Consider the following 72,089-nt stretch of genomic DNA (forward strand, 5'->3'; position numbering starts at 1 on the left):
TTGATTCCTTGATAATAGAACCCTACCTTAGGGATGTCGTTGTTTTTTGAACTTCGGGTTCAAGCATGATTTAATTAGGCAGTCGGACTCATCGATAGGACTAACAATATTAATGCAGGAAAATATATACCAAAGCAGCTTTAGGCATTCGATGCAGCATTTAGCTAATACCTGAAATCCGTACTCAATTATGTACCACATAGTTTAATATACTACATTGTCAACAACCACGGAAGTCAAAAAAGTCAGAGTGGACCGTCTGAAAACCACATCCCTGTAAAGTAACCGCCTTCTTATCTTCTCAGTTTTAATAAACTCACATTTAATTGCGTAGAAACAACCGTTTTAGACTTAAATCCAAGTATTTTTTTTAATTGGACTTAAAAAATCGAAAACAACGAAGAAAATCGGATATGCGGCGTTTTATTTTCTGTGTTTATTATTTGTGCTTAAGCATCAGGGTTACGTTTTAATGTTTACTAAAATTCATCTCCAACTCCTGTTGATCATTTCGGGAGCAGTTAATGTAGAATTATTCGTCAAGGAGTCATTGGACACATTGTACAGATACCGCGACAATTAGAGAGTGCGTTACACAAGTGCAAAGTTGACAGGATATGTAAATATTTAGTCGTTAGTTAGCAGACTTATGCTTACTGATCATTTCTGTTTATTTCTGTAAATTGTGGCCTTACGTGTTTCAACTCATCCGATAACAGTTATTATATATAATAATCCCTTAGTAAGAAAAGTGGGATTTCTGTTCCTCATGCCCGTATGTTTTCCCATAAATGATCAATTCCTCTCCAAAAGTGTTCACCGATTGATCTGACGTTGCTTGCTAGAGTAGGATCCTATGGTTGTTAACTTTTTGACAGCTAAGAAATTCTTTGTTTACAGGCGAGACTATAATTTATTTGTCAAATGTTCGTTAATAATGTTTGTATTGAGTTCATTGCATCGTAATGAATCAGTCGAGCTATACTGACTGAAACAATCGTTTCTCAAGGTCCTATCATGCCAGACAGGTCGGTTGAAGGGCGGTAAGGCTAAAAGCAGCAAACCCGAGGTTTGAGGGCGATGTAGGAAGCAATTTCCTACAGGGGTAACTTTAAGCTATTCTCTTAACTGTCGAATACAGAGTCTTGGTTTCGTCAAAGTCAGAACAAGTAAGCTATTTGGCCTAATAAACTTTATCTATTTCTAAAACGTAAATTAACAACATTAGTATGCGAATAAACAGTAGTCTATTACATAGTGAAAGGGAGAAATATAAATGACATACCGAACAGTAACTGGAGAATAGGAAAAATGAGTCAACAAGCCAAATATTGTTTTTGAATGAACATAAATTGTGATTGGTGGATAAAACAAAGACATAGTAATACAAGGTCAAAGAAGTTAGTGTGGTGGTGCGCGTTTCACTCATCATTGGTGTGTTCGCTTATCTATCTCACTTTACAGGCGAAGTCGTACTGCTGGCTATACAGAGGTGTTACGGCGGTAAGGTATTTTCGGACAACCAGTATAACAGCGATGCTGCCTTTCTCCAAGAAAGGGTGGATTTAGAAGAGGTCGACCCTGAAAATGTACACCTCGCCTTATCCCACCGATGTCCTTCTCCGGCGGTAAGGTCTCATCAATACTCAGCTTATGCAAAAATTACCCACGAAAAGGTCGTGTGTGATCTACCTCAAGCAGTTGTCCCTTGGGTACTGCAGTCACTCTCTCAGGTCACTAAGACCAACTCTTACTCAATTTCCTTTACAGGTGCCTCTAGAAGAACCCTTTCACGATGTGGGCAACCGGAAGTGATAACTGCCCTGATACCTCTAACAGCACTCAAGAGCACTGTATTCATAATTAATCTCGTTCAATTCCTATTTTTCCTCCCACCTCGACTTTCAACACTAAACTTCCTCTTTCGGCTCTCACCTCAAGTGTCACCATAGCCAACAATTCTAGTGCGCAACACTCCCAGGTCTACTGAAATCTCGTTCCAAACTACACATTGGAGAGCCTTCAATGTACGTACCCTATGTCAAATCGACCACTAAGAACACCCATTATAATTAAAATTAGGGATGAGAAAGCCAAAAGTAAGTTCCAGGAACAACTGAGTTCACATTTAGGCTGATCTAGATGTTGCTTTGAAAGATATACAAACAGCTGTGGAAACAGCAGTAACATCTATTAGTAATTTAAACCAAAGGGTTACAAAACTTCAATGAATTTCTCCTAAGTCTATTGCACTGATAGGTTCTCGTAAACTCATCCCATCAGGTTCTGATTACAATGAAGAGCGTAAACACATCAGATATAGGTTAACCAGAAGTCTGAGGGACGACTGTGAGCAGAGGTAGGCAACTAAAGCAAACGAAATGGAAAAGGCAGAGGCTGTGGGCAACACCAGACAGCTTTCCAGATTAATAAAAGGAACTGAAGTTAAGAAGTCAAGTGTATGTGAGACGATCTCGGAAAAAGACACTTCTATCTGCTCTCAGCCCAGACGTTTAGGACGATGAGCAGAACACTTGAGGAAGCTGTTCAGCTGGTCTTCAGCTACTCTACAACTACCCACCATTCCCAAACAGCCTGAATGGAACATTGAAGTAGGTCCCCCGACTCTAGCTGAAGTTCAAAAGGCTATAGCTTATCTGAAATGAGGAAGAGCATCTGGTCCAGATGGATTAACTCCAGAGGTCTTTAAATATGGTGGTCCAATTTTAGCGGTTTGATTGACTGATATTTTAGCTAAAATGTGGGAGTTGGACGTAATCCCATCTGACTGGTTGCAATCACTGGTCGTCCCAATATATAAGAAGGGGTCAAAGTCATCCTGTGATAATCATAGAGGGATTAGTTTGAGTAATATAGCATCTAAAATACTAGCCTCAATAATTGTGGGGCGTCTAACTAAGACTCGTGAACTGCAAACACGAGAAAATTAGGCTGGCTTCAGACCTGGTCGTGGCTGTATCGACCATATATTCACTATTCGTCAGGTTTTGAAACACGGGCATGCTTATCGGCGTCCAACAATGATAGTTTTTCTTGACATAAAAGTAGCATTCGGACATGTAGATCGAGAGATTCTGTGGCAGTGTCTGTTATTGAAAGGTGTGCTTCAGAAGTACACAAACCTTGTAAGGGCTCTTTACTCGAACACCACCAGTCGAGTCAGAGCTTATGATGAACTGTCATGTGATTTTTCAACATCACGTGGTGTCCGATAAGTCTGTCCACTATCCCCATTTTTGTTTAACTTCATTATAGATCTATTACTAGAAATAGCACTCTCGTCGACTGAATTTTCAGGAATTGATCTCCAGCCAGGAGGTCCACTTATCGACTTAGAATACGCATATGACATAGTCCTATTATCTTCATTTTTGTTGAATTTCATCACATACCTACCGCTGGAAATAACCTTCTCGTCGTCTGATTTTTCGGGAGTCTTCCTCCTTCCATTAAGTGTAGAAGATATTCGTAGTCTACTAGTATTTAATCACATATCTTAGACATATTGTTCTCATCTTCTAGGATCACCGGGTAAGTAATAGTGAGGTTAGACGCAGGGCATAAGGGAATGATGGTAAATCAGTTGATGAGGTCATGAATCTTCATCGACTGAAATGGTTTGGCCACGTGTTACGTATGCCTGAACACCGATTACCACGAAGCGCTATGCTGACTAGTATTGGTGATGGTTGGAAGAGAGTTAGGGGCGGCCAAACCAAAACGTGGCATCAGTGCTTGAAGTCACTAACTTCTAGTCTGAGCCATGTTGGTAGATGCATACTACTTGGTTGGGGTCCGCACGACTATCGTAACCAATGGTTGGAGACTCTAGGTGACATGGCTCAGGATCGATCACAATGGCGTAGGTGTATACACTCTTTGTCTGCCCTTAAACGGTGAGATTAAATTTGCTTTATATCTTTCTTATTGTATTATATCCCTATAGATAATCTTTCTTTTACATATTACTACCATTGCAGTAACTACTTCTATGAATTTGGTGTTCATCTTGTTGTGCTAATGAGGTGTGGTAACTTTGACCGATGCATATACATGCCTGGTCCTACGTTGTAGCTGACCGACTGTCAGTCAGTCACAGCGTAGAACTTCTTACGTTACTACATCAGTTCGAGTTGCCATACCACATTACCACAGAGATACAGTTGTCGATTAAAATCCCATTGTGGTAGAAGTAGTAAGAGTATAAACAGTAATCCGAAAGATTAGGGTTTGAAGATGTTATTCAAGGAGTATAATCCAGTGAAATAAATTTGGAAAGAGAAAAAAGATAGGGGCATGAAGAATTCAGAAGATTAGAATTTGAGAGAACACAAGGAGTGGATGCACCTTCGCCATTGCAAACGATTTTGAGCCATGTCATTCAAGATCTCTAACCATCGGTTGTTATCATCTCGCGGATCCCAACCAGGTAGTTTACACCTACCAACATGGTTTAGTCCACTTGTCAGTGACCTCAAGGATTTGTGCCACGTTTTAGTCTGGCCCCCTATTTCCACTTAAAAGTGAGTAAGCAATTACCCCAAACTAGCTAGACTAAAAATTACAAAAAATCTACTAAGGGGAAAATCATAGAAAAACATCTAAAAACTTAAGACGATACATCTTAACTTGATAATCTAGCAAGTTTCTGGGAAAACTAATGTTCTGAAATGCAATTTTTACTCGTAATAATTTCAGTTCACAGGTGATCGACATGAAGCTAAATTGTTTCTCAAAAGTCAGAAGCCGAGGAGAAATGTGAAACGGTAAATACATTAGTTTCGCTGTATTTCCTATCCTTATATTTCCGAATTACAACGTTGTTTATGAAAAGGATAAAACTCCTAGCCGATATCTCCCTCGTTCCAAAACATCTGATGAATACCTGTAGAAAATATTACTTTTTTTATCAACATATTGGTGAGTGGTTCTGATACTCAGCTGCTGATCGCCTTTGCAGTTAATTAGACACTATCCGATCTATCTACCTTTGACTGGCCAACGGTTGTTGACCCAGTTTATATGTATTTCACTTTATAAAGAAATATAACTTTCTGTTGTCCAAGATGCTTTGATCTAACTTTTAACCTTTTCGTCTTTTCTTAGATCATCCTAGGTTTCTTTATTCACTACATCTCTATAGTCTCTGGACTACAATATATTGAAGATACAGTCTTCAATAGAAAAAAACCGAGGTCAGTCTATAATGACTTGGGTTCTCCTGTGGTTCTTATACTCATTTGTTCAATGCGATGACGAAAAATTAAATACCCATTTCATTGGAGGTAAGTTTTTGAAAAGTTGTAAAGAATAAGGATAACTCTGACTCAGCAAACTTGCTTGGTTCGATTGTCTATAATGTGCTGTTTCGTAAATTATGGTGACCATGCTATTCCGAAAGAAGGTATTTTCTCTCAGTGTACCTTATTTTATGGCTTATCACAACCCGAATTGTTACTATCCTGATTTTAGTGTATTGAAATAAGACTGATTCGTCAAGGTTGTAGCTTCAGCTAAGTAGTGACATCTGCCATTGATCGTCTGTTTGATATGACTGCAAATTACTTCTACCTTCATAATAAAACGGAGTAAGACTGGATTATCAATTCAAGAAAGGAAGCAAATCTATAGGAGCAGGCTGATTTCTTCACCAACCTTAATTAAACGACGTCCAGAATGATAATAATAAATTACATGTTATTTTAAAAGTTTAGTCAATCAATAAATTTGAATGAATTGAACTAGTGGTTAGTCAGTAATCTAACTTATGTATGGGATTTCCCATGTTAATAAAGCAACTGACTTGACTGAAAAATATAATTAATAACCGAATCATGTATTTGTTCTATTCTTAACACTAATTATGGTTAAAAAATTGTATTTATTGTATCGAATTTGCACACTGTTACAAAAGAAAATAACTTGAACCAATGCAGACTACTTGGTTGGGGTCCGCGTGACTATCGTAACCAACGGTTGGAGACTCTGTGTGACACGGCTCAGAATCGATCACAACGGCGTAGGTGTATACACTCCCTGTCTTCTCTTAAACCATGAGATTAAAATCGCTTCATATCTATCTTTCTCCCTGTACTATATCTTTATATACAACCTTTCTTTTATATAACACCACCACTAAATTAACTGCTTCTATGAATTTGGTGTTCATCTTGTTTTGGTAATGAGGTATGGCAACTTGGACCGATGCATATATGTGCCTGGTCCTACGTTGTAGCCGACTGACTGACAAAAGAATATCAAGATTCATAGTAAAAATAAAATATATGTCACATTGTGTTTTTAAATCTTATAGTTCCAGCTTTTCACTCACATCACGAATCAATTGGTAGTATCAAATTCGTTTGTTTAATTCATACTAGATACATTCAGTAGCTTGAATTATCACAGCAACCAACAGCACAAACAGTAGAATAAGGAGTAAGGAAATCGAAAAAGATGGGTTGGGCGAGTTTTTAGCCATAAGAATTGTATTGCTTGAGGATTAAAACTAAAAATCGCTAGCCAATAATTTATCATCCTAAAGTATACACGTTTTTTATAGAAAACGACATGTATTTTGGTTCCTATGCATTAGCATAACCGTCTTCAATGTTGTCAGTTTATATTAGTGAATTTGTCGAGGTTCGTAAATAAACACTAGGTTGTTAGTTTAATAGTATACAGCCCATCACATCTTTACCCCCACACAAAATGTTGCTTCAGTTACTACTGATTTGATCATGTTACAAGTTGCTTCTGTAGTTTTTTAATAAAGATGATTTAGCTCGACCATTTTGTTTATTTGTTTTGTAGTTCATCGTAATCCCGAATCTATCCTTCCAGAAATGCATTTTGAGGATCGGCTTCATGTGTATTTCAAAAAAATTGACACTAATAACAATGGATTCATTGAAGATGATGAATTAGCATCATGGATCTTAAAGACTTATGAGTAAGCTTAGTGCACTTGGTTTTTAGGAACATATTATCTTTGATTATATATATATATATATATATGAATGAGGACCGTAACTTAATCAGATTTGCATTCTTACGTCAAATTAAATTAGCGCTTACTATCAATCCTTAATTTTCAAATATACAAAGCCAATTTCTCTGATTATTGTATTTTATGCACTGCACTATCACCCTTGCTAAAAATAATGAAACTGAATCTTCCTTTCCAAAGGAAATAAAATTTGTCAATTCTTTTATGTAGGGAAAAAAATAATGCAGTGAAACCAGTGATTATATGTCAGAGACATGCTCTAAGCTATATATAAACCGTACTTATTATGGAAGATCCAATGATACAGCGCGTGCTAGTGTGTCAGAATCCTAACTATTGCATGCTGCCATAGACACTAATTGAAATACTCTCATTAGTTCACTTTTAATCAATTTGTGTTAATGGGGGAATCGAGGGGGGCAGAAACATTCTTATGTAAATTATATATATATATATATATATATATATATATATATATATATATATATATATATATATATATATATATATATATGACATTTTGATGTATAAACGTAGCTAAATAACTATGTTTAATTTAGCGGTGGAAATAAAACATATAGACGACCGTGAACCAGAAAACATCATTGGGTTACGAAATAATTCGGGATAAAAGTAGTATAATCGATAAACAGTTCTCACTTAAATAACGAACCTTTATGTATGAATTATTCTTATCTTAATTACACTGTTACCAGCTATAATGCAAGAATGAATCTCACACCGAAGTTTGATTCAATCATATACCTTACTTATTCAATATTCGCTTATTAAATTACCATCACCATCTATTGTTTCGGAACTAAAGATATTGAGCTATATTAAGTGGAATAACTAACCTAGGGTTTACATTTTTTGACTTATTTATTAGTCAAGTACTTAGGTTACAGAATTATTTTGGTTTAATGTTCATCAGTGATAGTTTTTTAATACGTACTCTGATAGTGCAGTAATGGTTAAACAATTGTAAACACTGATCCACCTATTTAGGTTTGAGCAGCAAGGTAGAATGATCATGCGTCCTCATATTAAAGGTGTCTCATACCCAAGTAAATGAATTTGTATTTAGCTATAGCTTGGCTCATGTCAAACTCACTAGTTTCCCAATACAGGAACTATCTAGGTTAAAGAGTAAGAGGTTGTTAAAAATTCACTAAATATCAGACAGGTTCCGAATGATCAGATGTGTAATCCACCCAACCTTAAGTGACGCTTTTGTGAGTACGGTTCTCTTTAATGGCCTTTTTGTATTAACTATTCAGTTTGATGCCGGGTGGATTTTTTCAGGTACTTGTTATTCTGGGAAATTAAATCCATACATGTTTTGAATATAACACTTAAGTTATTTGTTTTATTCGAAGGACCAATTGCTAATCTGCCCTTTTTTATTCATGAAAACCTCACTAGTTGTGATGTAATTCAAATATAAAACTAAATAATCTCGCAATATCCATATGTATGTTGGTTAGTATTAGTAGGAAGACGAAGATTTGCCCCATACATTTTACCTATATTTTAAATAAACAATATTCATTCCATATTACAGATCTTTAGACCGTGAGCATGCTGAAAAACAACTTACAAGATTTGATGTGAATAAAGACGGAAAGGTTTCGTTCGAAGAGTATATAAGTCAAACATATGAGACTTCTGAAGAGGAACTAAGACATTCGAAGGACGACAAATCATCGAAATTTATTTTAGAAGTCAGTAATGATATTTGATTAATTTTACGTGGTTGTGTTAATCGAGTGACTAAAAGCATTAGTATTTAACTAATTCCCATAAATTTTTATTTCATCAAGTTTTCGGTTGTCTTATCAAAGCTTGGATTCAGAGCTACAAAATTAGTTTACAATTATTTTAAAATAATGTCCCATCACTAAGAGAAATACAGACTGAGTCATCATTGATGAGTCTATAGGGATGATTGTCCCATACGTTGCTCATTCGGACGGGTTCTTTACAACAGCCTTTAACATTGGCTGCAAAGTAGGTAGCAAGATGTTATTGTGTTGAAAAAGGGGCATTAGAGTTTATCCTTAAATTTATAAATGGTTACTCCTGGTATTATGAGAGATTGGAAAGCTTTCACGGCAAAACTTTTGAGGTAAGACTAAGTGATTACTTACTTAAGTAAGCCTGACATCCTCTTGAGGTAGAAGCCTTTGACTAGAGATCTCTAAGCAACTCCATGCTCGGCTCTCCTTTCTATTTGTCGGCAAGTGGTACTCATGGTTTTAACGTCTGCTTCCAATCCTCAACACTACGTGTTCTTTGATCTGCCTCTTACTCTCTTGCTTCGAGGTATCCAAATTAGGGCCTGGTTTGCAATGCAGTTTGATGATTTTCACAATGTATGTCCTGTTCTTTTCTAGCGTCTTTTCTTGATTCCCTCCTCAAATGGTATCTGGTTTGTCCCCTACCACCGTAGATTATTGTTGATGTTCTTTGACCAATGGGTCCAGAGTATTTTGCATATACAGCTGCTTATTAACGGCTGTATCATTTTGATGATGGTTTTGGTGGTTTTTCAAGTTTCAACTCCGTACAACAGAACTGTTTTAACGTTGGTGTCGAAAATCCTGACTTTGGTGTTGGGTGACAGTTGTTGTGATTTGCAGACATTCTTCGACTGTAGGAATGTTGCCCTTGCTTCACTAATTCGTGCATTGACATCTGCATTAGATCCCCCTTGGTTTATCGATGCTGCTGCTCAGTTACTTAGAAGTTTCCACCTCTTCCAGAGCTTGGCTATCAAGTTTGACTTGGGTGGTATCCACTTTGTTGTGTTTCAGGATCTTACTTTTTCTCTTGTGAATATTGAGGATTACTGCTGTGGAAGGCATTTCTGCACTGGCTGTTTTCATCTTCATTTGTTGCTATGTATAAGATAGGAGGGCTAGTTCACTCGCAAATATGTGGGAATTTTCTTGATAAAGTTAACGACCAGAAGGAAGAGAAAAGGCGCGAGTAGATAGTCATTTTTGATATCAGTCTTCACTGAGAAAACATTTGTGAGCTTCCTTCCTTGCACGACTTTGCGATCCTGTCCCTCACAGAAGTTCCGTATGATGGTGGCGATCTTTTCAGGTAATCCGGTGTGGAGCAGAGTTCCACAAACCTTCGAATCCATTCGGTCGACTGTTCAAAAGTGATTCACAGTGTTGCGATTTAATTGGTACACGATCTGTCCTCACGAAATTCAACTCGTTGATCTTAAAGCCGGGCGTCTACTGAATCTTCCATTTAGTTTGGCAACATTGTCAAAAAACTTATTGGTACTGATAGTAGTGTGATCCCTCTATAGTTGTAATACTAAGATATCCCTTCTATGGTATTGTAGTGACTGGTCTTATGTCGAGCTCACATAACTTATTCTAGCTTCTGGACAAACCAACTTATCCATTCTCCTCAAGCTATATTTTGACCTTGTTGATTATTTGCTTGTCAACCTTGACTGTTTTTATGTAAGCGTATGTATTTGCGTTTCCTACCTTACTCATCACATGTTTTTAACTTATTTTTATCTGACTATAAATACAGATTCACTCTCGGTTAAATCGAGTTGACTCACTCGCCTTCTCCGTTGCGCATCATCTTGTCTTGCTTCGCTTTACGATCAACGATTGTACGAAACATACGTATTCAAAAATTCATTCTCGTATTTGACTTATTTAACTCTGTTATTCTATAACGCGATTTAAGTCTTTAATTTTATATGAGGATCGGCGACGTGTATACTTCAATAACAGTCATTTATATACGATCTACCTGGAGTCAGACTTAGGGCCACTAAAGTATATTGATAAGGTATCTATCTTTGTATTCTATCGGTACTTATTCTTATTTATTTTATTTGAACACATAAATATTGGTACCAGGTATATATGCTCCACACAAATTCTTATTTCATTTAATTGTGTGAGGGCTGTGATTCTGCCCGGGTGCCCAGACCGAAGCAGGTGGTTTTATTAGGGGACCACACCCGGAGCCTTTGACCAAAAGGTTTGATCCACAAGGCAGTGGAGCATTGTGAGGAGATTCAGTCTCATGGTACCCTGTGACCAACGATTGATTCATACGCCATTTTTTCCCTCAGGATACTGGAGCCCATGTGCACCATTGGTTTGGAATCAGGGTTTTCCAACTTCCCTAGATGGACTTTCCGTGTTCACCAACCCGGTTAGAGCGCCACACATTCGCTTTTCGTCTTCTCAATTTTGTAAACAACACCCGCGCCACGAGAAGGCAGTGAGTAGGACTTCCCTGGCAGAGGCTGTACACGCGTGGTCGTGTGAGAGCATTTAGAGAGCGGGAAGGCCCTCCCCATTCTCGGCCGTACCAGGGCATTTGGATCTTTTGAATCAAGGCTTAGAAAATCTTTCCAGTTCCTTCTATTTGATTTTACAGCTTCAGTTGGTATCTGCCTGATCTCGCTATTTTAGTATTCCTGATTTTTTCGATAGGCTTCCTAATGTCCTTCATTGCTGGCGAGGTATCTATATAAAGGTCTGTGTGTACTACTTTGATGTTCGTTTGGCTCAGGGGCGATGCTGTACTCAAAAGCTCCTCAACCTTCTCCACTCACCTATTTTCTTGCTACTGAATCTTTTATTGGTCTTCCTTGTTTTTCCCTGACTGGTTGTTGTGGTTTGTTTTATTTTCCTGCAAGCTTCACAGTTGTATCATATGGTTCCTTCATGCTTCCTTCTTATTCGGCTTGTTCCGCCTTAGTTCCCAGGTTTTCTATATATTTCCTTTTGTCATCTGTAGAACTCTTCTTCACTGGTTTGCTTGCTTTTGTATATTCAGCGTATACTCTGCCTTTCTCTTCTGCTGTTCGGATATTGTTGACTGCCACCTTCTTGTTTCCTTTTTCTTGAATCTCCCCTATACTATATTTTAAGATCTTTTGTGTATTGGGGGCATTTTTTTTCATGATTAGAGCAAAAGGACACCTCTCTTGGAGTTAGTCGTTTTGATCCAAATTGTGTCTAGTGAGTTTCACCTATTTCAAGCACAACCAGTTTGTATCCTCCCTCCTCTGCTGCTATTTGAATGACCCTCCGAGTCTCCCACATTGTTCGGGCATTCCATTTACCTATGTCTATTATTGCCCTGGTAATCAGAAGAGGGCATCGGCCTCGTGGGTTTCGGAGACTCAGCTTTTATAATGAGGCTTGATAACTCTTCTTTGTCACAACCTTTCTCTTTAGGGAGAGTTTAGTGTATTTAGCTGGCTTTTCTTTGTTAGCATTTTCCAGCAAATTCCATTTTATGACGAGGAGTTGCTAACCTTACGCCCAACCCTCCGTCACCGTCTTGGGATTGAAAGTAATCTTAAATGGACTCTAGATGGTGTTACCAGCTGACCGGAAGTGTAAATTGATTAAATAAATGAGACTGGTCCTACTAAATTAAACATATTTTCTTGCATCTTCTAGCTCTTATTGCTGTAAACTGATCAATCAGTTAAGCATTCTGCACGTGAAAATCAGTTGCTTTTACGAAATTTCTTTTTACATTTTGTAGTTATTAAAAGATGAACGATTACGTTTCAGCTTTGCTGATAAAGATAATGATGGTTTATTATCCCTAGAAGAATTCACTTTATTCTTACGACCTGAAAATTATGAGGATATGGCAAATTATGAAATGCAAAAGAGTTTTTCCAGTTTTGATCAAAATGGTGATGGTATGATTACAAAAGATGAGTTTACAAATTTCTGTAAGTTTTTTTTATTGATTCTCATACTTTTTAAGTAGATTAGAACCTGATAATCATGTTCTCGGCAGCCTGTTTGAACATCTGGGCTACCTATTTCCTGTCATCTAGATATTTCAACATGTTATCTAATTTTGTTTGTTTTAATACATCATTATGGCTATTAACCGCATAACCTATTCAGTTGCGTTTCTGAAAAGTGTACAGCCTTTCGTTGTACAAGTTAAAAAAGGCTCAATCAGAGATATTGTGGTTGTTGGCAATTTACATGGAAAAGAATGTACATTATTCAGATGTCGATTGACTAGACTGCCAACATCTAATTGGGGATTACTCAATATTTATCGTCAGGATCGACCGAGAAGTAAGAAACGGAAACTTGTTAAATTACTTTGTGCTGAGAATTCTATATTGTACCAAAAATATAATATTGAATAAAGCTAATAATAGATAAATAAATAAATAAATAAATGTATATTTATACTTAAAGTACATTTATAAAGTTAGTGTGAACATTTCTTTCTTCCAGTAAATTTATTACTCTCAGTAATCGCTTTGTGCGGTCAATGTAACCTGTCTTACGGAACCAAGTAAATTAAGAAATATAGGGAGGAATTCGACCGTCAGGAGCTAAGGCGAAAGTCGAATTTAGAAATAAATGTCAAATTTAACAGTTTTATCTCCTGAACCTCATTTGTCATCGAGATTTTAATAAGATACCCTTAATTTTAGTCTACCTGGTACTAGTTCTTAATTCAAAAGTTTTTCGTGTCTGCTCTTTTTAACCGCGTTGGTAATATGTTTGACCTTACACTAAGTGTGAGAATGTGTAGTTTTTCGCCTGTGGAGGTATGTATAATTGTGCTGATATGAATTTATTCTTTTCATCGTACATATCTGTCATAGAAAGTGATGGTTCTGTATATCCCGCGATAGTTTAGCGGTATCATTATTTTACGGTCGATTTTCTGCAAAAAAGCAGTTATATTCATTTGCATATGGATTAATGCATCAGATGTTATGGTAGCTAGACATTATGAAATGGAGCATTCTCACTTAACATTCAAGTCTTTATGAAACAAAAATCCGAAATCTTAATTTCTACTTATTGGGATATCACAAATATATTATTCTTTTATTATTAATTTGAGAGTATGTGTTTATTTTTTCAAGGTGTCTAATAAGTATAAGTGAATTAGTCTTTAAAGTTCTTCTACACCCTGAGAAATATCGTTAAATTAACACTTTATCTAAAAGTATATGATTCAGTATCTGATATTTTACTGATGAAAACAAACGTTTGTTTGTCAGTAGGTCTTCTATTATTTATTTCTTGCTTAAAATACACTTGACGTACAATTTGAATCTGGGACTGTGGTTTGTAAAGCTTCTATATTCACTAGTGTGATCAGGAATTGAGAGAGTGCTCTAGAATGGGTGTGTGTGTTAATTGCTGCTCCCAATAAAGTCGTGTGATGTATCTTTACTACACAGATACTGATGCCACAAAAGTAGAAGGGCAAAAGCCAACACTTAGTACTTGAAACAGGTTGATACGTTAAGGCGATCCAACTTAAAGGGTTAGAAAAGCTGGAATCTATACCAACAGTACAAATGGGTTCTAGAAATTGAAACAGATATGTGAGCTATGGACTTATATTGATCATAGACTGCCATTTAAATGCTTCTTTTTACCTTACATCATCGTCTTATGGATTAGACCTTAAGGTTAAATACTTAGGAGCTGGTCCTTTAAGAAACTCTGGGATCATCATAGTCTTCACAGCATTCATGTCCGTCTCAAAACAAAGAAAACAAACCTGAATTCTTTTATGTTTAGTTGGGTTAAGATTTCCCTCGTCATTTATAAGTGAATAAATAAACCAAATGTTAAATTACGTAAAATCTTATATTATTTTGAGTACTTTTTCGATGATTTATTTTTTGAATAATTCTGCAATACTGATAACTACATATAACGTATAACAGTTAATTTTTGAGAAAATTTTTTATGTAGCTTATCGAGGTGTATCACAGGAGAATTATTTACATGAACAATTCACTAGTCTTGACGTTGATAAAAATGGCATACTCACTTTGGATGAATTACGACCATGGTTATTGCCCTGTAAGTTAATCATGATTGTCTTAAGAGGGTGTTGAGATTTGTAGAAGATATTCATTCTAAAACATCATGCTTTTAACTCACCATCTTTTGTCTTTCATTATCTAGTCTCAGAGTTGACAAATATTGGGATGTAGAATTCTGTGGAATGATATGTGTAAAGAGTGTCTGATCCTGTGTAACCTGTGTTTTAAGGTAGTAATACTCGTTCAGTTATCATCTCTGTTGTACCCTAACAGTGATTGTGAGATTTCAACCATGATTAAGGTAAGACATTGAACATCTTGAGCTTGAAGAAGTCAGATTTCACAAGCGTATGGTAGAATCACTCTCACTGATTCGTACATCAAATCTTACAGCCAGATTAACGTTGTGACGGCCCAAAAGGTGGCTTATGTCAATTTGAAACTCTCCAACTTTCACTATGTGTAAATTGATATGATCTGCCACACCACTAATAGCACTCATTCTACTACAACAGAATTATTCTATTTATCAAAGAATACAGTGAAATCACCAGCTTAATCACTAAATAGTATATTGCATCGTATTTGTCATCTAATAATTATATGTACTTGATAAACTGTTGATAGCCTGGTTTTTCTTAGGCTAACATAACATCTGTAACTTTTACGGACGTATCGACACATCGTAGAAATCTTTGGGAGTAGATAAATTTTTTAAGGGCTGCAGATTTATCTTAATAATTATTAGCAAACAATACATAATTGGATTCGTAAATACTTACCAATTCATCTTCAATAATACGCACGTTATTTCGTATTGTAAAATATTCTTATTATTTATTGTTACTTCTTAAGAAGCTTCAATTATCTGAACTGCTTTTTCATATAGCTTTAAAAGCAGCCGCGAAATCAGAAGCCACACGATTAATGAATCTCACAGATTCTAATCGTGATGGCAAACTTACATTGGAAGAAATCTTGGCTAAATCACATTCATGGAAAGATAGCCAAGTTGTTAAGCATGCGCGATCATTATGGGATGAATTGTAGAGGTAAATGAGCACAACGTATCTTCTACTATTATCTCTGTAACTCAATTGTGTCCAGTTATATGTTATGGTCGTTGTGTGTAGTAGTTTATCATTCCATATCTTTCAAAGTTGATAATAAAACATTGAATTTCTCTTTGTGGCATTCACTGAACATTTTGTCTGTGGATTTTCCTCCTTTCTCATCCTTTTTCTTAATCTCTTGCTACAAATTCATTTTTTATTTGTTCTCACTAAAAACCATAAACGCAGTTGTATATTTTGTTTCTTCTCCCTATATTTGTTGTGGTTACTTTCGCTATTTGTTCTCATCGATTCTATCAGTTATCTTCAGCCGAATATTTTGTAAAAATGTCTTCTGTTGTTATATAGACACATTGTAAGATTATTCTCTTCATCGTTTGACTAACCATACCACTCACGGGAACAATGTTAAGATAGTTGAATAAATTAGACATTAACAACAGAAAACTACTTTAAAAATACCAGCTCAACTTTCCAAAATAGAGTTCTGATTCTACAATAGGTAGTACATCCAAGGTACTGGAATCGATTTGCATCCACGTAACTTATTAATTTATTCTATTTCTGGATTTATTTGTGATTAGTTTGTCTCAAACCACTTAGGTTGATAAACCCCACTCGTTTAGGTATGATTGATGAGTGAAATCAAAATTCTGTGTCGCCACACGTTTGTTTGTCATGTTTTGTAGCTGTCGAACTTTAATACTCAGTTTCTGACTAGGTCCTAATCTTATTATAATCACAAATGCTTTGGTCACCCCACATATGGATGATAAGTTGGTAGGTAGCTACCTTTATAACACTAATTTTCCTCTCAAGTCTCTTCATCCTAATGTAAATTTAATTGAGTATAATTTAAGAAGAAACTAGTTAGTTTAGTAACTGTATAATTTATGTGGAATGAGACACCAGTAGTTGGTCTAACTCAATATAAAAAGTTTATCTGAATGGAACTATTCACAGAATAATTCAATAAATATACAATCATATATAATATCAATTTCCTGATTAGTGATTTATGACGTATAAATGATAGATTCAATCTCAAATGTTGAATTCTAGGTTGATTCCTCAAAGTGAGTACCCTTATTTAGCACTCAATAAAGTTCAGAAAAATTTGATAGGGATCCCACTAAACTCGGAAACGCACGTATAGTTATGTTAAACTATGACCTTACACTTCATCCATTCGTCTCAGCCAATTTTATGGACGAAATATTTCCATTTGAAATTTAAACTACTCACAAGTACTAAAAATTCCAACTGAAAATCAGAACAGAAGTAGCTAAACACGGACACTCAGTGTCTTGTTATCAATAGGTTAAGTATTTTTGTTCAGCTGAAGTAAGATAAGTTATGTCATTATTTTTCTAAAGGGACTCCTTCCAGTATGTACTATTTAGCTGTGGTTTTATTTATAAGCAAAGATGGAATCCAGGACGCGCGTTTCGTCCTATTTGGGACTCGTCGGCTGGATGTACCTGCATCCCAGAGTTAATGTTCACTCCGGGAGATACAAGCAAACAATACCAAGTGAATTTGTGGTTTTATTTAGCTTAACAAAACTTAGCTTTTTTCCTTGAAGCTGAATTTATATAATGTAAACCCCTACTATACATATTTCTTCGCTAACTATTTAACAGCAAATGTCCAATATAAATTATTTGCTGAAGTTACATATTTGTAGCCTAGATAGGTTTTCCCAGCGACACCGAAACTTATTGTTCTCAGTTCATAGTGTCAGGTATCTAAAGTTTCATAGAAAATCTAGTCGATGTAGTTAGCTTCATTGTATGTATGCAACACAAGTCTAGTACCTAAAAGTGTTTAGACCTGCTGTGTTTCTTCATAATCTGGGTACGATTAAAAAGGTAATTCAACACCTTTGAACTCGACGGATTGACAGTACTGTCTAACTGTATACAATAGTTTCACGCTACCATCGTTTACACAAAGTCTCCTATTTATGATTGTTTTAATTCTATATATTACTTTCAACAACAATAATTGTTTGACGGGTAGATGTCTGTCTGATTACTTAGGTTTTCTTAAGTATTAATATTGAGCTAAATACTAAGTTAACTAAGTGTATTTCAAAATAAATTTGCATTCACCACCTGTTTATCAGTAGAAGCAACAGTGTCTACCTTTTTTTCTTAACGGATATGTATTAATAAGTGGGATGAACTGAAACAGGTGACTAGATGTATGATTAGTAGTTTTTGTCTAATCGTTGCTTTCCTTCTACCTAAAAATTCATTTTTAATATAATTATTATTTTTATGTCGGGGTGTTTATCTTAACTCTGGATTTTATAGTTATAAAATATTATAAATTAGTTTGTCTCCAAAAGTTTATATTCAGATTTTTATGTGGATAGATGGAGACTAAATAGAAGGCGAGAAAATACACATTGTCTTATTTACAGAACCAAGTACCATTGTAGTGCGCGAAGTACGAAGCTAGTTTACTCTCATAAATATTGGTAGTTTTGAGAATTTCTAGCTCAAAAGGATGGTTTTAGAGTTGTTTTGTTTTATGGACTAATTAGTTTTATCGTGATGGTTAAATCCCTTATAGACAACATAAGTGAATATTTGCGAAAGAAATTAGGTGCCAGGATTTCTTTCTAAGTTTTTAGTGGTTAATTCTGTCCGTCTAGAGTCTGATCAATTTCTTTGATCAGTTCTAGGATTCGATGGGTTTAGGCTGTTCACTAGTTTGGTTTATTAGGTTCGCAAATCATTATTTATGTTGCTATGCTTTCGGATAGTTTACAAAACTCCAGCCCCTTAAGTTGACTTATAAATAATCTTAGGCTCGTGAACTGGAACTAATCTCAAGGTGAATCGTCGATTTCGTAACCACCGTCTTACTTGTTCAAGTATTGATTTTCGTGGAGTGATGCGAGCCGAAATGTCGTCTGGATGACCTTTATTGAAAGCATTCGATGTTCAACTTTAATATTTTTTTCTTTCAGATGATTAGTTAATTTTGAAGGAAAGCCCAAATTTCTACCATGTACTTGGTTTAGTTTAGTTCATTTGATTAAACTCGTTTCAATTTTGTCGTGGTAAAGTATGGTTTTTGGATGTACTTTTCCTGATCAGTTTAAAGATGACTCTCAGTCAGTCGAAGAAGAAACAAAAACCAGGAAACTGTATGAATATTTTATTCTAGTTGAAGACCTTTTCAGTAATGCACTCCCACAAGACTACAGATAGAAACTAGGACTTTCAAATCGAATGACTAGTCACTTATAACTGTAGTCATTTCACCAAAATAGGGATTTCTGTTTATTACTTGACCTGACATAATATTTTAAGGCAATATTGAACATATAGTCAATTATTGAACAGTGAAATATGCATCTGCAGTATATATTTCTTGGCTTTCGATTAAATAACCACAATTAGAATATTAAAAATCATTTGAGGGCTACGTCATTAACATTATTCATACTTTCGTTTATTTCTGTAATATATAAAAATAACAACATACTGACACTAAACAGAATGCACTAATTATATATTGCTGTTTCTTATAGATCTGTTTGTATCTATTCTAGAAAGCTATTGTTAGTTGATTACAAGCTGTCCAAACTTCCATGTACCAATTTCAACAAATTCCAGATATGTTAGGACGTATGTAATTTATTCAGATCGATTTGTTTTCATACTTTTATTTGTAATGATGTCAGTCAGTCACAACGTGGAACTTCGTACGTACGTACATCAGTTCGAGTTGCCATACCACATTAGCACAGAGATGAAGTTGTCCATTCAAATCCCATTGTAGTAGAAATAGTAAGAGTATAAGGAGTAATTAGAAAGATTAGGGTTTGAAGATGTTATTCAGGGAGTGTAATCCAGTGAAATAAATTTAGAAAGAGGAAAAAGAGACATGAGGAATTCAGATTAGAATTTGGGAGAACACAAGGAGTGGATGCACCTTCGCCACTGCGAACGATTTTGAGCCATGTCATTCAAAGTCTCTAACCATCGATTGCTATCATGTCGCGGATCCCAACCAGGTAGTCTACACCTACCAACATGGCCCAGTCCACTTGTCACTAAGTTCATGGGTTTGTACCACATTTTGGTCTGGCTGCCCCTAGCTTTCTTCTAACCTACTCCTACACAATAAAACATCGCATGTCGGGGCAGTCGGTGGTTGGGCATACGTAACACATGTCCCAGCCATCTCAACTGATGAAGTTTCACTACTTCATCAGTCGATTTTCCATCATTACCTAGTACCCGTTTCCTAACGACTGCACTACTTACCCGGTGGTCCCAGAATATACGAGCAATGCTTCGAAGACACCTATAATCGAATACTAGTAGCCTACGAATATCCTCTACTCTTACCGGCCATGTTTCACTGCCACAAAGTAGGACGGAACGAACTGCTGCACAGTAAACCCGTCCTTCGGTCGGTAAACGGATATCTCGCCTATGCCATAAATAACGCAAGTTGGCGAAAGCTAGACGAGCCTTCTGTATCCGTGTTGAGATTTCGTCATACACCAGACCACAAGGGCTGATGAGACTCCCAAGATAAGTGAAGCTGTCAACACGCTCAACTACTTCACTCCCTATCATTAGTTCAGGTTCCCATTATGAGAATTAGGACAACACATGTAAGCGAACAATTGTTTTTAACTAGATTGTCATCAGGCTTTACTCTAATATACATGAATATTTATACGAAAATTTTAGACCAATCAAGGCGGTTTGAGTCAATAATCACTAGTGACTGACTTCGAGAGGTAAATCCAGGAGTTCTAGCGAGAAGCAGTGACTAGTGGAGTTCAAACCACGTCTGTTGTGAGATATCAACTCACTGAAGACAATTGGTGAACGGTTGCTCAACTTCGTGGATCAGTTGAAGTTAGACATCAACATCGTTGGATGCCGGCTCAGTGGTCTATCGGTTAAGTGCTCTGGAGCGAGACTGGTAGGTCCTGGGTTCGAATCTCGCGAGTGCGGGAACGTGGATGTGCACGGCTGAGGAGTTCCATAATAGGATGAAACGGCCGTCCAGTGCTTCCAGGTTTTCCATTGTGGTCTAGCTTCAATTGACTCATCATCTTAACTATGAAAATAGAATACGTCACTGAGCATAATAAGTAAAAGTACAAGTTGATAGTGGGAAGACAGGTGTACTGATTTGAATTTTTTGTGATTACTATTCTAGTCTATTTAACCACGCTTGACCTCCTATTTCCTATGTTTAACTATTGATACAGACGTTTGTTATCGTACATTAATACTCTTAACAGTATAGGTTCGCCTTGTCTACGTTGTACATCAAACTACAGGCACTTGTAAAAGACGGTACGCACACAAACTGTCACTTTAACTCGTCCAATTGACCATAAAAGTCATGATCAAAAGTGTTCAGTGGTGCGGAAGATGCAGACTGCTGTGTTTTTACCTTACCTCATTTCAGAGTTTCCACGGTTCTATATATCCTGAAGAGGTGGCATGTGGTTTATGTCCTTGCAGACAGTTTAAAAAATATTAATGACGAAAAAAAAAGATGATGATGAGAAGCTCTCCTTAAGACAATCTATACAACCAAAACTTGGACTTGTTATTCAGTAGACCTGCTTAATTTTGTAATCTGGATCTTATGTTTTCGGGAAGGCTCACCTCGATTTTCCTAATGAAAATAATTCATTCTAATCGTTCCCCGTGTAAAAATACAACTTATTTACTTAACCAATGAATTTGTTTTTTTTGTATTCCCCTCCCCACACTCCACCTTTTCACACAAATTACCTTTTTACCTCTAACATTTTTATTAAGACAAGTATTCCAAATCCCAATATATTTTTTTGAAAATTGGCGGTTGAGCTGTCTTCCCTATCAACTTGTACTTTTACTTATTATGCTCAGTGACGTATTCTATTTCATTGTGATTATGGATTTGACTGATTACATAGAATTTAGTTAGCGCGAGGAAACAGATTGTTGCAACTGATTTTGTTATGGCGTGCTTTATCCGAGACTGACAATGGTGCACCTTTTCCTATGGTCCGTAAATGGAATTTAGTGTATATGACATATATATCTATATCGAAAGTAATAAGTGAGATATTCGCACTTCACCGTTTTCTGATAACCTTTAAAACGCTAATTTAAATAACTTGCCATCTTTCACATCACATACCTCAGTGATATTAAAGCAAAGTAAATAGATAGTTTTGTTTCCTACATATTTGTTTTATCTTTCTGCTAATTCACTGTTATGCTATGATAGATATATAATTGTTCAAACCAGTCTATTGAAGATAGGATTAAATTTATTATTAGTGAAAGCAAACTTTGAAAACACATCTAGACGAAAAGCATATATGTTCTACACACCTTTTCAATCTTAAAAGCTATTGTACAGGAATACGAAAATACAGAAAATACAATAACCAGGAAGTTATTATTTCTGATAGAGAAGCTTAACTTTGTACAGACCCTTAACCAAGAACATGAAGTTGTCTTTGGAATTAATGTAAACTCAAAGTGGAAAAATCAAATGTAAGAGATTATCCCACATGACATTTAGATTTTGCACGTGTGCTATATGAATCTTAAGTGAACTTATTATATTAATTATTATTTGGAAACAATTTTATGCATCTTCGTATTACTTGTTTGGATCTTCCCATCGATTTTGTTAGGACTGCATCTGGTCAGTCTCTATTTGGCATATGTGCATACTGTGCGTATTGCCTCGATATACCTTAATTCACAAGCATGGTTAGCAGAGATGGATAGTGGCTAGCAGTGGAATCCAGGACGCGCGTTTCGTCCTATTTGGGACTTGTCAGCTGGATGTACCTCGAGTCTCAGAGTGAACATCAACTCTGAGATGCAGGTACATCCAGCTGACGAGTCCCAAATAGGACGAAACGCGCGTCCTGGATTCCACTGCTAGCCACTATCCATCTCTGCTAATTTTATGCATCGTTTATTATTGATACAAATAAATTCCTTTTTACTACTATTTTAGTTGTTTTTATCAAACTATATAAACGTTCTATGATAATTAGTTTATATGTGCATAAATAAACCTCTGGTATTAGATAATAGAAACTTTCTCTTATGATGACATCTTAGTTTATGGCTTCTAATTTATTATTAGTCGGTCAATAATAATCTATGTCAATTTGATTGTTAGATAAAATGTACTTAAATAAATTTATTTAGATAATATTCCTCATTATTTTGTTTACTTATCTGTGAATTAACTTTATGAAATTTCACAAACTGTGTGGTTTTTATTTTGTATGCCTATATATTTTAAATCAAGTGATGTGGGTTCCATTATTTGACTAGAATCGGTAATGACTATGGGCTGTATATATGCAGTAATAAATTCTCATAATAAACTGAACTACTTTGACTAAATAGCATTTCTTATGGAGTGACTTGAGGTTGTGTCATATGGACAACAAATGCGCATCAATATAATATTTTCAAAATGTTGAGTGGGCTTTACAGAATGTCTGCAATTTATAATCTTGACGATCACAAGTAACAATCAACGAAATAGTATGATTTTAAACGTTCTCACATTTGTTGAAATATGATCGTTGATACTGTTACAACTTCTTGTGATTAAAAAAAATTGATACAACTCATAGAATAAACTTTTTCAGTCTACTATAGTGCAGCGAAGTAATCTAATACGTTTTTATTATGAAGCTAAATGTAGAAAAAGAATTTTCGCCTAATTTATTTAATTTGTAGCATAGTTCTTGATTTTCAAACAGGATCTTAGCTATATGTAGAGTGTGAATGTAGGCGGAGGGATTCTGAGAAGTCATGAATTAAAACTAGACAGGTGTGGTTGCCCGGTTGGTTCTAGATTAAAATTGATAATATTTTCATAAGCCATTTAGCTGAAGAGCAAATTTTAAATTAATTTTAATGTTATGTAAAATATCGATAGAATTAACAAACCTGTACACAGACAACTGTTTATTGAATAAAATACAAAAATTCTTTTTAATTACACTCTCAACACTAAAGTGTATTCTATCAAACCACATAAATAATAATTATACTCTTAAGAAAAATATCATATAACAGTAAATGAGTAACGCAAGAGGTTATCAAACCCTTCAATAGTTTTAGTAATATACCAAAGATTGCCCATTATACTTATAGATGACTATATAAATGACACCTATCTGATATAACCTGAAATTTGTTAACAGAATATTTAATGAATAGTCTAGTCGTTTATATAGATTTATTTGTTCGAAAGACAAGATTTAGAAAATCGCCAACTGTATACATCATTCATAAACTATAAATTATATCTCTAATACTTGATTGTCTTTTACGTAGAGTACCGAAAAAATATCATTAGGACAATCATATATTTGAAGCAGTTAACCCCTTTGGTAAATTTCGATAGTGTAATAAGAAGATGAAGATTATCAGAACTATGTAATATATTAGCGCAATACATTTCGAACAATCTGATCACTCATATACTTGTTAAGAACATTTATATATAAAAATAAAAGGTCAACTAGACTAGAAAGAATTGGTCAACCATTTAGAAGATATTAATATCAAGGGAAAGACAATGTATTTATTTGACATGAATTCCTTGTTCACAAATGCATCTCTGAAAATGGCTATTGATATATTAAGTGACCACATATCTTTGAACAACCTTAAATTACCTGTCCCTTTAAAAATTCTTAAAGATTTAGCACCATTATGTACTCACGAAGTTCAGTTCACATTTGAAGGTGAATACTTTCACCAGATTGATGGGATTGAAAACGATTGCATCCCATCCCATCGTGTTTATCAGTTTGGATGTGTGTGTGGTCACACATACATAGGAAGGAGCAATCGTGATCTGAAAACTAGGGTGTTCGAACATGTACCTAAATGGTTGCGAAAACAAATAGAATCAAATGACTCAATAAGAGTAGATAAAAAACATCCTTCATCCTCTAATGCCAGACACATAGTTGAAACAGGTCATAAGATTGTTGTTAACACGGCTTTTGTGCTGTTGTATAAAAAGTGTAAAAGGGCTTATAATAAGGATTATTGAAGCCTAAGCCATACGAAAATTCAACCCCCCCTTGTGTATTCAAAAACAGTTTGTTCTCACCTTAAATGCACCCTGGAAATATTAGCTTATTACCCAACGTCATGAGGCTTCAACTTACTTTTCATATTATTTTCTTGATTATCTTTGTCTCCTCTTGCCCTCCATTTCTAATCTAATTGACATTTTATTTTTACAATCAGAAAGGGGCTTTGTAGATATTATAGTAATTTAATAGTTGAATTCAAGTGTCAATTAAAGCCATACCAGCATGAGAAACCTGGAAGGCCATTTCGTCCGAGTACGGGACTTCTCGACAGTGCGTACCCACGATCTCAATCGTGGGATTCGAACCCAGGACCTATCGGTCTCGCGTGTGAACACTTAACCTCTAGACCACCGAGCCGGCATCCAGCGGTGTTAATGTCTAACTTCAACCAATCTAAGAATAAATATTCTTAAGAAGTATATGTGTGATCAGATTGTTCGAAATGTGTTGCTCTAATATATCACATTAGTTCTGATAATCTTCGTCTTACTACAATATCCAAATTATATGTTTAAAAATTACATAATTCAAACTACATAGTATTTTAAATTATCTGTCATAAAAATCCAAAACAACCGAACAAATGGTTATGAACAAATAAAAACAAAAGTAGATGATGACCTTACAGCTGAAAACACATCAACTATGAAGCAAAACAAGTTCACGATTCGCTTCATTACAAACTATTCAGGATAATATTGAATTAAAAGAAAATGTTTATCTGTCCAAAGTACATTATCTAAAAATATTTTTAAGAGATAAGATGAAGAATATTCTATTTTACATTTTACCATGTGTATAACGAATAATTTTTATTTTATAAATACAATATAAAAAACAGTAAACATAACTATCCTACTAATTATTTTGGACAGCAATCTATAAGTAACGATAGATTAAGATTTATTGTATTTTCAACAAACATTATTGTTATCAATGGAGATCGAATTCTTCAAAGATGAATAATTTTAATTGTATTACATATCTTATCAACCGTTTCTATACATAAAAAAGAGTAAGTAACTTCAAATATGATTCTGGTTAGCTAAAGTTTGCGAACTAAGAGTTTTGTCATATTATAGAAATGTCGTTTTAGTGGTTGTTGACATGACAAAATATTTTGTGATCCAAGACCAAATATAAAGGAGTATGATATATATTAATCTAACTCCATGAAAACTCATTAAATTTGATTATCAGTGAGTGAATGAATTGATTGTAGTAACAAACTACTCAAGATATCTTAGTAGATTATTTTAGTTTCTAAGATGTCTCAGTAGATGATAGCTTAAAACCTATTTTGTATTACTATTTTCTTAGTGTAATAAATTACCTTATAGGAGTGCTAAAATTAAAACTAGTGGAGTTTAACTTGTTACATTAGTAATTTCCAGGATTATCCGATGAGTATCCTAGTTGTCAAAAATAGAAAAGTATTCAAGTCAGAGGAAAAGTAATGAGCACACTTGGAAGTATTGTATTACGTGTTTGGAATCAAGCACGAGACAATGTGCAAAACAACTATCATTATACCCAAACATCATATGTGACTGTTATGTTCACTGTGTTACTTTCGTGTAAAGTTATTTAAATACTGTATTGAAATTTTTTTTTCGCTTCCCATAATAGATGTGATTAACTTCGACATTCAATTTTTGTTCAGCTGAAACAATTAATTAACAATTCATTTTCACAGTGACTCAAAGCTGAACAGTATGATCAATGAGAAAACTGTTTAATTGTCATTTTTAAGTTCCGTCTAAATTCCAAAGCCACAGTAGTATACAACACCGCAACTATATGATCGTGATAATCAAAAGTTCTGTTGTAAAACAAATTCTAAGAAATATATATATTAGTTTTTACAAAATATTAGGATTTTATTATGCTGCTTATGATAATTAGTAAGTAGGATAATGTACGGACAAATCATGGTTTCAAACAATTTTTTAATGAAAAACTTATAGCAAAGTATTGAAGAGGCTTTTAGATTATATATATGTAGTAAGAGCGAATTCCCGTTTCTCTGATGATACTTGTTCTTTATAGAAATATTATATTCGGATCACTGAACTCAAAACAGCAAAGGGATTTATATGCACCTCGCAAAAACTAGTATTTCGAATTTAATTTATTTGTAAGTATTTGCAAGACTATTGTGCAGTTGCTTGTTGAAAGCTGAACAAAATAATCCCGTGTATAAGCGTGTTAGTGATTGAAGTTTTTATAAATTGAACTACAGGTTTGTCTGTAGTAATTCAAAAGTTACATATTTTCAGCATCAAATTTTCGTATTCGAAATCTACTCTCAGTAGTTAATAGTCAATGGGTTTCATGTAAAATATTGTATGGCTGTGTTTTATACAAACTGTTGTACATAATCACTGTATCAGGGATGAATATTAGCCTGAAATATTTTGTAATTCAAATGTCTTCGTGGCTATAGGTAAGTTATTGAATTAAACCCTGACTCAAAGCCTGTTGAAGATAATTTTTATTCACATATCTTTCTAAGTTAACATTTTTCGTTTCATCACTGATAAAATGTTGAATTTATCCTGCTAAAAATTCGATAAAAGTTCAGAAACTTATACATTAACCATCATCAAGATAATTTATGGTATTACTGATTGTAAACTAATCTTAATATTATTGATTTATTTGATAATCGACTTAGTCCATATAAGTTGCATATTCAGCAGTGTGTACAATATTCATAATTGAAATCTCAAATAATTACCATCGACAGTATCCAATTTGTTTACTTATAAATAATTTTTAGTCAATAATTTTGTTCTGTCTATACATACTACAAGAATTATTTAGGAAGTAATTTCAATGTTTCGAAAATTTCTTTTCTTCTTGATTATCATTCAAATAGAATTTTTGGTGGTGTTGAGTTAAGATGTTTTGTTGAAACTGAAAATTAGCTAAAATTAGTCAAATAAAGGTGAAAATAAGCCGACACAGCCAAGGAGTACCGAAAAATGTTGTACCAATTTAAGTGAGAATTTGTTTCACTCATGTATCAAAAGTTTTACAAATGTACCTAGATTGCATAGGATCAACGTGATGTACAGATTAAGCCATCAACTTACTAATTTGATTTGTCTGGAGACAAGTCTTTCAAGTTTTTTTAGACATTGTTCTCTTTTTCAAACCTAGAAAATATCATTGTCATCGTAGACTATTTATTTTTCCACTTTAGGATTCATAATGTTGGGTTTTACCAATTATGATTTTCATTTATATGAACAGATCATTTGTTTCATTAAATTAGAGTTTCTAGTTTATATTAGGTAGGTAATAGTGATGTTTTACATTCAGAGTTACAATGCTATGAAAAATCTAAACATGTTAATAACTTATGATCTCATAAAACTTATATGAACTTGGCAAACATCACTACCACAGACTACAGCTAATCGGAAGATATTGAGAGGCAAATTCAATTTTATCTCGTGACTTTAGACTAAACGTTAACAAGAAAAATACTTCCCTTTTCATCTTGATGCAATTTTATTGGATTGTTGTTCACTAATTTTCAGTTATTCGAAAATTGTCAAAATACAGTATTGTTAAAATGTATGATAAGAATTTTTAAAATAGTCTATAGTAAGCGTCAAATTTCTTTATCAAAAATGAACCAATTTTAAAACAGTATTCATCAGGGACTTTAACCAGGTGACGATAAAAGTACATAAATGAAAAATAGTTTAAAAACTTTTTTAAAAACACTTGACACTTGATTAAACTTTTACAATGAACGAATTTCACAATTAAAGACAGTAAGTCTATTCAATTCCACTCATGTGATAAGAAAGGCATGGTCGACAAGTCATGCCACAGGTTCTCGCTCACATGTTACATGTTGTCGAGGATTTTGGATGTCGTTTATTATCGGCTATTAACAGCAATTTTTCCGTCACACGTCAATTTTCGTGATGCTTTTGCTTGTTACATAGCATTTATTCCAGTCTGTTAGTAGTTTGATGCATTTGTTGCTCACAACCTGACTTACTTACTTACGCCTGTTACCCTCAATGAAGCATAGGCCGCCGACCAGCATTCTCCAACCCACTCTGTCCTGGGCCTTCCTTTCTAGCTCTATCCAATTTTTGTTCATTCTTTTCATGCCTGTCTCCATTTCTCGGCATGATGCGTTCTCTGGTCTTCCTCTTCTCTTTTGGCCTTCAGGATTGCAAGTGAGGGCTTGCCTTGTGACGCAGTTGGGTGATTTCCTCAATGTTTGTCCTATCCGCTTCCAGCGCTTCTTCCTGATCCCTTCCTTCATTGAAATCTGGTTTGTTCTCTCTCACAGTAGAATGTTGCTGATAGTGTCTGGCCAACGATCCGAAGTATTTTGCGTAGAAAACTGTTGATAAACACCTGTATCTTCTGGATGATGGCTTTCGTAGTTCTCCACGTCTCCGTCCCATACAGTAGAACTGTCTTGATATTTGTATTGAAAATCCTGATCTTGGTGTTGGTTGACAGTTGTTTTGAGTTCCAGATATTCTTTAGTTGTAAATATGCTGCTCTTGCTTTGCTGATCCGCGCCCTCACATCTGCATCAGATCCACTGTGTTCATCGATGATGTTGCCCAGATATGTAAAGGTTTTCACATCCTCCAAAGCTTCTCCGTCGTGTGTGATTCGATTGATGGATGTTGTAATGTATAGGAGAGTCTTGCTTTCCCCTTTGTATATGTTGAGACCTACTGCTGCTGAGGCTGCTTTACTACATAGATACGTGTATTTTAACTCATACTAGACAAAACATCATCTAATTCAAAACTATATGTATTGAACATTTGTTGGAATAACTGTTAGAGGCATTCCATTTGTTCAAATTGTGCAACCTTTACTTCCCTTTTATCATTAAATATATATATTTTTACACGAGATATAACTGTTGTAGTAAATTAGGAATGTTAGTTGGTTTTTCCATATTTGGCCATCCTATTTCTATTACAAATTATTAGTCACTCAATGCATTTTAGCTGTATTCTATGTTTTGTTTGAAATATATATTCACTTAGTATTGTTTAGTTGAATCTTCCCATTGATGTTTAGGACTGCAATTGATCAGACTCTTATTGATGTATGTGCATACTGTGCGTATTGCCTCGATATAGCCTTAATTCACAAGCATTATAAGCAAAGATAGGAAGATTCAAACAAACAATACCAAGGGAATTTAAATTCCCCCCCCCCCCATTTGCACAAGCAAGTGACTATCAGGACTCAGTAGCTAAATGGATAACGCGATGGCGTTTGAAGCAAAAGGTACTGGGTTCGAGTCTCAGAGTGAACATCAACTCTGAGATGCAAGTGCATCCAGCTGACGAGTCCCAAATAGGACGAAACACGCGTCCTGGATTCCACTACTAACCATAAACCATCTTTGCTTAAAATGTTTGTTTGAAATATATCAGTTAAGATTGAGGAGTAAGAAAATTAACTTATTGGTTTTGAATAATCGTTATGGATACAAATATTATTTTGTATTATTGACAATTCACGAACTCACTAGTTTGTTACTGAATTATAACTATTGTCATATTGACTAAGATCTGTGAATCACCTTTGTTACAAGGCATGCAATTTTTGGTTATAATAAGTTGGTCATCAAAAAGACGTTATCTTACATCATATAAGATCTGGCTACAAATCTGAAGTTATATTAGCTGTGACTGTGATAGCTGAAAAAGAAAACTAAGATAAAACTAAATGAATTACAAAACCTTTCTTTTAATAAATATGAGGAAAAACGAATATCACTCACTTTACAATTGCTAGCACAAGTATTCATACAGAAGAGGCTCTCAGGTTTTCTCAATCAAAAAATCGAAAATTATATCCTATCTAAGCCAAATCTGCAGAGTACTGACTGATCAGCACTACAGACAAATAGAATATATCTTTAGATCTTCATGGTTTGTAAGTAACAAAATGATTTTGAGCTGCAGTAACAATTAAGTGATGAGCATATTTAATCCAAGTAAACTGTCATACGAAGGGACACGTAACCATAACATTTAGTAAATTACGGTTACACTTGGCTCTTGATTGAATGCACAGGTTATGAATCCCCACTAAAATGTTGAAAAATTTATTTTAGAGTTAACCAAATGGTGAGGATATGATAATTGTTACTCATTGTGACTTGAAATACGATAATCATACGTTTCGTAAACTGACTAAATTTAAAAGTGTTAACTATGAAGTTCAGATAGGACAACCTTATATCTCCATAATCTAAAAGGCTTTGGTTTGACACAGTTAAACTAAGAATTTAAATATCTCCTAGCACAAAAATGAAATGAAGACTACGTACATAATAATTTTCATTAGAAAGCTACAGTATGCAAGTACAGAACACAACACATGTGTAAACTGATTAGTCATATTTATCTGGTATGTCAAACGATTAATGGGAATTCCATTAAAAATCTAGACAAGTAATCTTTTCGCACTTTTCTGATCAGTTTAGTTTTCCGTTTTCTTCTTTCTCCTTTTTAGAGTTTGTTGAATGTTTCTAATCTATGCTTTGCTTCTTATATTCAGTAATCCTAGCGATTTAAGGGGAAACAGACCAACCGCAAATTGTAATTAACCAAATATTTTCTCATTTCGAAGTATGTAAAACACCTGTTTATCTGTTATTCTTAAACAGTGTAGGAAAATACTGTTTTACTATATTTCATATGAAGTATTCTCTTTTATTCATGGTTTCAAGGTTTGCCTACAAGCTTCTTCATATACTCAAGATATACATGGTGACCGAATTACTGATTTATTATGTTATTTGATCACATTTAAGATACAGAAACATTTATAATGTGAAAATCAAAATGGCCACTGAGTTAGTAATCATTTCTACCATCATTTTAAATATTAAGAAGAAATTGCCAAAAGATGGATACCAAGATCGTAAGTCTGCTACTTTTTTAGTATCCAAACGAATGACGAGAAATAGTAATGATTGATTAGGTAATTTCTTATACGAATAAACTTACGTTTACTATAATTAACAAGGAATTCAGTCAATACATAATAACAATCTGTAGGGATTAAAAAATAAATAAACTTGGTTCAAAATGGTACATTCCTTTACAAAATGGTAAATAGGTCATATTTTGTAAACAAATTGCACTAAATTACCAAAAGGAATGATTTTCCAAGCATGAATTATCGTCTAAAAATGGTTTGTCAAGAATGATCAACAGTTTTGATTTATGTTCTTTCTAAAACACTTTACTTTCAGAATATCTGTATATTCAATTTTCAGATAGTTTGAACACCTATTGCCTTATGTCTAGGAAGTTGATCCATTCTGTTTCATGATAACTCTTTATAAAATTGCTAACATTTCTCATTAGTTATATGTTGATGCTGTCAAGCCGTATGACACTTATAAAGTGGTCGCAAACTACTCAACTGAAAGTGCATTTCTCTGGAATGCTAAGTCACTTAATAGAATATTTATATTCCACCTTATGAATAACAGATCTCACTTATGATTGACAGAGAAAGAAAAACGTCATAACTAACTTTTATTTGTATAAATCTTTAGTGGAATAATGTTCATGTCAGATTCATGATCGATATCTTATATTATTGATCGATAACACCACATTCAAATTCAAAGATTTATTTTGTAGAAGGCGATTATGTGAAAAGTATCGATTATGTTGGAAACTTTTTCTCTCATTCAATTATAGAACGATAATTTGATGTCAATCTGTGAGGCTTTATTTAGAGTTACTGTTTCTCAGCAACATGATGAACGGCAGGAATTTACAGTGGATGTATATAAGAACCAGTATTTCTGACGTTTGTAGCTACATGAATACTGATTTAGATATTTGTAAGTAAATTTATTTACCCATTAGTGTAAAGATATTTAAGGAAAACTATTCATTAACCTAATCTAGAAAATAATTCTTAAATTAAAAGAAATAACCTCTTTTCATGATATCAGTCATTTGAAATAAATACAATCATAATTCAAAATACAAAGACACCAAGTTCCATATTTTACACACTTGACCTACAAATATACCTTTACATCTGTTTCCAACCTGAAAAAGAATGAACAACTGATCAGGAATAAAAATTAACATTCGCTTAATAGTGCTTGCAACAATAACGATAACAATAAACAAATCACAGCAATGATTCATTCAGTCTGATTTTGTAGTAAAATATTGTAGTCTGTTTACTTACTTAAAAAAAGAATACAGTTTTTCAGTGTAAGGCAAATCAACTGATTTTATATTAGGTTTCTTTATTTGAGTTTTTGTTTTAAGGTTAAAGTGATCACAGGCAATAAAGCTTGAAGATTATAGTAATGATGATGACAATGATGGATTGCATTCTCTGTATTCAAAAGAATGTTTGTTATGCGGGAAGTGTAAATACGTTTGTCTACCATTTAATAACGAAGTTGGTTGCAACAAAAATGATTAAAGTACAAAAATGGAAACAAATTCATATGTACAACTTATTGTTACTTGTGAGGGCTTGAATTATTCTATTCTTAATATATTGTGTCCTGGAACGTTTGCTTTGATACTGCCTGCATTTACAACTTGATTAGACTTTAAATGATGACTTGTAGTAGGATTCAGTTTGTTAAATGAATTCTGTTCATAGTTAATTAAGGTGACGGTTGCAAAATATAATTGAAATTGAATTATAACGTTTAAAATGACATAAGAGTATGAAAAGTGAAGTGAATATTTGAGTGATGAAAAGTATATCACGGTGATAAGTGGTTGTCAATTTTATTGTTCTGAATGTGCTTTTAACCCCGGCCTAATACTCTTTGTCTTAAGTAAAGCATGAGCGACCGTGTAAACAACGTTTAAAAGTATTTCTTACTTATTGATATTTTAATTAATCTTCATGGATGTGAAATTTTCTGATGTATTATGTGATGTTTGTACATAAGTTTGTTTTTAGAAATAACTAGTACTGTCGTTTTAAGACTGTAAGCAGCTAAAGAAAATCCGCAAAATAAATTGATCTTATCCTGCTACGTTCGTTCTTCTTGCTCTATTAAAATTTACCAAGTGAAAAATTGTAACAAATGATATTCTTGACATGGTGAACATAATTTAGTGAGTACTAACTGTTAAGCGTTGTTTAGTGGTCTTTGTTCCTTTTCAGCGATTACAGTTCATAAGATTAACCTTCACACTAATCAGGTTACCAGCAATATTCCATAAAAATTGGTCAATCGTTTGCAAATCGGTTTAAATAAGGTTTGATTTGATAGATAAACTACTAAAAATATAGGTTTGTTAAGTAATTAGATCAAATAACTTAATCAAAACTTAATTTATCCACTCAGGTGTATTGAAATGAAATTATAAACACACACATAAAGACACTCGAACAAAATAGGTGTTAATACATTTTTTTATTGATTTGGTTAAACAGTAATTTTTGGAGTATAATTTAATTTTCGGTTAAGAAACAGATAGACAAAGCTCTTCTAAAATTAAACATGAAACTCTTTAAAAAGGATCAAATAATGGGACAAGATGGAAAAACTTAGGTAGCATTTCTATGGAACAAAGCTTTGAATGTCATGGTTCTTGTTACCAGTAGAGAAAATTTTAGATAAATTTAGAATATTTATTTGATTTTCTTAGCACTTCTGAATATATAACAACTGCAAGTATCACACAACAGGATACAGAAAAACTCTAGTCAACAAGTAGTCATTTTACCCTTCACAAATAAATGAGATCAAATGTGTGTTTTCTTAAAATAAAATGCTGAGTTGTTGTCGCTATTGAAGATTGATTGATGTCTTGAATAAAGTTTGCACACTAATGAAGAGAACATAAAATAAACATATCATTTTCTTTACATCTGAAATTCGCCGAGTTAAAAAACTGATGTATATCAATGACAGCTATTAATTTAGATACTGTAATACATCATAATCTATATCATGAAACATGGCTCTTCATCGGATTACTTTATACACTGATTAATACTTTGTTCGTTCGTCAACTCTTTAACGAAAATTGTGATCAAAGTAAGATATTTACAGAAATGTGTTCTCTGTCCTTATATCATTGAAACAAGTTCTTGTAAGCTAATGGACATTGGCCTGAAGGTTTTACTACAACGCATGTATTATTTAAACTGAAATCGTCATTGATAGTGTACACGATACTGTTTGGTTAGAAGAAAGTTAACTATTTAATTAATATAAAGATATATGAAGTTTAAAATTGATTCTTTATTCCATCGTTCTCAGCTTTGATTTCTAACTAATGATGAAAAGAGTTAAAGCGTCAACGTATGGTGATGTAACATCATTTCACGTTTATAGTGAACACAACAATGTACCGTAAATATAATCATTAGATAAAAAATACAAACTGTATTCTACAACTTTTCAAAAATCCGTTGTTCCACATGGAAATTCTTCAACTATTTTGTTGTAGACTTCACATTGTCTGAAACGAATAGATGATACATTAAAAATGAAAGTTTGAACAACATGGCTTAAAAAAAATCTTAAAGTAGTACATTGAATAACTCACCAATCAGAACTTCACTGTAGTGAAAGTTGTAAAATGACAAAATAAATAATCATGGTAATTAAATTAAACGGATTCTCATGACCTCATTTTTTATGATTTATGCCTTAATGAAACCCTTAATATCTAAATACCTAAATATTAAATAGTGGATTTGATTTATCTCTACCTAACTATCTTCGAATTTCGATATTTTGATATCTGACTTTATTATTCTCTTATATCCTCATGCTTCTATATGTGATTATCTTTATTAACAGAAGGGATTTGGTCTAGATCGTTGAATACTTGAGAATACACAAATGAAAATCTCAAGAAATAAACGAGAAAAATCATATTATTACAAGATGATTTTGGTCAATGTGTGGGAGACAATCAATCAACATTGTTAAAGACTATAAGAAAAAGTAGGAGGTAAACGACGAATGACTCTGCATGGTTTGGTTCTATCTATTACATGACCGCTACTGATCCAATGTGATAAAACGAAGCTGATATTGTTTTCATCGTACCCTATCTCAATAATGAAAAGAGGTGCTTACTATCTGGTTTGCTAAATTGCCTGTCTGTTCACCCGATAAAGCTATATCACAGAAACAACTGAATTATTAGATAGTCGTAGATGTAGCGAAACCAGATAACTAATCCTTTAGGTGAGACGAAACCATCAGTCGACCAGGAAACAACAGATTGATTAAATGGATAAAAGGCCCTCTTCGACTCCTTAGTTATTAATACAGTATTACTTACACCTGTTACACCTCATGGATGAGCATAGGCTGCCAACCAGCATTTACCAACCAACTCTGTCCTGGGCAATCCTTTCCAATTGTTTCCAGTTGCTGACCATCCTTTTCATGTCTGCTTCCAATTATCGGCTCATTGTGTCCTTTGGTCTTCCGCTTTTTCGTTTACCTTCAGGATTCCAAGTTAGCACTTGCCTCATGATTCCGTTTGAGGGTTTCCTCGGATGTATATCCTATCTGCTTCCAACGTCTTACCCTAATTTCCTCCTCAGCTGGAAGCGAATTTGTTCTCTGCACAGTAGTTTGCCGTTGCCGGTGGTATTCGGTGAATAGACATTGAGTACCTTGCGTGGACAGTTGTTTATAAATACTTGTAGCTTCTCGATGGTGGTTGTGGTAATTCTCCGAGTTTCAACTCCTTACAGTAGAACTGTCATGACGTTCGTATTGAAAATTCTCACTTTGATATTGGTCGACAGTTGGTTTGAGTCCCATATATATTCTTCAACTGAAGGAATGCTGTCCTTGCTGTACGCCTTTAAGTTTGCATCAGCTTGTTCTTGTTCTTCCTTTCTTGAATATTGTCTAGGGTTTCGATGGAGATCCATTCCTTATGATGATGCTTGTTGTGACCCAGAACCTCCTGACACGTTGAAGTTAGTGCTCTTTTAGTCCCTTTCCAGTTGTCCTCCATAGTTGCTTCCTCTTTTTCGAGTAGATCCTTCAAGGCTGGGAACCTGTTGTTGAGAGTTATCTTGAATTCGTTACGTTTGGCAGTACCTCGAAGGAAGGCTATATTGAACCTTTGTAATGCTGTTTGTCCGGTTTTCCATTGCTTCTTCAGCTTCACTTCCATCTTCGCCATCACCGGGTGATGATCTGAAGCTAAATCAGCTCCTCTCTTAGTTCTCGCGTCTTCAGTTGACCTTGTGAAGTTTTTACTGATACAGATATGATCTATCTGATTCTCCATGGTGTGATCTGGTGAGACCTAAGTAGCTTTGTGTACGTATTTGTGTGATAATATTGTTTCTAATATAACCAATTTGTTGAATGCACATAGAGTTGCGGATCTGCCACCATTCTCGTTTCTTTCTCCCAGTTCGTCCATATCCATTGATGAATGAACACTGAGATGAATAGATGATTTCATTCCGCAGTCTCAGGTAGTGTTAATAAAATATGACCAAGTTTTTGAAATAATGAATGTATTTACATCGTATAAAATCACAAATTTTCAACCGCAGTTCATGGAACGTTCAGTAACAGTTCTATTGAGGTTCGTTTGTAGCTTGAAAGATATCTCTCGTGTCATCATGATACATTCAATTTCAATAACTCAGAAGTTTGTTACACACCAAAATTTAGTCCGCTAAAAGTGCTTTTTAAAGCCCGAAACAATAAAATGCTAATTATATCAATTAATAGTATTCATTATTGTTACCGTGTGAACAGTGATATGTAAATAAATAGTAATATATCTTGTTCAGTGCAATTAATGATATATTGTTTTCAGTGTTTGAAAACGAAAGCTAAAGTACAACATTTTTTGAGGACGTTATATATTTAAAACCGCTCCTTTTATTACTGAAAGGACGCATAACCATATACTGACTTTAACTATTCAGTCATGTTCATTATGAAGGTATATACTTGTTGAATGTTAATGTTAAGATACAGAATAGATGTTTTCGGAGAACCCTTATTATTCATTCATGGTCATAAATATCTCTCAGCATCGTGGTAACTAATGTCTGTTTCCAGATAAAAAGGTGGAAGATGTTCATCCCTTTTATTGTTTCTAAAATGTTTAGTTCGAAGGTAAAGGTTAGTGTATATATTCAAAAGATAAGTAGAATGTTTTTGGTGTCGGATATTAAGTTATTTTCTATAAGATGATCACAAAAAATTCATATGCATCGAAATATTCCAATAAATTAAAATGAATCCCAAGTAAGAAAAAAATTGGATCTCGGATTTCCCTGCTAGTCACAATCTAAATTTACTAAACAATTGTAACTAGAAGCAACATCAAGACAATCTGCTTAGGATATACATATGACAGTCGAAACTGACCAAATGTGTTCCTCAATATCAACGACGTTAAGGCTCAGACACTTATATACATAAAATATCCTAATGAATAATATGTTAGTGATAAGCAACCGAAACCTGACTTATCCCTTTCTTGGGGTTCATAAACGTAAACATTTAAGTGACAAGCTAATACTAATTTTATGAACTTCATTCAACAAGGAAATATGTAGTCAGTAAATGAATAAAGATAAGATCTTCATGGGTTTCTTGATGGAATGCATTTTTTCACAAATATTCATTTATAATACAAGTATGTAAAACAACTACTGCATAGAGATCGCTATTTAACTTACTAAACGAACATGGGATTTCGTCTACAGAAATGTGCTCATTTTACTTAATAATATAAGTCAATGCTATTTAGAGACGCTTGTTCAAATAATCTTCAAGTTACAGGCTTTATCTAAAAAAAATTTCATCTAATAAAGATTATTTTGTTCTCAAAGACTTAGTGACTAATGACATATTATTTTATCAGTTTTTGAAAATATTTTTTAGTCCGACAAAACTTTTGTCTTATTTATTGATATAAATGGAATGTGACGTTACTTATTACAATGTTCATTATCAAGAAATTCAAAACTATCAGTTGTTATATATAGAAGCTTAAAATCAGAATAACCGAGCTTTGACTTTATGAATGATCTCTGATTAAATATTTTCTTTTATACATATTATTATTACTATTTGGCAAATAAGATGAATTTACTGAGAATAACTAAATGAAAACTACTCTGTATGTGAGCATGAGTTTGATCATTAGTAGGTTTCAACCAAACAACCATTGAAATGAACTATGAAACAACAAAAGAACTTAAGAAGGTAGGGAATCAAACCTTGCTATTTCATTTTATACGATGGACGCATTATCATTCAATCAATGGAATCAAACCTGTTAGTTTACATTTTTATCATCGGTCAATGGAAGATATGATATGACCATCATTCACTGACGGTTGTGCGGATTGCTCCTTACATTCAGGTTCCATAAATTTGTATCTCTAGTTTCAACAGTTAGCACATTGCATGGTCCAGATCAAAGTAGATTGATAATTATTTACTCATCATTACTCACTAAGATAGTGCACAAAAATAAGTATCCAAAAACCTTTTTTTAATTTACTTTTAAGATAGAAATTAACCTAAAATATTGTGTGACAACTTGAGTCCTAACAAATAACCTATTACCTGTTTGTGTAAATATTTCTTGATGCTTATTTATACTTTTAAATTAAAAAGTTTTATCCTTCAACTAAAACGTCATATTATTCATTGCTTGTCAATTCATAAGTTTAAACCTTAAAAAGTACCATGTGAGCAAACAATTGTTCTTAAACGTTTGTTGCAACAATTTCCTGATACTTGTTTAATTTTATGGTAACTTCATTACAAGATTAACTAAACTGATGAATAACATTTCGATGTGTTGTTTTCTATGACCATCCTTTGAGCAGACTGATATAAAGAGTATCTGTAGTCAACAGAACCAAGAAATTTCACACTAAATAATTGATTAGTGCCTTAAAACAAACGGAAGATAATCGACTTTGATAGACTAACTAAACTGTTGTCTAGTTTGACTCAGATCCTCTCTGCATTATAATGTTCACGCAGATGCTGACACTGTATTTAGACTATGGTTAAACTAAAACTTACTTTAATCATGTTCCATTACTCTGTCTGCAAAGCTTTTTACTAGCTATAGTACTTTTTCATACATGTATAAACAGATATACTAGTCAAGGATTCTAAACGATACATTATTTATGTGGGATAAAATGTATTAGATTCCTAATTTGTGTACTCTCAGCTTGCATTGATTTATAATGATTATTTAAAATTCATACTCTAAGTGGACTGCCGGGTTATATTACTCAGGTTATTAATATGCATTTTATTCCCTCCTTTATAGTTAACAAACAGGCGTGAGTACATGTCGTACTGAAATACGTATGCATTCAGCTGATAAGTCCCAAGTAAAATAAAATAAGGCTAATGATTTTTGTTATCAATTACTACTATGCAAAATATTTGATTTCACTGACAAATATAAATTATATCACAACGTGAAGCCTATTTTCAGTATCAAACAAAATGTATTTTCGATATTCTTAGCTTAACATTTTTTTAAAAATGTACAACACATCCTAATGAATAATATAAATGATAGTTCTGATAAAAGCCATCAATAAAGAAAACACCACATCGAAATGACATTATTACATTAGTTCAACATGTTCTCATGATCAAGATAATGATTACGTGTAACTGGTAAAGTTGAAAAACATTTCTGAAACAATCCTAGTCTAAACTCAATGTAAGCTTGTGGTTATACAACAACGAACTTGTATGATGCACAGAGAAAAAATATTATCAGGATATACAAACATTAATCAACAAATTTTGCAACAAACAATCCGAAAATACACTATATTTTATCATAATATGTATTTTTAACTTGCTTGGGAGGTGAATAATAAGAGAAAGAATACACAGTCTATAAGCGATCGCATACATATATTATAGTTAATCGGTCATTTATATATATATAATACTATACATAACTGACCTAATCATACAACATTTATTTTGGTTGTTTAGCTAACATAGTGAATTATAAGCAACTTTGGAATTAAGTAATGAATGAAACCTAATGTACAACTTGGAAATGTGACTAAATAACAAGATGTTATGATGTAATATGTTTATCGTTCAATGTTTAGCGGATCTTGGGATGAGATTTGAGTACACGAACTAGCTTAAATTTCATAAATTCATAATTTCATAAAACTAAAACTTATAATCACAAAAATAGACCTATCAGCTTCTCAATTGTAATCATCTATCGTTTGCTCTTTCTCATGTGCATTTTTCAGGTGATCATTATTAAGAATCCAGTTCAATGCTCAGGTACTAATTTTCGCACTCTATTTACACTATATATATATATATATATATATATATATATATATATATATATAAATTTGGCGAAAGTCCATGTTGAACACCTGATTGGTTGTAATGATCAAACAATCAGGTGGGGGACTAACAACGTATTCTTAAAATAAAATTACAAAATATCTTTGTAAAATATGAGAACCATACACTGAATGTTTCATTTGCAAATTTCCATCATTTGTTCTTCACATTCTGTATGATTCTTCCAGTTCACAATTCGCTTTTATCTTCCCTTCTGTTCTCTTCAACTCGATCTACTTAGCCTTCTGCTGCCAGCCATTCAACTTTTGATTAAAGTTACATACTACTTATGTTTGTTGACATAAGTAGCATACACATGAGTATCACTGAGAATTTCAGCCTACTGAATGCATATGTTTATATTTTGAAGAGCACCCTGTATGATAATGACACGAACGTAATTATATAAATAAATACTTTAGTATTTCATATGAAACGGTTTTAAATAAATAAATATCTGTATAAAATTATTTTAAAAATACTAATATGCGGCTATTGAAATATGTTTAACGTTAACAAAGCGCATGAAATTCTCAATACACGAAAATCAGAGCATCACTCTTAGCAATAGCATGTTAAATATATGCTTAGTCAAGATTGTCTTCACCTTATGATCGAGATTCACTTAATAGTAAAAATAAACTAGTGTGCCTTGCAAATAGTGAGAACTAATTAACAGTATAAATAATTTTATTTTTGTGGTTTGTATCGCTGACGGATTTTAACAAAACAACCATTAAAAACTAGGAAGTACTCGAAGGTTACATAATATTTTTGTACTTTTAATTAGGAACATAGTCATTAAATTAAACGACGTACTACCAACACTAATGCTTTGCGGTTGCATCGTCCTCTTTAATATTTGAAATCTAATTACAGTTTAATTAACGAAAGTACCCGTGGCGTCATGAAATTGGTGAACAAGTGTTTTGTGAATTATGTCTAAAAACTTCGTTCCTCATGGATTTACTCACCACAGGTCATTTGATACAAAGAGGTATCAAATTAATGAACTAAGCTTAAAATTATTTAGGATATTTGATGGACTGGAATAATGATCTAGTCAAACATACCACATTGTTAAACTGCCTAAACTATGTGGTCGTGTAATCTATTGAGGAATAGGAACATAGCACGTGAGTTGTATCATATTTTCAGTATTTTAATATGAGCCATAGTCTGAACGTTATCTTATTACATATGGGGTTACAGTCGTTCACCAGATATTTCTATGGGTTCAACTAACTGCTCAGATTAATGTACAGCTGTATGAAAGGTTTATTTTTATCTCAAGAAATTAAGTATACTTTTATATAATGTTTCAGAACCGTTCACCTCATTTATGAAGCTTTATCCTTTATTATCGTTGATGTCCAAGACTGTATTTGAACGGTCTCTATTGACTAAGTGGGATTTTGAATGAATGCCACGATAATTTATGCAAGTGAAAGTTTTGTGTATATATTTCTAATTTACACTACTTGCTTACTTACTTACACCTGTTACACCTCATGGAGGAGCATAGGCCACCCACCAGCATTCTCCATCCAACCCTTTCCTGGACAATCCTTTCCAGTTCTTTCCAGTTGTTATTCATCCTTTTCATATCTGCTTCTATTTCCCGGCGTAATGTGTTCATCGGCCTTCCTCTTTTCCGCTTTCCTTCAGGATTCCAAGTTAGCACTTGCCTCGTGATGCAGTTTGGTGATTTCCTCAATGTATGTACGATCCACTTCCAACGTCTTTTCCTAATTTCCTCTTCAGTTGGAAGCCGGTTTGTTCTCTACCACAGCAGACTGTTGCAGATAGTACCCGACCAGTGAATGTTGAATATTTTGCGTAGACAACTGTTTAGAAATACTTGTAGCTTCTTGACGATGGTTGTAGTATGCACTCTAATACCAAGGCAACCAAAAGTTCACTTAAAATTCTAGATAAGTCTTAATGACGAATATATATTTTCAAGAAACCTATGTTCAGAGCACCTTCAAAAGTGAATTCATTCACCAACATATTTTAAACGAGCTAGTTATAACAAATTAATAGTAATGAATAAAATTTAAATGAATAAATGTAACCAATAATCTTTCAATTCCGTCCGTCAACACAAACTGATGTAGTTCACAAGACCCATTTTAATATGCAAAACCTGGATCTGGATTTCTAGTGTTTTACAGGTTAAATATTTTCATTACTATCAAAATAATGACATCATAGACAGAGGAGGAAAGTCTTGGGATTTTAGTGAAAAGTGTGAATAACCACAATCTAGTGAACTTTTCTCCCTATTAAAGGTTATCTGGAGACGATCATTAATGAAGCCATATGTACCACTGAGTTTGAATAAGTCTAGTTAAACTATTTTTCTGCCAGATTCCTTAATAGGATCGAAGCAGAGTTTTCATTTTATTTAACCTTAAAGATTAGGTTTTATGAGATACAACATAATACTATTTGCACACTATGTACAATTATATATATATATATATATATATATATATATATATATATATTTAACAAAATGAAGATTCGGCAATATTATTCCACATTTCTAAATAAATTCAATCAACGCTGGTCTTTGAATTTATAACTCACGAAATATGCTGAATAGTACAAATTCGTTTACATTTAAAAACATAAAATTACCTTAGTCAAATACATAAAAGATAGATTGTTTGCCTGAAAGAAGTGTATTCATTTATTTCTCGATGAATTATCAGTTACTTGAAAGTTACACCATTTATTCACAGTTTTCAATTGTCGCTTTTTCCAATTTACTTTAATTTAAAACTTTACTGTATTCACACCATGTTTTGATTTCAAATTATAATATTTCTCACCCGCTTTTATCTATTGAGTGTCTAAATTTCTAAGAAACAAACTTTAATAAAATAATAGAATTTGCAAATAAATTACCTTTACATTTGATTGTCATTCTTGAAACTTGTGTCAACACTTGATATATTTATTATTTGGTGTGAAAACAATATTGGATTGATTGTTCGATCAAAATTATTGATTTATTTGGTTGTCTTGGAAATCATGACTATTTTGGTAATAAATTTCATTACAAATTAACTATCGAAAATCAAAAGGCAAACATAGTTGTTTCATTCTGATTTTAGACCACTTAAAATAGTGCATCTACGATTTGACGCGAGACATAATCCAGGATTTATAATTATTAAGTAGATCATGAAACCATTAGGGCGGAGGGTCGATATCCAAAGATGTATATCTCTAGTCTATTTACAATAAAACACAACCATTAAAAGATATTGTTTATGCATTGCCATAGCACTTCAGACATGGATTACTCTCCAGGTCGTGAGTTTTAACCAGCACTATGAAAAAAACTATATCTGTATTAATCGCCAGAAATTGTACGATCGCATTTAGTTGGTGTTGTAGAGCTTTAAAATAATTTTAAACTGTCATGCTAAACTGATGTCAGCTAAACAGAAATGACTAGGTATTTTCAGAAAGACTTCGCTATCATTAAGATGTCCAGTTGAATTTCACCTCTGCGTTCAATAAACAATCAGTTTAGATTGGTCAAACTTTCCTAATTTATTCAAGATAGGATGTTTCGGTAATGTTTATTGGGTACTGATTCATCACACAACTGAAAAGACAATTACTTTTCAATAAATACTTGTAGAAACAATCATTTGTGTGGTGGACTAATATATTAATTGAATGGCACGACTTTGGCTGGCAGGTAACCATTTATTATTTTACATAGCACAATCGGTAAACGTTGCTAACAAGCCGATTGCCAGATAGTTGAAATATAGTACTCAAACCTTCAGTAATAATCAAAATTAATTAAGTTGTTCAGAATGATAAATGACTAAACTGTATCAACATATTGATGGATTGCACTTATCGTCAGATAACTTAACGTAATTGCCAAGATCTCATTCACATGATATGGTGGCGTAAAATAACACGTAGAATAATGAGTGAAGACACACTGAAATATTTCCGAACACCACAGTCATGAATAAATATACAACATTTTATGTTTAAGTAACAAATATTAAGCCATTTCTACAAATTTCCTCCACCTTAAAATCTATTAGTTTGGTCATTGATGACTGAGTGACTGATTAGGCCATCCACTAGTGCGTTACTTATTCAAGCCACTTCAAGTCACGTTTTGCTAATAGTTGATCGGGGTTTAACCCCAATGTTATGTAACTATGATCTTAATATTCCACAGAAGATTTAATATTACTCATATAATAAGTATATCTGACCATTACAATACATCTTATGAAGATACGTTAACAACCATGTTTATTCAATGCTTGTACAGAAATAGTTTCTTCAGAGGTGAAATTTGCATCGAATAATGTTCGTTCATCACACATTCAGTGAATATATCATTAATAAAATGAAAAGTGAGCAACGAAAGAAACATAATTTTTAGCCATGAACAAAATATCGTTCAATTTTAGAGCTGAGTCATGAATAGCTGATTATTACGTCATTAAGTTGAACATCTTAATATTTGAAGAAAATAGTAGAACAAAGCTGATCACAGTATATCGTTTCAAACCTTATCTGAAGTGGTTAAACAACAGGAATTCTTTTATAATAAACTGGCTAAAGACAACAAATAAAACAATCATTTTGATATCAGGCGACCGACTCGTATAAACCATTTATATGGATGTATCCAGTTGTAAATGAACAGATAGTAGTTCATGAAAAAAACTAAGTGATCATTCAATCTTTTTAAACCGACAGTAATCGAGTTATCTTTATATAACTATACATAAGTTCATAAGCACCTAAAATACATTTTGAAACACATAATGTTATATAAATACCAGAAAATACATAAGTTCAACCTCTTTATAGAATTTAATTTGACAAATCCACACACTGTTACTAGATTTGGTAGTTTTTGTTCATTTGTAACTACACAAATAACTCTTAATCATGAATATTACTTATACAGGATACAAATGAGCTTTATTATTGCTTTTACAGAGCATGTAACTATTCAAACGGCAAAACTTAAGCTATTAGATAATATCGAGAGACCTGAGATTTCTGCGTTAGGACATGTATAGGAATGAAGATATGCATTATTGAAGTACTTCAATCTTTGATTTTCCAGTCTGGTGAAATTTCCCTTTTAACCATAAAACACTAATAGTTATCGCACTTTGTTAGAAGTAGCTATCTTCCTCTGTTTTTCTTTTGAAAATTCTGTCTCCCTTTCCATACAATAATTCTCTTTTGCCAAAACATAGTTTCTCTTTGAATGAAAATGTATGTGTACTCTGAATTTCCCAATATTACGATTCTAAATTTCATTCACTAAATGAATTTTTATAGAAATAACCACCGAAAATAAACCTTTATTTGTTAATTTCTTATGAACCGCAGTGCTAGAAACATGAAATTTGAAAAATACAATCTTGACTCGAAAATTGTCACGGAACTTCAGTAAATCAGTTTAATTTCCTAATGATAACAGCTCTATCATTCTAATATGTCCAGATAATTAAATGTATCACTCAATTGATCTTCGGGTGAATATTTTTTTTTTGTAGCAAATACTTCATACAAATTTTGTATAGAGATTATATTATACACTAATTAAAACAAATTCGTCCGATCCCCTATATCAGTCTGGTTTTCTTCTAAGCGCTTGAAAATAGAATTGTGAACTAATCCATACTTTAGATTTTGAATGTTGTCCTGAAATAGGTCAGCAGCACTTCTATCAATCACTCAATTTCATAGCCATATAAAGTAACGGAAAAACAGAAAACAGTTTTGTTCAACCTCTACTATCTGTTCTGTGAATGGGATAGTGCTGAGAAATAACTCGGACAATTCGGTCATGATTTAGCCCAAAGTTTAATTTATTCAGACTATCAAAAGGCGTCGGTCAATCAGAAAGACCATTTGGTTATTTCGAACCGCATGTATATTATATTTAATTAAAACTGGTTGAGCTAGGTCGATCATGTACATGGTTACCTCTCGTAATTGCAGAAAGATAGTTGATGAGTTTCTAGACAATTCATCAGAACGTAAATATTGATAATTTGTAGATTAGTTTTAACTTGGTGTGAAGTGTAGTCCCAATTATAATTCGTTCTAGAATTACGCTACTTACTGAAAAAAGTGTTAGAAAAACGATGAATATCACGTATTTGGATTTCTGATTTAGATTTGTAGTAAACGTTCTTTTCATTTATGTTCATTCAATGAATAATGAATGCAACTTTTATCTTGTTTAATTAGATGTATTATTTATTTTAGTTTGTAATTATGTAGTAAACATCACGTGATAACTTTTGATCAATATTAAATAAAATCGATATCTTAATTATAATAATTACTAGTCGCAAAGCTTGTTGAAATCGATTGCTTACATAAAGAAAATCATGGACTCTATGGTTTATAAATAATCATGTGCAAATCTATTTTATGTATATCTTAACAAAGGGAACAATGCACAATTGATTTACATTCCAACATTTCAGATTGAATAATACATTCAATCTACTACACAGGTTTAAGTAACATTGACAATTTGATGTATGTACAATTGAGTCATGTCATCTATCCTTATATGTAAGAAGGGATTGACACAAATAGCAGTGAATCGACTTTTGGGTTAAAGACCAAATTAACAGCTGTTGTGAGTGGTACTAAACCTAACTAATTTTAAAAGGTTATTTTCATGAAGAACAAATAGCTTTCAAGGATGAAAATATACACCACTAAAGAATGAATGGTAATACACTTCTTCCTGTCATATCAGAAACGATTACCTTTTATTTTCACTTGAATGCATATCAGATTGTAAGAACTTCAATAGTGGGTTAAATGAAAACATTAAATCTTAAACCAATTTAAACCCTATACGTCACTGAGAAGTATCAATCTATGTGTGAAGCTGGTTTGTGTCAAGTGACGTATGAAACTTCTAAATTGAATTAAAATGGATTACAGTTTCGAACACCTAGTTTTATTCTCAGTCCACTAGAATTTTAAAAAAATCATTGAAATGTCTGAAAATGAGCCATTTACATCTCATAATGGACTAGTGCGTTGTGTAGTTAGTTGTATTGCAAAATAGTTTTCATGATCGAGTGATATCAATCATACAAGAAAACAGGATACACCAGTTTTTCCTAGTAAAAGACTTAACCGGTATGTACTATTAACGATTCGCCCTCCAGTATCTGTTCGTGAGGAAACTCGACCTTGAAATCATATGAACCTCTACAGCAAACCTATTCAACTCAAAATTTAAATGTTTTAGTTATACACTAAATATATATATATATATATTCAATATGCTGTTAGTTACTTTAACATTATTGAATCCCTACACATCAACATACACGTACACATTCATAAATGTTTACACTCATGCATAAAGTTCATTGTAACGCAACAGTGTGACGCAACTGCTAACTTTTTCTATTGTGAATAGTTTAAATGACATGCTGTTTTGTGAACAAATACATTGAGGTTAGTTTTTTTCCTTTCTTAATTTAGTCGATTGGTCAAAATAAAATCAATATGTGAAAATACTGCAAATCAATATTAATCTCTACAAACTTATAGTACATGATGACATTTTATTGGTTTCATTTCAGACTTGTTTTTAAAACATTTTTGATTAAACAAGTAGTCTTGTGGAAATTCTGTGTGTTTTAGTAAGATTTATATCACGAATTAAATTCACTGTAGCGTGAATTAAATATTTAAAGAATTTCATTCACTGTATCACGTTATTGAGCTAGGACTGTTAAACCCAGAATATGAGAGTTGTCAGTTCAGCATGAGGTTTTGAAATGTAGTATGTGATTTCATGAAAATCCATGGAAACTTCATATGATTTTTTACTAATTATTTCATTTTTGTTTTTCCTACGAATATCTCGTTGATTTCGAATTGTAGATAAGACCATTGTTTTTTTACCTGATGAAACAGTTCATAACATCCTCGCAAAAGAATACACCCTAATACTGTATTTTCTCGATATCAGCTCAAGGACTTGAATATCTTTCTTTAGCCAAGATCGATTTTACATTTTAAACTTTTGTTAGTTTTTTATGTAGCGTGACCCTTGACCAATATAATCGGTAAATTACAGTCTCGGTTCCAACTACATTGATGACACAATCTATGGGTTCCTACTGGAGTTTGGACAAACCCATGTCAAATGTGATCAGTAGTAGGTATAGAGTTTCTATTAACTTAGATATTAGGTTGTGATTTAAAAATGAGGCACAGTCTTAGCGCTCTTTATGTTATGATGGTTATCCAATTGATTTCAGATATTAACGACGAATGCCTTCACACCATAAAAGCATTTTCCAAACATTATTTATATTTGTTAAGATACTATTTAGGTTGTCTTAAGATGCTAAATTTTGAATTTTGAGGGTACTGTGACTGCAAGTGTCATGGGTTTTATTTCCTAGGCGAAGAAAACGATATTCCCACTATACATCGTGAAACTTCCACTATGTAGACATATTTCTTATCATATTTCAAATGATAAGTTTAAACAACACAAGTTTATTCACTGAATATCATTCAGTACTCCATTGGATGTTCAATATCAAACAGTGACTTTAGTTAACATGAAATGATGATCACTGTATTCATGAAAGTTACCATCATTGATAATGTGTTATAAAACAGTCATCAGGAAATCGATCAAGTATTTCAATTATAGCCTCGGATTATTTCGACAAAAAAGTTCATTGGTTGGAGATAGTTGATAACAAGTTTTTATCTGTAGTTGAAGGCACTTTCCTGTAAAACTTATTGAGATTTTTCTATATTTTGTCATGAGGTCTAAACCATAGTTAATCGACCTATTTTAGAAGATGCTATCATAAATAAGCTCAGATTATGTTTGGAAAATTGTAGTTATTAACTAATTTCCTACTGACATATATTCAAACTAATATGGGGATGAGGTCGATACGAATAAATATTCTAGGATTTACAAAATTATTACTGCTGAGGTTCATATTATAAACATATATGGTGAAATTTCGCAAAAAGTAAAAATGATCACCATAATTTATGTTATATCGTATGAACTCGTAATATATATGAACGTGCAATTAGGAGAGGTAGTGGATTATATTGATCGGACGCAAATGATACTTGAAATCGTACGAGCAGTCTTGAGTGCTATTCGGCCCTTCCTATCTGCCTAGCCCAGCCCGTTAAGTCCAGAACACAAATAACAGCCTCAGCAATATGAATCATTATTTACAAACACACTGGGTTTTTATACAAACCAAAGTAATCAATAAACTGATTATAACTCAAGAATCGTATGATCATAAATCAAAGATCAAAATAAAGCTAATGATAAGAGAAACACGAATATGAATAGTTTAGTTACGTAACAATTGTACAATAGGAAATAAGCATAATACATTGGTCGATAAATAGTCCTTAGAGTTACCATTCATAATTCACCAGGGGATATAACACCTCCCCTTTTTGAGAAATCCGGAGTTGATATCCGAATTTTAAATTTCTCGAATTCCTCCTCCCCCACGAAAGACTGTTGGATCCTCATGTACCCAAGTTACCATTATTGTGCCATTATTTAAAACATATTCGTCGTATTTAACAGAGAATCCACCAGAACTGATTAGGTTGTGAGAATCGACGACATTCGATTTGAGGTCACCAGCGTCTGATTCTTCTGAAACAGTTTCCTTGAATTTACTCGGAACCTCATTAGTAGATAATGAATCATTAGGATAATCAGTATCTATGAAAGTTGTATTGGATTCTTGATTATCATTTAATGCAACCGATATTTTTATCCCATTTTTATAAGAGATTTGAACAGGAACATATGAATCAGCAAAATAATATAAATCTGGCAGAAAAATTAGAGAATTTTGATCATTAGATTCATTAGAAACATTTTTCGCATTATGATTAGTTTCATTTGGCACCACTGTATCCGCTATACTGCTCGCTTTGTTTCCCGTTTCTTCGTGGGCGGGTACTGCAGCAATTTTATGGGCGCTTAATAAGATATTGTCTTTCTGTGAACTGGACGATTCATTGTTCGCACGTTTTGTTTCAGGGATAGTAGGATTTGAGCCACGTATAGGGCATGCCTCTGAAACAGACAATACTGGACTAATGGGCTGATCATATGTGACTATTGTTTCGCTTAAATTACTGCTTTTCACGGATTCATAGAGGCTTTCCCCGGTATATTCATTCGTTCTGCAATCGTTTTCCAGCTCTGTACGCAATTTTGAAATTAATGCGTCAACTTCCGTTGCACCCCCAAAGCATGGGTGATTCAGCAGCTTTGCATGTAACTTGTCAATGAATTCCAATTGACTCTTTCTAAAGCGCTGCTCTTGTCTCTGGATTAGCAACTGAAATTGATCGGAAGTTAGAGCCATTTTTTTGCCCCGTCGTCAGTTGTTATATCGTATGGGCTCGTAATATATATATACGTGCGATTGGAGAGGTAGTGGATTATATTGATCGGACGCAAATGATACTTGAAATCGTACGAGCAGTCTTGAGTGCTATTCGGCCCTTCCTATCTGCCTAGCCCAGCCCGTTAAGTCCAGAACACAAATAACAGCCTCAGCAATATGAATCATTATTTACAAACACACTGGGTTTTTATACAAACCAAAGTAATCAATAAACTGATTATAACTCAAGAATCGTATGATCATAAATCAAAGATCAAAATAAAGCTAATGATAAGAGAAACACGAATATGAATAGTTTAGTTACGTAACAATTGTACAATAGGAAATAAGCATAATACATTGGTCGATAAATAGTCCTTAGAGTTACCATTCATAATTCACCAGGGGATATAACAATTTATTAACGCTTTTTTGTATATAGCACATTTTGAAGACCTGAGAAAATGTTTCTCATTTTCTCGGTAATTCAATTTCTTTTTTCTAGATCAACCGAAACCTTATATTACATCACACTCGGATTAACATTTGTGGCTCGCAGCAGGTATATTAAAATAACTACATTATTTCTGATATTCTCATGTTTCATATATATATATATATATATATATAATGTATTGATTAAACTACAGATGATCAGTATATTCTCTACACCATTAAGTTATCTTTAAGAAGAAGTAACAAATGGATACTTCGTTGCTATCACTACACAATCAGTGTACTAGGAAGCCTTTTACAGATTATACATTGAAATATTGCTGTGAAGTGAGATCAGTAAACGAACCCACCAATGATAAAGTGAAACGCTCACCACCTAATCGACCTTCTTCGAACATGTATAACTATGTCTCGTTTATCCACCAATCATAATTTTATGTGCATCGTAAAACAACATTCGCCTCGTTGACTCATTTTTCCTATGCTCTAGTTACTGTTCGGTATGTTAATTATGTCTCTCCTTTTCCCTATGTAATAGACTGTACTGTTTATTTGTATACTAACGTTGTCAATTAACGTTTTAGAAACAGATAAAGTTTATTACGACAAATAGCCTAATTGTTCTGACTTCGGCCAAACCAAGACTGTACTCTACAGTCTAGAGAAGTTGAGTTGCACCTGTAGGAAATCGCTTCCTACAATTGCTTGGAATATCATATGAGCGGATTTCAATTAATCCCTTAATAATCCTAACCCTCACTCTTACTTGATGTTAAAACACTAATAAGTTGACACATTAATAGCATATATTTGGGTACAGTATAAACTATATGTGGAGAAATATTGGTTTTGTAAACAATAAGTGTATAAAACAGGTGAGAAACTCTTTCAAATGTGTACATTTAGATGGCCCTTTGTTCAACCTCATAAAATCTGTTCTTCGAAGATTTGTCTTGTGAAGAAATTAACAATCCAATTTTTTCAGTCATTTCATCAGTTTATCACATCATTTATAGTGTTTCAATATTAATCAATATTTAAAACATTATAATTCAGTATAAACAAACAAATCACTAGACATAGTTTATCATCAGCCAAAGAGCTATAGTAAAATTGAGAGTATCAGATAACTGTTTGTATAAGTCATATATTTCCTCACTCTCCATATCAAACATGACTGGATCTAGGATATCCATGCCTAACACCTAGTATGTTACTTCTGAAACACTTTACCGAATTCAGGAGCACTTATTTTGTAATGAAAGCTAATTTCATAGGTTATTTATTATGTAAATTTCAAAAAGACATATAAATTGGGCCACAAAATGTTTATTCTGATGAATAGCATCTTATTCTTCCATTTTTATATAGCATTGGATAACAAAATAATCGCTAAAAACGGCCACATCGGAGCAAGTGTAAAATGAGTTTCTGTCCTAACATCAATATGACAAGTACAGTTTTCATAACCACACATTGGTAATCACCTATAAATTTAAGTTGTGGGTTGCTTAAAGAGTGTAAGGTATGCAAAGTTCCTTTGCAATAAAATACACGTGAACCGTCTGCAAAAGTACTTTAGAATGTAATGTTCAGTAAATCCTTATTCATCTGTGATTAGAAATTTGGTAGTTTTCAGAACATGGTATTCTGATTAAAACAGCGATATAATTGTCATAATTATTACTATTTAACAAAACTAAGTCTTGTTCAATGTAGTTTTTTAGGTAGTCTGTTTTTCAAAGTTTCAAAGTGAAAAAAATGGATTCACTTAATATTTTCTTCAAACATTTCACTGTTTCTGTTGGTTATAGATAAATAGTATCAAATAATAAGTTATGTGACGCATGTCTGTTTTAACTAAACATCAAAATGACATTTAATATAATATAATTATAATATGTAAGCCATTCTTTAAAGATTATGGGCCAAATTTTATTGGCAGTTGTCAGGTCAAATAATTTAGAAGTATACCCGTTTTTTGAGATGTTTTCAAACTAGCCAATTTCTACAGGAATTTGTGATATCGGAGGCGAGATTAAATTTCTATGGACTTATCAATTCTTTAGAGATCACAATCACACATTTTAGACGAGTGTCAAACGACGTTAAATGTAGACCTGAGATCCTGACAATAGTACACAAATAATCAAACTCATGAATTATCGTTACCAGATTATGAAGAATTGGTGAAGGCATTATGAATTCCATCGAATAAAAAGATTTCGAAATTTGATGTACATTACCGGTAAAAGTACTTTACTACTCTATAGAATTAAAATTTTATGAAGAAATTTGTTTCAGGTTATTCGTCGATAAATATGGAAGGAATGAATAGTATTTTAGCTCACTGTGCAATTAGACATCAAAACTGATATTGTAGGAGTTCAATAAGCTACTGATCATTTCTGTTTATTGATACATCATTTGTATATGTTGCAGATGTCTAATTACCGCTTATTTCAGTAAAGGGCTAATTACGAAAAATTAATGTCAGATAAGATAAACTAAATTATAAAAAGATGACAGATGCTTTAAAACTTGACCTTAACTATGAATATTAAATTCTCAGTTTCACACAGACTTCACAACATTATATTGAAAACGCGTATATATAAATACACATGCACGTCCTAGTGATCGCTATTGGAAATTTAAAACATATTGTACACTGAAAACCATATACTGCATAGCCATACGCTACAGATTTTCCGTACTTTTATTTTATCAACCCATTAATGAAGTTCCTATCTGGAACAAATTCATGAAAGATTCTCTTTCTTGCACATTAGCACTGAATGAGAAGTCCTCAGAACTATACCATTCGCTTATCAAGTAACTCAAACTATATATTCATTTGTAAGACCAAGAGAAGTTATGTTATAAATTTAAAGTCTGGTATGCTTCCAAAGATGGTCTGCGAATGAGATCGAAATCTAATATGCTCTTAAATTACATGACAAATTTATATTGAATTGAACAGGTTTTTATAAATTCTAACATCCAGTGATAAAATTCTATTCTAAACTAACGTGTTTGTAAATTTCAGGCATTTTGAATGTTGTCATAATTACCTTCAGTTAATAACGGAAGTCAATTAGTTAGTTAAAACAAAATGACTGAAAACGTATGTGAAGTTGACTTAAACGATTGCATAAGACCCTTTTTGTTGCGAAGACATAAATAATGATATTAAAAGGGATTTAAATTACAATATTTTCAAAGTTGTGACCATAAAATGCAATGGCAAGTAAACCCATCTAGCTGCTCAAGAGATTATGATTAATCCAGAAGAATTCATGTCAGAAAAATGACTACTGTTGTAACCCCTAACAATGAAACGTATTTGGCAGATACGGCTAGTCACTAGTGCTAGATATATAGAGCACAACACACCAATCAGTAGCAACAACTATTCTGGAAATATCAGAGGCCATTAATTTCCATTCTGTCTCTCTCACTGAAGAGATCAACCAACAGAGCAACTCAGAAAATCTTACAATCTGGTGTTTAGCTAATCAAAGTCTACAATGTGTATATAAAGAAAAAGTAGTTCCTTCAATAATTTTCAAGTTATTAATAATGCGATACACAATCGTCGTAGAACGTTGATTAACTAACCATTTATGACCATTCCGAAGAATAAATGTTAGACATTTTGTAGAAAGAAATTAATAATCCGGAAAACAAAATTTGACAGACGTATATTTAAAAAATACTAGGGTAACAGTAAACATTTATGAACGTACGTGAATTCTTCAGACGGAATCCAGCTAATGTCCAGGACCAAAGATAATTTCGAATAACATTTTACAAATGATAATTATTTTTTATGTATACTCTGAAAACAATTACAAAATCCATACCAGTATACAGACTTTGCAACATTTAAAAAGGGAACATTGTTCGAAAACATATGATTCATACATTAATAAACATTTGTCAAAAAAGTGGTAATTGTGTGAATAAAGTGTAATCAGAGGTGATAACATATAAGAGTACAGTTTGAATAACGTCTGGGTATACAGAATAACAGACATCAATTTCGAAAGCAAAGGATTACTTTGATGACCAATGTAAGAAAAACATATGTACTCCAAGAAAGTGGAATAGCTACAATATCATGAGTGTTTTGGAATGATAAGTGTTGGGCGGGACACAGATCAGTATTTTCTTCGTAAGAGGACTGAGACATCTCGTATGAGAAGTGTTATTCCAGTCTCAGCACAGTATAATTACGTTCATCTACAACTAAAGAAAGAAAACGAAAACCAAGAGCACGGAACAACGACAAAAATTACTGCGATAAGTCTTTGGTCAAATATGTGCATCATTCTAAGTGGTCGAATATACACTTTTACAATAAAGTAGGCGGGTTATTGTTCCAGAAGCCACCTAGTATGTAACCCTAAAGTCGGGCTGACTTAGATATCCGTGTTGTATCTTGCTGCGAGAAAGACAAATTGCAGGAATATTGGAGTACTGAGTCTACCGCGGAATAAAACCTGTATATCTGCTTCATATACAAGGCAAAATCAAACCAAGATAATGACCAGCGTAGCAAATCAACCTAAATGTGGCAACGGTGAGTTCTAGTTTCCACGACGAGCAGCATAAGAATAACTTGTCGATCTTCACACTGACACTATTTTGTATATGAGCAAGGTGTTAAGTATAAAACAAATACACTATCTTAGGATTATCGCCATAAAGTAAGGATCTATTTCATTCAAGATTCCAAATGAATAAATAAATTTCTAGATAAAAGTAATTCAAAAGGATTATTTCCACAGTTTTAAAGTAATTAATTTGCGATAACATTATAGATCCCTCTACAATTCGATTGAACTTAATGCTGTTCACTGATTTGTGGAGATATATTGAAAGAGCTTACTATACGAATAGGAAAAAAAGGATACATATCTTGTTTCTTTCAATAAGTCACCAACAGCATGTGCTGATTACTTCTGTTTAGTTTAAAAGTAGTGGTCTTAAAAGCCTGTGTAGTCGGTCTGTCACGAGAGCTAGCGTAAAACAACCAACTAAATAATAAATTAAAATAGTTCATCTTGATTTATTTATTTATAGATTGTACTTTTCATCTTAAGGCAAAACATGTATGTAACACTATCTAGATTACAAGTTTCGAGGAACCATTCCTTAAAATTTTACATGCATAACTGACATACAAATTTGTTGATAATATAAACAAATAGATAAATACATATATCATATAACATGGAATTGTATATTGCTACAAATGTCACCTGATTCATTTATAAGAAGAATAATGGGCATATGTACGAATAGTAGTAGAACATTTATTCTTGGAAGAGAAAATAAAAGCAGTTCCTATATTAAACACCGATGATTAACCTCCCGACTAGATCACTGAACCATTGGGAACTTCACTATGTTTCCAGTCACCTTTCATGTGTTGATCTTGTTTATTTACTGGATTTAAAAGTTGACGAATAGGATTTGTGTGAGGTAGATTACGTACAGATTTAGGTTTGTTATCAATCATTAAAATGAATACATCTGTACCATTGTTAATTGGCCGTTTAGCAACTGAGGTGTCGTTATAATTTTGAAAAATCCTATTCATATTATTATCAGTATTGTCATTATTTGTACTAGTATTATTATTCATAGTGATATTACTATGACTAAATAAATTATTTGAATAAATACTTGATTTGGTGATGACTATTCCATCCATTTGGTTTAAATTATTGCTTCGAAAATAAGGCAAAACGTGATTACTGGCTGTGCGTTTTGATAAAATGTGATCATTAATATTATTATTAGTAGTATATGGATATCTCTTATGCTTCTGCATAATATATCTATCTAAAGTACAATATGCCTCTGGATTATCTGATTCAATATCAGTAAAGTCTGTCTGACTGCCAATACTACGTCTCTTAGATAAGTATGATTTTTTGTAAGGATAATGATTATTTCGTCTATCAGAATATTGTTGATTGTTATGTTTATTTGACTGAAGGATGTTACATAAGGCACCATACGTGTTTGAATCGGTCGGTTTTGAATCTTTAAGACTTATAACACTGCAACGGCATTGTATAGTCCTGGCATTTATAGAAGGATTGTTCGTTATTTGTAAACTGCTCCACGAACTGCGTGTATCATTCATACCATTTCGAGTATTTTTACTACTGATAATAAAATTTGTCATATTATCACTCGTGTATGGGAGTAATTCCTTTTTTTCACTGGTTACATATGTTTTAGGCTGTTGCGCAAAAAATCCACTAGAAACTGAATTAGAACTGATTTCTTCCATATCACCGTCATCATTATCGTCGTCATTACCATTAACTTCATCATCGTCAACCGATGGATTCTGTTGACCACAAACATGGAACAAGCTAAATGGTGTTATCTGTGTAACTTTTGTTGATAATGGAATTTTAATAAAACGTTGTTTTACACAATATAGTACAATTAATATAACTACAATAAAACTAATTGTGATGATTGTGCACCATATTATTAATATAATTGAAAGGGACAGTGTATGTTTGCTTTCCGTTTGTATAAATGTCATTGTTTTTAATTGTTCAATAACTGGAATATTTAATAACGAGGATTCCGATCGTAATTCTGGTAACGATTGCTTATTTGAAACTGAATTCATTTCAGTTGAGTTGTCTTGATCAATTTCAATTAGATCAGATTGTCTTAAACAACCGATTCCATCTTTGATTAGTGGACAAGTATATGGAAATATCATACTTAACTTAAGTGAATTGTATTGTGATGTTGGCAGATCACGTTTGTTTGTAAATACTATAATAATTAAATTATCAGGTCTTGTTGGCGCTCTATCGTTCATATCATTACTGTTACTCACATCATTGTCATCAACTAGTGCACATTTATGACATTTTGTGTTTAAATTAAAAGTAATTGGTACTGTATTGTCTAGCGGGTTTAGACGAATAAATGCGGGTTTATTAATTTGTCCTGTTGGTTCTTCTACATCCGATTGAAAGTATTTTCCATCCTCCACATAATCATCTGATAAATATAACGGCGTTTGACCGCTCTCCATTTCAAATGATCGTAAATGCTGTAAGTCGATTAAACTATCTGGATGCATATATACTGTATTCAACAAACGTAAATCAGTAATCAATCCACCCAAACCTTGGAAGCATCTTGCATCTAATCGAACCATATTTAAATTTAAATGAAATTCCAATTGACCACTGCGTGATAGCAATTTGCTCGTTGTGGGTGATGATGTTTGCAATAAATGACCCAATGCACCGGGTAAAATTCCTCGAACAGATTCTTTATGACCTAGAACAAGTTCGCCAGTTTCTGTATTTCGTTTGCAAGATATCATCTTTAATTTTGATGATTTCTTATCTTCTTCGTCTGAAGTACAATTGACCATATCCTGAGAATCATGTTCTATAAAGCATTTCATGGGACACTGACGAATGAGAAGAGAATTATAATTTGAATCCTTTGTGTCCAAAGCATAATTGCTGATGAATTCATTATGAATATCTGAACTGTTTGCAATTAAACGTTCTGAGAAGTATTTGCTTGTTTGACAAAATTTTATGGTCAATATCATGAAGACGCAATTAAAACTATGCAGGATATGATTCATTTTAATAATTCTGAAATTACCCAATAGATATTAAAATTATTGCTTAGTTCTGTTTATCCATGACGAATTTGTAAGCTTCCATATTTCCAAGCTTATTTTATAGATAAGTAATGAAAACGGTGTTAAGCAAGAGCAGTTGACATTGTTTTTGTCATCATGTTATTATAGCGAAGTAGACGGATCCGATGTATTTATAAGTACATAATTGCACAGGTGATTAGAGTTTAAATCACAATTGGTTGATACTTTTCGACCAATCACGTATTTGTAACCTTAAGGTGGACGACTGTTATTACAATGAAGCATAGAATTGGACAATTAATAATTTGCCAAAATTCGACAACAGAATGAATGTGAAGTTTTAAGTAACCCATAGTGTTTTTGAATAAGGAAAATGAAAGGAAGAATTTTCTTCATGAATATTGGCAGAAAGCTATTCAGGCAATTAAAAAAAACATTCTGCAAATATAAGGAAAACAAAATCAAGTACTATAAAATAAAGTCCAAAGTCATATCTGAACATTTTTAGAGCTGTAACTTAATCAAACACAAATCAGATACCATGATTCGATTACACAGTGCTAAAGAAACAACCAATACCCTGATTGAAGAAAAATAACATTTAAAAATAACGAATGGATGTGAATCTCACTAAAAAAATCAAAAATCATTAGGTCTTCACTAAAACTAAGATAACTCCTAACTTTGTTTGTATAAATCAAGCTAGTTTTGATTTATAACAGTGAAATCCACAACACCAAGGTATATATCTTAGACAAAATGTATTTCATCACGTTTTAAATGTTGGAGTTAACTGAAGTTTTTTGTTATGAACAAATTCAATGTTGCGTAACCAGAAATATCGAATAAACAGCACAAATATGTCAAAAGTTTGCCCTCTGATTCAAATCACACACTAATTTGCTAAATACACTTCGAAAATAACTGAAAATGTCTTAGGTAAGACAAAATAAATGATTTGAAAAACGTTGTATATAACATTAGCCGTTAAAAATAGTCAAAATTCAAGAAAAATCATATAAACTGCTATGCATACCACTGCGGTTTTCATAAAATCCCTATGAGTAGTTGATACAATATACATCTAATTGCGTTTCAAGTTAGTGTTGAACATATCAATACAACATGAAGTAAATAGGTTAACATGATATACTTTCTATACCCATCCATATGTTTCTTACGCATCTTAAATTAATATATTAACACATTATCAATAGTTTTAAACGCAACAGACATCATCTCTGGTTTGCATTCCTTCCTCCTAAACTTTAGTGATTAGATCTGATTACGTATTTGATTTCCTTCGTATTGTCTTGTAAACATACTTGCTATTAGACTCAAGTTGGAACTACATATATGACTTTTGGCTATAAAAGTAAAATCGGATTCCTACGTTTAATTTCTAGAATATCTGTGGATTTCAATTTCACCTTTATGTTTGTTAACTTATTCAACATTCGAAGGTCTCATTCTGATTTGCATATATAATTATGTTATCTACCAACTGATAAATGTTAAACTCAAACGAAACATACGTCTTTTGCCCCCATGTTTTCAATGTACCATCAGGTCTGAATGAAAATGAAGTATTTAGATTTTGCACTGGTGAAAAGTTGAAGTAACAAAAACTGAATTAAAATGAAAATGGAGTATGTTACAAAAAGGTATCATTGCCAAGTTTTAATTGATAATTTCGAATAAATTGAGAATTTGGGTAGATTGTTATAAAGAAATAATATATTTTTAATATCCCAGTGAGTAGAAAAATTAGATTGTCCGATGTTTCGTAACTTGGTGTAGGTCACTTCTTCGGACAATAAATTTACAAATTAAAATTAATCCAAGTTTAATTTAAATAATCCGTTGTACTATTCAAACTTGGATTAGTTTTGATTTGGTTATTTATTCTCTGAAGGAGTGGTTTAGGTTGCAAACAATTATTTCACCAGTAATTTGTCAGATATTTATTTAACAAACAATAAGAAATTATGATTTAAGAAATAAAGATAAGTGAAAAATGATAAGAAGAATTTGAACTTCTCGCTGACAACTGATTAGGCTTCTTAATCTACTTGATTCTGCATTTTGTGTCGTCAATTTTTGAAATTCTTTTTAGTTTATTTAAAAACTTCGGTGTTTTGATCGACTATTCAATGAATGTGTCACTTACAAATTAGCTGACTTAACTTAATTCCACCACTGTACTTCCATAAATATATACCCTTTTGTAATACTTCTCTCAATTAAATAAGTTTCATCATTACACATCTCATATTATTTTTCTCTACGAGGAAATCAATTTCAAATTGTACACTGAATAAATGATCGCAACGTAAAATGAAGTTTGATCATTTACACGTTTAACTTAAATTCTTATATGTCCTTTAACAGGCTCATAAATACAGTTTTTTTTTTAAAGTTAGAAAATTTAGTTAAGGCACTGTTTGTTCACTGTATTTTTTTTAATAGATCTTGTTTGCTTTTGGTTTTAAAAACGGTTTAACTATCCGAATTGCACTCTAGAAGTGGGTGTTTTATGTTAACTGCAATTTATCAGTAAATATATATTGCTTTCAAGTTATTCGTTTTTTTGAAATCATTCAAGCAGAATTAAGTTACCTTATTAGGATTTTAAGCAATACACAAAAGGTTATATTTGACACAGAAATCCAGAACCTCATCCTTTAGGTCAATAATATCATTAGAAATACAGGGTAATGATTGCGTTTTTCTACTGTAATGTTTTTAGTCACATCACCTACTAAACATATCCTTTCTTCTTTAAGCTACCTTCTATTAGTAAAGAGTAACTTTCATGTTTTATTGTTCCTAGTATTGAAATAATTCACTTCATCAACATTCCTATATTGTTAAATATTGTAGTAAATTGATATCACAACAAGAGATAATTCTTTTGATTTGTTTTACAATATTTTTGAATGCATAGATAACTCATTTAGTGCAAATGAACAGAGAATAGAAATCAGACACTTCGAAAATAGTGATAATTTATCTCTAAGAAGCAAACTTATAATAATGCAGACCGATTTCTTTCAAAAGATGTAAAAACACATTATTTAACAACCAGTTATATATAATACTGTATCATTCTTCTGACCAACATTTATTATCATAAATATGTATACATATACATCATACCATGTCAGAGGTACTAAAGAAAGCTAGCGAACCTTATGGGTCAAGTGCCTGTAGTAAAAGAATTCAAGATGAACTACACAGGTTTCTCTTCTACAAAATAAATATTTTCAAATAGTCAGCACTGACAAATTAAAATGCATTTATTAGTCAATATTTAGTAAACTACATATCAAGTCCATACAGTGCTTTATGGCGTGTTATTTCTTTTCCCCAAAAAATAATCAAAGCTACGTTAGCAACTATCAGTTTTCACTTTTTTGAGTATTTTTGTTAATAGCTAACCATGAACTACAGAACTTACCTTTTGATATTTCGATATTGTTGACTGAATGAACCTGTCGTACAGTATAAATTTCTACACCCATACACGAAATTAGCTTAGACAACTTGAAATGTCAAAATATCATTCGTAAGGTTAATTAATCATGTCATTTGTTGGATTTTACTGATTAGATTTTGTATTCTTCTATCACTAATCAACATCAAAATGAAGACCTTTCAGAGGTGTTTGTTCAGACCGCCTATAAACCAACAGTGACTGATCAATTTAGTCACGAATATCAATAAATCGAACGTGCAACCATGTACTATTAATAAAAGCTCTCAACAGTTTAATTTATTGAACAAACTGATATGATAAATATTGTTTGTTTGGATCTTCCCATTGATGTTTTTAGGACTTCAACTGGTCAGTCTCTAATTGGCATATGTTCATATTGTGCGTATTGTCTCGACATAGCCTTAATTCACAAGCATTATAAGCAAAAATGGATAGTGGTTAGCAGTGGAATCCAGGACGCGTGTTTCGTCCCACTTGGGGCTCGTTAGCTAGATGTACCTTCATCTCAGAGTTGATGTTCACTCTGAGACTCGAACCCAATACCTTTCGCTTCAAACGCCATCGCGTTATCCATTTAGCTACTGAGTCCTGATAGCCACTTGTTTGTGCAACGGGGTGAATTTTAAATTCCCTTGGTATTGTTTGTTTGAATCTTTCCATCTTTGCTTATAATGCTTATAATAAATCGAACATGCAATCATGTACTATTAATAAAAGCTCTTAACAGTTTAATTTATTGAACAAACTGATATGATAAATGTTTAATTTTGATACTATATCAGACTAGGTTTTACAAAATCTATTAAATAACTTTTAAATTATTTTGAATTTTTCCTGCAACATAAGGTTCCACTTAGCTATAAAAATATCATATATATATACATATATATATATATATATATATATATATATATATATATTGCGAAGCATGCTGACGTCAATTAACATTGTTTCGTTTTTTAAAATCATAACTATATTGAAAGATCTTCATCATAACATGGCTATTGGCTACATATTTACTTAAGTCAATTATTGGGAATAATTTTTTTTATTCCCGCGGACGTAGTTCTGAAATTTATGCAAAATCATTGAGACGTCTTCATACGCTCTACCACAACCACCGTTAGTGATTAATCACTATTCCTTAATATAACATGAAATCATACAATATTTTGAGTAAATAAATAAATTTTATGTGTATGATACGAAGTCATTTTTCAACATATGGATTACATTTTAATTGATTGTTTGTAATTTGGTAACTTAGATATCTGAAGTTTTTATCCAACTGAAAATGTGGAAATGTGCTCTATGGATCTTTGATTAGTATCTTCATTTTAATCAGAATGTATTCCTATCTCACTTGTAAAACAAATTCGATAATACAGATTCATGTGGGAATTTTAACCGAAAAGAAATACTTTTCGTTCTTCTAACAAGTTCACAACATGAGAATCTGTTTAAGTAGTATGATTAAGTGTATTCTGTAGAATCATGCTAACCGTGTGTTTTATTTCGTGTATGATTTTCATCATCATTACATACAAGTTATATTGTACTTTCACACAATATCAGACACGTTTATTCCTAAAAACATTGTCTAAACATTGACTGCCACGAAACTCAACACTTACACAATTTAATTACCAGGAAAATATATAAGAAATCTAACCCAAAATAAAACCTGTGATGTATTTAATAACACTATCAACGCAAAGTTATTAGATCGGTTAACCGGCGATGAAAACATCTGAAAAATATGTTTTGTTTTTATTCAGTTTTCTGCTTAATTAGTAAAACACTAATTGCTTCTCAGACACTTAATTTGTTAGTAAATCTTTCAAGTTCAGTTTAATTATATATTCATCCAGAAAATGTTTATACTAAACTATAATTTAGAAGAATAAACGCTTACATTTCACCCAACATAATCAGAATCACAAAAATAATTTATTTAATTGATTGTTTGCAGATAATCTTACCTATTTCGAATTAATGCTTAAAAGTGTCAATAACAATGTTTACTTGGAAAGTGGAATCAAAGAAACAGTCTGAAAGTCAGACAGAGATAAAGACATGGTTAGTTAAATTTGATTTACAAACCTTATTGATAAAAGTCGTTGGCTAGCGAATACAACATCCAGAGTTATCTCTGTAATTAGCATATTACGCTTATTTTTGTAAATGATCATACATCCCATAACGTTCCACCACTTCTATGTAAACTTACTGACCGTGATTTATGGAACTAATATTAAATCCCGTCCATATTGCATAAGTCACGTTTCCTGACGCAATGTCGGAAATTTCCGGTTGACTACTCATCGAATATTGCAACCTAGATATGTTTCTAGTATGAAATACTTACAACACCACACGATGGATTTCATTTTTTTTTATGTGAAACGTACATTAAATCGCTTGTTAAACATCAGTAGTATGTAGCACCATTCAGAAGTGAAATGCCTGATAGCAAAACGTTGAGAAGATTTAATTGAAGAGAACAGAAATGTAAACAGAGAACACTTGTAATAACAACAGGTATGAAGGAATGATTAAGTTTGTGAGAAACAATTGATCTAAGATGTGCCAATGAAGTTTTTAATGTACGGCTTTGGTATTTTACGAAGACATTCTAATGAGCTGGTCTTTCCCATTGGACTTCTTCATTCACTACATGTCGATAGCGTTAAAAGTGTAACATCTAAATCTTAAATAACTGAAGATAATGAGTAAGGGTTGCCTTATCCATTAAATAATATATATTACAAAATATACGTGACATAAAAAATATCTATTTGATACTTTATAATAAAATAATTTGCTTTCATACACAATGGTGAAAAGCATTTAAAATCACTCTTGTGGGGAATAATGGACGTCATTTTTATTTGGATTCTTTTGAAAAGACTGTTTTGAAACCTTTTTATACTGATATGAGAAAAATGAGTTTCTTCAGTTCCAATGATCGATATTACTTGATGATAACAATAACGCCGTGATACTGTGTTTCGTTCAATGAATTTTCTCAAACTTATCTTTAAGGACCTGTTTGACATTTATCTTCTGAGAATCAAAGTTCATTGAATATGGTGTAAATACAAATCAGTCCTATGGATATATCTTAAACTATAAATTTATCACTTTACATTATCTCGTAACATAATTAACCTAAATAATTTGGCAAGTTAATTGTTTATTGGAAAAACTTTCCCATTTTTACACGCTTTTCGTATGAATCAGGTATATTCAATTTAAATTATTTGTGTAAATGAATATTGATTGTTAATGAAAGGTCTAATCGACTCAAAAATAGTCCTTTTTATTCAATAAAATTACAGTTTTTCTAAGAAGTAGTTGTTTATCTGGATAAAAAGTAGTTCAATTTATCTGAAATTTGGCAATAATGTCGATCTAAATAAAAACCATTCCAATTAAAAGCCTGAGTACAAAACTAGGAAAACACAGATCTAATGTTTGAACATTTTTTAAGCAGTGTAAAGACTAGTGTGATCCAGCTAGCTCACTGAATGGTTATGACCGATAGCTAGTCCCTGCTGAAACAACATCAAGATCGGTTATTAAATATCTGTTTTTGTTTAAGAGACTTATTTGTGCTTCTGAATGCAGAGAAGACTGGTTACATATTGTCAAATTTTGATAGTAATAGATTTATTCATCACCACAAATTTTTTAACAGACAGGAATACTGAACACTCATTGTGCAATTCTTCGATATATTAACATGGATCCAAGTTGTAATTATTTGAAAATCAGATTTTTTATTTGTTTTCTTAATGTTCACTATCTACCACTCGTCTCCGACGGCTAAAGGTTTTCCGTCAGTTTAGGTGTTACAACCATCTTTTCCATTTGTAAAATATTGGATACATAAAATTCTATCAATTGGTCTCTCACTTTCTTGAAAGTGAAGGCAGTTTGTAGAATATGTCAGGAAATTCATTTTTTCGGTCTGTGATTCTCAGTGGTTAGCATCATGAAAGGTTGTAGGCCTTTCGTGATCCCGTGTGATTACACATCGCAAAAGTTCATAATTACTTAGTTCAGGCAAATCAAATCTTAAACAGGAAGATTTATTACAATATTTGAACAGGTGGTAAATATATAGCCCAAATGTCTGGGCACTCCTCCTTATCCAGTTCACAAACACATTAGATCGTCATCCCTTTATGTTGAAATATATATATATATATATATATATATATATATATACATTAACAGATGGGTAGATACATACATAAACAAAATGCATACGTGCACGCATACCTACATATAAAGATAAAGAGACAGATAAATAGATAAATAGATTATGGTAAAGTTAATTTCATCCCTAAACCTGTTGGAAATATTGAATATTTCATAAACTAAATTTCAAAGTTTACTGAAAAATATACAAGAAACTTTTTAATTAAAAGTTGACAATTTACCTTAATTTTCAATGAAAATAAAGCATGATTTATTGTTCAGTGGAATGAACATCAGTATGAAGAAATAGTTATTAACACTAATGATCGATAAACAGATTCATTAATGCTAGCCATTTCAATTTAAATAATAATAATAATGATACAAAATCCACCAATAGTAACAAGGCTAAATATCACTTATCCGTAGTAACGTAATCGGAAGATGCCATTCTTTGGCAACCAGTTGTTAAGACAAAGTACCAGTGTACATATTCGGATTTTTGAGAATAAATTTGTAGGTTTCAGTTACTTAGTTTACACTTGAAAGAATGTTTTACACATTTCACATATCCCAAAAAACTAATTGAAATCTCCATGACTTGTTTACCAGAATTAAATGTCTAGAAAGATTTGTGATCAAAAATATAATTTGAATTGCTGGTCTTTTGAAACCTGGCAGTACGATAAAAATGCAGCTCTATAAGCAACCCTTATTCAACTAGATATATTATTAAAACGTTATAGGATATATCAGTATAACGATGGTTAGTAATTGAAGGTGATATAAGTATATGAAAACAAATTTAGAAAATAAAGTTTGATTTAACACTAGGCTTGTTAAGATGATGGTTGGAATCGGTCAACAGGAAACCCTGGACCCGGGTTTCGTGCTACTTGGCACTCGTCAGCAAGGTGTACATGTAATCTTGAGGGAACTGGTGCTCCCTGGCGGATTCGATCCCGTTTCACCCGGTTTCACAGTCAGAGACGTTACCACTGAGCTATTCGGGCCGCACTTTGCTTCACACTTTGCCTCAATCAATTTTCATGCAATTATAGCTACTTAATGGACGGGATGGAGTGCGACCAAACATCGAATGTTTTCAAAAGTATGAATATGGAACAAATATTGACAGTCGGTAAAATTCAAAAGAGTTGAGTAGTCCCATTTGTTAATGGAACATTGTATATTGACACTTAACTAGTCATTTCTCACCAAAGTGGAGAGTAGAGAATCTGGTCATCATATTAGTTATCATTTACCACACTCTACAAAGATCAAGGAGTCATGATTGACAAACTACTTAGCCAAATGGAGAATCCCTGGAGTCGCTTTCTGATAAGCATAGTCGGTTTAAGCTTCTGTTTGGCATACTGCGGCGGCTAAATGAAATTATGAGAATGAGTTCATAGTTTTATTATAGCATAATGAAATTGCCGAACGAATCCTATCATTTAAGAAATCTACTGAAGTTGCTGAGATAAATGCTGTCATATAGTGATGCAGCATATTCTTTACTGTCTAAACGACTTGAATCTAACAAACTCAGAACACCAAGAAGGAAAAGGTAAAACTAATCAAACAGCGGTTAAGTCGTTCATTCCTGAGTATATACACATTAAGAGAAAGAAATATAATTAACGTTTCGCAATCAGTAAAACATCCTTGACGAAAATGAACACATACAATCGCTTCCATGAATTGTTTTTGCTACCTCATAAAGTCAGTTGTTTTAGTCAGATTCTTAGAAATATCTCGACCTCTAATTTTTAAATATATTTTTCAGTAATTTTCTCAGCCTTACCTTAATCTTCTCCCAGGTTACTTGTTTTGTTCATTTGGCTGTTGACATTTATAATGGTATTTCTAATCGTTACTCGGAATAGACATCCTACTGACGATAGATCGGGATAGGGAGAGAGGAAGAAAATCAATATCACCAATAAAATCGACCTTCAAAAATTACACTTTTTTAAAGGTTTGTTAACTGAAAAACGCTATGTAAATTTTTTAAGTCTAGAAATTTGATTAGTCATCGATATGGTACAAAACATTTAATCTTGTTGACACTGAATGTTATCAGCACATTAACCAGGTTCCTTCATCTATCCTGGAGCTGACAGAGTCGTTGAGCTAATCCAATGAACAGTGGTTACATTTGTCACTGATACCATATTTCAGATATAATTTTCTTCCATGTATTCAGCTTGAAAAAAATGTTGGGATGTAAAAAACTTTTCATAGTACTTATTCAATTACTCCATGATGTACTGAATAAAATGTCATAATGATTACAATATTATAAAAGAACTTCGGTTTTGTTAGCAAGTCATCAGAACATTTCAAAAAGTTTATTGAACCTAGTTTCAAGAGATTTTAATGAGAATTATTCTCTGACTGAATTCGAATCATACTGACTAGATGACCATATTTCTTTTTGCTTGAATGAGATTTTAATTAGAGAAATAAGTAGTTATTTTTTTGACTAGTTTACATCGCCTATAGCTACTTATGGTTGCTAACGGTATTCCCTAAAATCAGTCAGCTAGATTTTAACTAAACGCAATCAAACAAATAATGAAATGATTCATAATAATTTGTGTGGAATAACAGATATTGTTTGTTGTTACTGGTCCCATAGATCACTCTTCATCTGGAAAAAAAGTACTTTATCTATATTTTACCTAACAGGACTGAGTATCACTAGAGAATTTCACATATACCATTATTGTTGCACTTAGTAAATATTTAAGTATTATGAAATATATAGATTGTGGTTGCCAGTGAAGTCCAGAACACATGCCTCGTTCTATTTGGGAATTTATAGCTGGATTTACCTGCATCTCAATGATGTTTACATAGGTTAGTGGGTAGAATTATTAGTTCAATGAATAACGCACAGCTGTTTAAAGCGAAAAGTACTGTGCTTGAGTCCCCTTGTGAATATCAATACTGAGATGTAGGTAAACCCAACTGACGAGTCTCAAATTGTGTGAAATTCATTTTCTGATTTCGATTGCCTGCCAAAATTCATCAATTCATGAAAACTTGTGATAAAATGGCTACACGGAGACAATCCGTACAAGATCCATATACGCTAACAAAAACTGATTGAAATCCTGTCTAGAATATTGACAATAACGTAGTTCATATTTTTCGTTATATATATGTTCCTTCCAACACCACGACAACAATTTTATCGGTACATGGAACGTCTGGAAAATGTTAGAAACCGGGAGAGTCTTCCAAATTGCTGCAGAAATGAGGAAATACAGCCTGGAGGTGCCTGGAATCAAGGAAACACATTGGAACCAGGTTGGAGAACAAAGACTAATTTCAGGGGAGATGCTGTTATGCTCCGGCCACGAAGAAGAAAATGCCCCACATACACAAGGAGTGGCATTGATGCTATCCAAACAAGCACAAAAAGCCCTCACAGGGTGTGAATCTCATGGATCAAGGATCATCAAAGCCTCCTTCAAAACAAAGAAAGAGGGCATTACAATGAACGTCATCCAATGCTATGCGCCTACCAACGATTACAATGAAGACGTTAAAGATCAATTCCACAATAGGCCGCAGTCAATCGTCAAAAAATACCCAACAAAAGATCTGACCATTCTGATGGGAAATCTAAATGCCAAAGTCGGGATGGACAACACCAGATATGAAGACATCATGGGACGACATAGACTATGAGAAAGGAATGAAAGTGGTGAGAGATTTGCAAATCTATGTGCCTTCAATAAACTGGTCATAGATGGTACCATATTCCCAAACAAACGCATTCACAAAGCCACATGAACTTCACTGGATCACACTACACAAAATCAAATCGACCAAATCTGCATCAATAAAAAGTTCAGAAGGACGATGGAATACGTGAGAACCAAGAGAGGAGATGATACAGCCTCAGATCATCATTTGCTGGTCGCCAAGATGAAACTGAAACTCAGAAAGCACTGGACAACGGTGCGAACAACATCACAAAGGTTTAATATGGCCTTTCTTCGGGATACTGACAGACTCAAAGAATCCAAGATAGCCCTCAGCAATAAGTCCCAGGCCTTTTACGATCTCAATGTAGAGGGATGAAAGAGGCAATCACTTCAACATGTCAGGAGGTTCTGGGTTACATGAAGCACCATCACAAGGAATGGATCACTGTTGGTACACTACACTGGATAAGATTGAAGAAAGGACGAACAAGAAGGCAGCAATCAATATCAGCCGAACAAGAACAGAGAAAGCCAGAGCATAAGCCGAATACACAGAAGTAAACAAGCAAGTGAAGAGGGGCATCAGAACCGACAAAGGTAAATGTGTGGAA

The 72,089-nt window shown here is 33.0% G+C and overlaps 3 protein-coding genes across 4 annotated transcripts; 1 reads left to right on the plus strand and 2 right to left on the minus strand.

Annotated features, from left to right (window-relative positions):
- Nucleotides 1-4,719: 4,719 nt before the first annotated feature.
- Nucleotides 4,720-16,399, plus strand: Smp_103740.1 (the record flags this gene model as incomplete). 2 transcript variants are annotated; one of them, XM_018788805.1, is made up of 7 exons in its annotated part: nucleotides 4,720-4,787; nucleotides 5,128-5,306; nucleotides 6,835-6,973; nucleotides 8,595-8,754; nucleotides 12,584-12,779; nucleotides 14,794-14,904; nucleotides 15,757-16,399. In XM_018788805.1, 6 exons carry the CDS (start codon nucleotides 5,228-5,230, stop codon nucleotides 15,915-15,917), a joined length of 846 nt encoding a protein of 281 aa, XP_018654312.1. In that variant the 3' UTR covers nucleotides 15,918-16,399. The 2 variants fall into 2 exon arrangements, with proteins under 2 accessions (XP_018654312.1, XP_018654311.1); XM_018788806.1 differs by lacking the exon at nucleotides 4,720-4,787 and having other exon boundaries at nucleotides 5,228-5,306; nucleotides 12,584-13,140.
- A 20,483-nt stretch (nucleotides 16,400-36,882) lies between these two features.
- On the minus strand, nucleotides 36,883-37,881 carry Smp_180050 (hypothetical protein). The gene has a single exon (XM_018788807.1). The coding sequence runs from the start codon at nucleotides 37,355-37,357 to the stop codon at nucleotides 36,923-36,925; it is 435 nt and encodes a 144-aa protein (XP_018654313.1). The 5' UTR covers nucleotides 37,358-37,881; the 3' UTR covers nucleotides 36,883-36,922.
- Nucleotides 37,882-57,480: 19,599 nt separating this feature from the next.
- Smp_119110 (hypothetical protein) lies at nucleotides 57,481-59,460 on the minus strand (the record flags this gene model as incomplete). The annotated part of the gene is made up of 2 exons (XM_018788808.1): nucleotides 57,481-57,950; nucleotides 58,758-59,460. The coding sequence occupies 2 exons, from the start codon at nucleotides 59,458-59,460 to the stop codon at nucleotides 57,763-57,765; spliced, it is 891 nt and encodes a 296-aa protein (XP_018654314.1). The 3' UTR covers nucleotides 57,481-57,762.
- Nucleotides 59,461-72,089: the final 12,629 nt, after the last annotated feature.

This window comes from Schistosoma mansoni, chromosome W (assembly GCF_000237925.1).
Source record: "Schistosoma mansoni strain Puerto Rico chromosome W, complete genome".
Classification (NCBI taxonomy): Eukaryota; Metazoa; Platyhelminthes; class Trematoda; order Strigeidida; family Schistosomatidae; genus Schistosoma; species Schistosoma mansoni.

Coding starts and splice junctions, on each gene's coding strand:
- Smp_180050 (XM_018788807.1), bottom strand. CDS start 37,357: ATGGAGAATCAGATAGATCATATCTGTATCAGTAAAAACTTCACAAGG.